Raw genomic sequence first — 72,089 nt, 5'->3', positions numbered from 1 at the left:
AATTACCAAAAAACATTAAAACACACAAATCCAAGTAAGAGCAAAATAAATAAAAAGTAAATATAAACTAAAGTTCAATTATACTTTAGAAGAAAACTTTTTAAAAAAACTAATTGAGATAATGATAATATTTCATTGGTTTACTTGATCAATATATACATTGAATTATCTTAATATTTCACAAGTTTACTTTTAATAAAGGAAAAATAGATAATGATGGTTTTATTATTAAAGTTAATTTGTGGTTAATTATATAATGATAAATCTAATTATTCATTAAAAATATATTTACTTTAGCTGGTTTAGAAACTAAACCATTAAACACATGTTCATAACATGATTACATAGACAACTCTCTAAACTTAATCAAAGCATATTTTGTTATAGATTAAACATTAATAAAACGTACACGTCTCAAATTAATTCAGAACAACTAATTCATAATTTCAAATTCCATGTAACGAAACCGATTTGCTCATATTCTTTCAAACTCAAAGAAAAAAAGAAAAACATAGAACTCCAACTAAAAAAACAAATATCACAAGTATATGAATATCAACTATAATCGATACAACTTGGAATGAATGAGAAAAATGAAACTATAGAGTTTAAAACATCTTACATCATATGAAAATAAGAATTGGTCCTAACTTGTTTAAAATAATTATTATTATTGTAATTCCATTTAGAAAGTTTGAAATAGTTATATTATTTAAATTAATAAATTAATTATTTAAGCTAAAAACTAATAAGAATCTTTGATAGTTAAAATAGTTATAACCATAATTCCAATTAGAAATTTCGAAATATTTATACTATTTAAATTAATAAATTAATTAGAAAGTTCAAAATATTTAAATTATCTAAATTAATAAATTGGTGATTTAATCTAAATATTAATAAGAATATGACAAATAAGCAAAATTAGTTAAAATCATGGAGAATGTGACAAATCGAAAAAATCACTTCATAGATAATAGTATAGATTAATTAATGAAGCTAAAACTAATAAGAATCTTGTGAAAGTTAAAATAATTATAATCATAACTCCAATTAGAAATTTTGAAATATGTATATTATTTAAATTAATAAATTAATTAGAAAGTTCAAAATATTAATATTAACTAACTTAATAAATAGGTGAATTAATCTTAAAACTAAGAAAGAATATGATAAATAAGCAAAGTTAGCTAAAATCATGGAAAATGCGACAAATCAGCAAAATCATTTCATAAATAATAGTATTTTTTTTTGGTAGATGGCATGAGACATTTGTCTCCCACTTTTTATTCAAAACTCAAAACCAACTACAAGCAAACGCGGCGAGGTCTAGAAACCCCGCTCAAGTCCTCCAACACAATCGGAGCAACAAACTCCGGAACAGTCTCAAAATAATGTAAACCAAACGGTAAAGAAAACGCATAGGTTGCTAATCCATCGGCAAGACGATTAGCTTCCCTATACACGTGAGAAAATTTGACTATCCAGTCCCTTGATATGAAGCCATAGCACAGACGTACTAGGAAAGACAGAGGATGAGAATCATGTATCCCTGTCTTGAGAAAATCCACCACAGTCGCAGAGTCCACCTCCACCTCCAGTCTTCTGATACCACACTCCCACGCAATACATAGGCCATAATACACTCCCCACAGTTCCGCCAATGTTGCCGAGCAAATACCAATGTTCCCCGCAAAACCCCCTCTCCACTCACCGTATTCATCTCTTAGAACTCCACCTGCAGTTGCCAAACCAGGATTACCTCTGGAAGCTCCATCAGTATTCAACTTGCACCAGCTGGTTGTAGGACGAAGCCATGATATTTGCTTCTCCACTCGAGTCCCCACAGCCGAGTTCTCACTCAAGTTCATGTTTGCCAATATCACTTCGCGAGCCTTGTCTTTAACAAATTGTACTCTATCTCGACATTTCCCTATTTCCCCAAACACATAACCACATCTCCACTTCCAACACCACCACACAGTCAGTGCAAAGAGGATTGCCCAACGATCTTCATTACTGGATGATTTATTAGAGAGGTTCTCATATAACCATTCTAGAAGCGGGAGGCTAAAGAATCTTTGCCTTTTGTTTGGGGGTACAATCTTCACCCATAATCCCGCAGCCGCCGAGCAATCTCTGAGAACATGAAGGATCGATTCATCATCATTTCGGCACAGTTGACACATCCCATTCTCACTCAAGTGTCTACGTTTGCGTTCCAAATTCGTCATAATTACTTGCCGAGATACCAGCCATAAGAACACTCGAACTCGTTCCGGCGCCTTGAGACTCCATATCTTCTTGTAAAGAGCCTCCATATTTGGACGTGGGATATCATCCTTAGTCAAAAAATGGTACGCAGACTTCACAGAGAAGGTACCATCCTTACTCTCACTCCATGAAATTCTATCTCGAGCCCCAGTGGTATCATCTACCACCATTGTGGCCAAACGCAGTCGAATCTCCAATGGCAGATAAGGCTCCAGAGTTTGAGTTAACTAACCGGTTCCACTTTGCCATAAGTCTCTAAATTTTGCTTCCAACATCTCCATCGGAATATCTACCATACGCGATTCGAATATAGGCTCATTAAATAACCATTTATCCTTCCAGAAGTTGATCTTACGTCCATCCCCCAAAACCCAACCTGCCCCTGGTAAAAGCACCTCTCGAATTCCCAAAATCAGGCTTCTCCAAGTTGGTGACCATGTTCCTTTGACTACCAACCATGTCTGATCCTGTAGCTCCCCCACTTTAAACTTCTTGCGCAAGATCTGCACCCATAAGCCATCTTGAGAGTTCAATAGTCTCCACCCAAGTTTCGCTAGAAGCGCAACATTCATCTCCTTCGCTGATCTTACACCAAGCCCACCTTCTCTTTTTGGTTTACAGACATTCTCCCATGACACCAAGTGTTGTTTCCGATTTCCCTCGCTGCTTCCCCATATGAAAGATCTAGCAATCTTATCGATCTGATCTAAGGTCGATGCTGGGAGGGCTATAGTGCTCATCGTATGAACTGGAATAGAGGACAAAACAGACTTTGTTAAAGTTATCCTCCCCGCCAGACTTAGGAACTTCCTCTTCCAACCAGCGAGCTTAGAGGAAACTTTTTCAATTACTTCCCCGAACGTTTCTTTGTTTATCCTTTTCTGCAGAACCGGCATACCCAAATACTTCCCCAAATCCTTCGTGCCTCTGATACCACTCTCAGCACTGATTAAGTGAGCTAAATCTCTGTGTATATTCTGCGAAAAGTATATTAGCGATTTCTCCAGGCTCACTTTCTGCCCTGACGACTCGCAGAATCTCTCCAGAACTCTGCGTATGATCCGAATCTGCGATACCGAAGCTTCTGCAAACAAGATCAGGTCATCTGCAAAACATATATGTGATAGCTCTGGACCACCCCTTGAAAGTCTAATCGGTTTCCATTCCTTATTTGCCACAGATAGGCCAATTTGATGACACAGTCTCTCCATGCATAACACAAAGAGATATGGAGATAAAGGGTCACCTTGTCGGAGCCCACGCTGAGGCGTAAACGCCTCTGTTCTTTCTCCATTCCACAGTAAACTCATCCCAGGATTCTTGACGCATTCCATAATCCATGTGACCCATATCTGTGGAAGCTTTGCCGCAATCAGTGTTTCCTCAAGAAAGTCCCATCTGATCCGATCATATGCCTTCTCAAGGTCCAATTTGAGAAGCATCCAACCTTTACGCCCTTTCTTCCTCCTCATTGAGTGCACTACTTATTGAACCACGACTATATTATCAGTGCTCAGTCTACCCGGTATGAAGCTGGCTTGCGATGGACCTATCAACTTCGGCATGAGCTTCTTTAATCTTAAGACCATCGCTTTTGTTACTGTCTTAAATAGCACGTTACATAAGCTAATGGGTCGGAACTGCATAATTCTCTCCGGTTTAAGAACCTTTGGTATAAGTACCACCAATGCATCATTCATACCTGTCGGAAGGACTCCTGATCGAAAGAACTGTAATCCAAACCTGGTAACTGACTCTCCCACAACATCCCACGACTCTTGGTAAAACACCGGTTGGAAACCATCAGGCCCCGGGGCTTTAAACTTACCCGTAGAGCGAGCTGAGGCCTCCACATCCAATGCCGAGAACGGTTTGTTCAATAGTTCCATCTCATCTCGAGTGAACTCAGTAAAGCTTTGCTGCGGTAGCTTCTCCGAGTCGAGATTAATACCTTCCGTAGAGTACAGTCTTTTATAATAAGTGATGGCTAGCTTCTCCAACTCGTCTGGCTGATCTATCCAACGTCCATTCTCATCCTTTAGCATCTCAATTATGTTTCTCTTCCGACGCACTATCGTAGTCGTGTGATAATACTTCGTGTTTCTGTCACCGAAGACTATCCATTTATCACGCGATTTCTGGTACCAGAGGACCTCTTCCTGTTCCAGAACCACATCCAAGTCTTTTAATAAAGCCGCCTCCCTCACTAGTAGATCATCATTCGGGTTCCTGTCCAGCTCCTTCTGAACCTTTGTGATGTCTCCAAGTATTTTCTCTTTTCTCCTATTCACGTCCCCAAAGACTTCTTTGTTCCATTTCTTAAGCTTTACTTGTAAGATGGCCAGTGCCTCCGGAGTACTCATATCTTTATCCCAGGATGCAAGTAGCAACTCTTTGAAACCTTCATGTTTAAGCCATGCCGCTTCAAATCTAAACGGACTTCTCCTTGGATCACCTTTCTGCTCCGGCGCAAGTTGCACATAGATTGGTGCATGATCAGATGCTAAGAACGGAAGATGAGAGACCACCGCTTCTTGCCACTTCATCCTCGCTTGCGCATTACACAATATTCTGTCCAACCGCTTGGCAACAAAATTTCTTGTATCCTTCCCTCTTCTCCATGTAAATGTGTTCCCTCTAAAACCCATATCCACCATAGCGAGATCATTGATCCACTCTCCAAAGGCTATCGAATCTGGTGAGAGTCTACCGTTCCCTCCAGTTCTCTCATCAAGTCGTAAAATAGTATTGAAATCGCCCCCACCAACACCGGCTCATCTATACTATCCAACACTCTCTTTAACTGTCCCCACAGTCCACTTTGCCGACTAACAGTTGGCGCTGCATACACTGCAATAATATGAATAACCTCAGTTCCTATCACTACCTTAGCATGAATGAATTGTTCCGACGATTCCACAATCGTGAACACTCCCACCTGATCTCTCCACAACAGCCAAATTCCTCCACTCTGACCCGTAGCATCCACACGGAATTAGTTATCGAACCCCAGGTTCTGACAGATCCTCATTGCCTTGTTTCCACCCGCATGGGTTTCAAATAACGCAAGGCAATCAGTATTATACTTCTTCAAAATGTATCGAATAGATCGTCTGAAATTGGGTTTATTTGTCCCCCGGCAATTCCAGAATAAGCAATTTATCATCTTTGATATGATTAGGTTCAAAAGAATTCCCGGGGCACCCTGTTATGCAAGGGGCAGTACCCTCTCATCTCCCTGCGGAGTACTCAGTATACCAGTCTCACTCTGCTCCATCTCACTGGTAGTACTCTCCATTGGGTTCTCCAATTCCTCATCTCGCAACTGCAATGGAGCTAAGGCCCGAGCTTCCTCCACTCTCTCTCTGAAAGCTCCATTCGATCTCCCCACATCCGATCTCTCCACTCTTAGCCTCTTTCCAGACTCTGATAGACTAACTTCACCCTTAGTTGGCCCAAACACTAAGCCCCGGACAGGTCTGTTATTTGGCTTTTTCTCCCTGCCTCTTCTTTCACCCGTCACTTTCTTATTCCCCGCTCCTTTCACTTTAGGACCCACCTTTGAACTCGTTCCTTCACTCGTATTTCCACCAAAGGTTAGAGTTCCTTCACATGCAAGATCCCCTTATCCTTCTTGTTCTGGATATTAGTATCTTGATTTTCTTTGTTCTCTTCACCATTAACTGCATCCTCCCTTGCTTCCCCCATATTTGTAGCCATCTCCAAGCTGCCAAATTTATTTTAGAGCGCAACAGCCTCTCTATTAGTGCGACTTGCTTCCACTGCCACTTCACGAGACACCGCATTTACCACACGAGCCTGCGTTTGCGTTCCTCGTCTCGGCCCCTTAGCTGGAGTAAAACCATCACTTTGCACTAAAACATTCTGACGCGGCGTAGGATGAGTCAATGTCAACGTCTCCGTATGGGCTGCCTGATTTGCCGCTCTTTCCGCCATGATCTTTGGGCATCCATGGACAAGGTGTCCGTAGATTCCACACTTTGAGCAAATTTCAGATAGACCTTCATATGCAACAAAGTACCTCTCACCATTGATTAATACTGTCCCTTTCAAAGGCTTTGCAAGATTGACCTCAACACAGACTCTCGCAAATCTAGCTCTTTCAAAGTTCAAAGTAGTCAGGTCCCCCCGTACTGGTTTACCCAAGCCTTTAGCAATTCCCATAAGGATCGATCTGTGATAGAAGTTCACTGGAATGTTAGTTAGTCAAATCCAGACTGGAGTTGTGACAATGTCATCTCTTAGCGGGTCAAACTCCGGCGACCAGGCTCTGACCATAAGATAACTCCCAAACATTCTCCATGAGCCTCCTGTTAGCGCTGCCAAGTACTCACTCTCCTTCTCGAAACGGATCATGAAGAACTGCCGAGGCAAGTCCATTACGTACATCGCACCTGTCGGATTCTATAACTCCTTTAGCTTCTTCCTCAAGGCAGTGATCACCACGTTCCTACCCAAAACCCTAACCACCATACACTGTTTCCACATCCCATTCATTGCTTCCAGTACCTCCGTCTCAATCGTAATAGAAGGTTCGCCATCTTCCCCATTCGGAAATTCCACCCGCAGTCTCTCCGTGACAAACTCATCATCAATCAAGTTCTCCGGCACCGGCATACCCCCTTCGCTCGTTCCTATTACCTTCGGGACATACGAAACCCCCTTATCCGGCGGGTCTCATGGTGGTCTCGCCCTCTCCCCCGCGTCTAACATGGTCGCATCTCGATCATCCGCCTCCAAGCCCCTCGCGTCGCTTATCGCCAAAACCCTAGAGCCGCTCATGCTTTTCTTCATAAATAATAGTATAGATTTGACAAAAATTAAATTTTTACATAAGTTATAGAAAGTTCATTACTTTTTAATCATAGACCAATAAAGATGTGTTTGTGTGTGTTCCTATGTACAATCTTAACTGGAAACGCAATAAATTGAATTATCTAACTAAAATTAATATTTTCAGTTAAGTTAAAGAAAATTCATTACTTCAATTATTGACCAATGTATATGTGTATATAAACTCCAACACCCACATAATATCAATATATCTAGTTTCTTAAGCACTGTAATTCAGAAAAAGGTACATAGAGTTGTATATATGTTATCATAAGAAATCTTAAAAACAATTTACTTAAGAAGACACAAAATGTCTAATTATAAAACATTTATAATCCTAGCATCTATTTTAATTATTTTTATTGCTTTAATGCTATTGAAGGATATCTCAAAAAGTGGTAGCATCTTCCAGGGGGATAACTAATGGCAATCAATAAGTTCTCATCTAATCGACTATTTTCATTGACGATGCTAGTACTTTGCCTTTTACCAATGATTTTAGGTAACATATTTTTTATTTAGAGTGATTATGTCTCAAATAAAGTTTTCTCATTTCAATAAAAAAATTCTATGAAATTGAGAATAGGTTTTTCAATTAATAAAAATAAAACTAATTTATTAATCTATAATTATATTTTCATTTTTTGTTCCTAGTATACAAAATTGATAGGTTTATGTTCTTCTCAATATGTTTTGGATTGAATAGGACAAAATAGCTTATGTACCATGGGATGCAGTGGTACACCAGAATGCATTCACACATGCATATCTACCGGTTACGAAAGTGGAGTTTGTCGAATAAATCAATTTGGTCAATCTTTCTGTTCTGTTACTCGAAGTATACATCTTCAGATTACTTTCATTTAACTAATCGTGTTGATTCCTAATTGATTCAAAATTATATATGTACTCAATATATATATATTATATATAATAAAGATATATTTGCAATCTTTTTTTATAGGTTGATAAAATCTTTTACTCACAATCTAATATCTATTAATAATAGAAATCATAATTAATTCGAACATATATGTCTTTAGATTATAATTTTACCCATAAATGTTTATTATATATATTTTGTTCATGAGCATTCATGGTATCTTATCGTTTATAATTTTTATCTTTTCAATCTTAATTATTTCTTATGGATTGTCTTTTCATCATAATTTTACGCATGATTGTTTCTTATAGATATTTATCTGTATACAACTGTTTTTTATTTTTTAAATTACATTTATTTTTAATTAATAATTAGTTAAAGTGCCTTGTGCAAGTGCCAACACAAAATCCACAACAATCGAATATGCCGATGATTTCCGGCAGGTGGTGTTTCGTGGATGGATCTTGGAAGGAAAAGGAAGCTTTCTATGGGCAGGGATGGTATAATACACTAGAAGACTTCACAGGACTAATGGGAGCACAGAATATAAGGGCTTCTCTCTCTCCTCTTCACGCGCAGACAGAAGCTTTAGTATGGGCAATAGAATGCATGAGGAATTTGCGTCAGTATCGGGTCACGTTTGCAACAGATTGTCTGCAACTGGTGAAGATGGTTTCTGACCAGAGGAATGACCGGCGTTTGCTAACTATTTAGAAGACATAAAGACGTTGAAAGAATCCTTCCACAGATTGGAGATCATTCATGTACCTCGCACACAAAATTTGAAGGTCGATGGCTTAGCACGTAGTGCTAGGAAACAAACGTCATTTGTCGTGCACATGGATGCAGAGCTACCGTTTTGGTTTACAGAGTCTGTTTGAGTCTATAAAAGTCGATGACAAAAAAAAACTAGTTAAAGTGCCTTTATGTTTACAACTGTTTTTCATTTTTAGATAATATTTCTTTTTAATTTATGTCTTTTCAATTCTATTAATTATGATTTCTGATAACTGCATTTTATATTTCTTAAGTTTTTACTTTTACCACTTTTGACTTGGAAAATTGCATCTTTTCCTCTTATGTCTTTTCAACTCTATAAATACAATATTTTTTGCCTACCAAACCATTTCATCAAGGAAATTAACGTCTTCGGCTGCTAAGGCCTTCAAAATTTCTTTTTCATCTTGTCTACACAAATTCTACGTAATTTATTATTTATGCTGAAAATGCAGTTAAAACAGAAATAGTAGATGGTTTAAAAGGGGAGAAGGAAAAACAGTTGAGACTCATATCTGCAAAATATGTTTCCACCCTCAAAAATCGTTATGCAAGCGTGATTTTTCATGTATTTAAATTGAGTTGATTACATTGAAAGACACTTTTTGACATTCTCTTACACCTAGAGACATTTCTTACATGTGACACACTTTGTTTTGGTTCAGCAACAGATTGTAGATAATTTTGCCCTTAATGGAAACGATGGACACTAATTTGATATGTGGATGGATAGTGCTTGCATAGGTGATTTGTGGACGGAGTATACTTGAACAAAAGATGTGTGGATGAGTGATGAGTGTGGACAGACGATGTTAATGTGCTTATACTAGATAACATGGACACTTTATGTTTTGATTCCACAAAACTATACCACAGTGTGACATGGACACAAAACTACACCGATCTGCTGGAGACTTCCCTCATGACCACATCCAATCCAACGTAACTAGCTTTTGATCTCCAATATGACAACTCTGATCGAGCTCTAATGGATAAGACAACTGTTATCGAGCTGTTTTGTCGAAGATCGAGAGCTACTTGTGTTTGATTGGATGTGATCACATTGTAAGTCTTCAGAAGATCGGTGTACAACGGTTAGAAAGATGAGACCTTTAGTGAGTTAGAACCAGAATTCAATAGTGGTGGACGATGCTGATGACGGTGGGAGTAATGGTGGAAACGTTGTTATGTGGGTTTCTTCTTTCCAGAGATTATGGGGAAGAGCAAGTGTTTAAAAATATCAACCAATGACCTCTATATTAAGATATCCACGTCTATAACTAATCTATAATTCTATTATCCACGCTTTGGCGTCAACGTCCACATTTAAATTTGTTTACGTGTAATATATATATATATATATATATATATATATATATATATAATATAGATCTATATGAAAATGAACCTTAAAAGATAGAGAATTTTATATGTAATTAATTATGACAAGTATTATTTTGTTTTATATACTGTAGAATTTGAGATTAAATTAAATAAAAACATAAAGTAGAAAAAAATAAAATGAAATAAGAAGAGGAGAGAGATTGTGTGAAGCATGAGGAGAAAGCCTAAAAAAGTTCTAATTTCTTTGGTTTAGGGTAGGGGTGTCAAAATGGGTCAAATGGGTCAACCCAACCCATAACCCAAATGGGTTGATTGTTAATGGGTCATGGGTCAATCCAACCCATTTATTAAATGGGTTGGGTTGACCCATGACTCATTAAATTTAAATGGGTCATATGGGTTAATGGTTGACCCATCAACCCAATAATTCAATAAACAAGTAAACAGAGACTATGTTAAAAAATCAACGTTTTGCATAATTCAACAAGTAAGAAGCGACTTAATTAAACAAGTGCTAAGAAGTGACTTACAAAATATAAATCTGGTAACTTACAAATATAAAATCTGGTAACATAGTCTTGTAGAAATGTAAAAATTTAAAAAAAAAATAGTTTTATGATGTTAAAAATCCACAAAGAAAAACAGAAACGTTTGGTAATAAGAAAAAACACATGGGAGGACTCGGAAACTAGTTCGTCTACAGAACCTGCCATGCCAAAAAAAAAAACAAAAAAAACAAAGACAAACGTGATCATTAACCAGCCTGAACCCTTCTTCCCATCTTCAATGAAGAAAATTGATCTTTCAGGTACCTGTAAATAGGCAAATGCAACGGTCAATAGTGTTATTAGAGAAGGATATGAAACATAATATTTAAAGAAGCTACTCATACGAATGGACGCAGAGAAAAAAAAGAAGGGATAAGGGAAAAAAACATAATATTGCTCCTTCTCAGTTGGTCCCTGAAACGCAGAAACATAGATAAACCTAAGCATAAGAGGAAGAAAAGGAATGAAACAGAGTGGTTCCCATGCGGTGAAGATCTACAATAAAGCAATTACAAACTCTACCAAAACCATAAGCTACTCAACCTAGATCATTCTTGTTCCCACTGGTCACAACTCACAAGATCACTAATATATCTAAGCACATAACCTATTATTCGTAATTGATTTGCTATATATCTTCTACATACCTTCTACACTGCCAAGACAGACAACACAGATGCAAACAGAACATAGTGTGTTATATATCCAAAGCTAATGAAACACAGCGAGACTATCAACACACTTGCTAACTATACAAAGCTATTCAGTTGAGAGAGTGAAAGACAACAGACGATTGAGAGATACGAGCATAAAACTAATCAGGAAAGAAACAAGACTCACCACCAGCTATAATTCCATGGTACCAACATGGTCTTGAGTTGTTAATGCTTGACATGGAGCCTCTCGGATAATGACTATCTCATCTTCTTCATCTTCATCTACATATCATAAGAAACCGGATATTAATAGATATATAAACTAAATCTAGCAAAGAATATGAAGTTTATATAAGACTGTACCTTCACCATCAACTTTATAGCCATGAATCCAAGACCTAGTACACAATAAAGCTTGCACATTTTTAGGAATAAGGCGAGTTCTGTACTTGTTTTATAATGTGAGCTCCAATACTGAAAGAAGACTCGGACGCCACAGTAGTAATAGGTATGCTGAGAATGTCCATTGCCATGAATGCAAGTGCGCCAAAACGATGCCTGTTCTCTTTCCAATATCGCAACACATTCAAATCATGATGAGCTCTCATTTCTAGTTTTGACTCCTCTAAATATAAATCCAATGCTGACTTTCCTGGTTCTGCAGTCTCTGGAATATCATCTAACTCAAACAGTCCTGTTCTCAGTAAACAAAACAAGAAGTTTAGAATGAACTTTAGAAAAAAATAAAACGAGTTAAATAGATAAACATCAGAAACTTACATCCAGCAAACCAAAGTTCTCTGTCTCAGTTACTTGCTCAGAAGCACGAGAATATGGTCTTGTACAACTCACAACAGGAGTCAAAGAAAGCTGTCTTCTATAATCATCAAAGATCTTCCTAAGCTGGTCCTCAATATGATTAACTTTTTCTTGGGAGGTGAAAGGATCGAGTTCACCATAACATCGCTTCAAAAGCTTCAACTTCATCCTAGGATCTAATACCGCTCCCATTGCAAGAATCACGCTGTAATCCTCCCAGTATTTATCAAATTTCTCCCTCATGTTAGAAATCATTGTCTGGATGACGATATCCTCGTTGCTCTTATGAACTTCCAACAAGCACTGAATCTTCCAAATATGAGCAAAATACATGTTTGAAGTAGAGTAGCTTCTGCCAGACATCAAAGTCGTAATGCTATAAAAAGGCTTCAAGAGCTCAAAGATAATGCTAGCTCTTCTCCATTCTTCATTGGAAGGGCAATGCTTGTAGTGTTTATCACCTAACTTATACCTCTTTAAACCACGCTGATACTTCAGAGCTTTCTTCAGCATTAGATAGGTTGAATTCCACCTGTTCTTGACATCAATAGACAACGCCACATCCTCAACACCATCTATACAGTCTGCAAGTGCAATCCTTCTAGATAATGAGCCCTTAAAATACTTCGCTGTTTCTCTGATCTTACACAAAGCAGGACTAATGACTTCCAAACCAGCTTGTACAATTAGGTTCAAGATGTGGGCAGAACACCGGACATGAAAGAAATCTCCTTTGCACACTAAATTATCATCTAGATTAAGCCGATCCCTCAATACGTCTTGCATGTTGTCATTAGCCGTGGCATTATCCAGAGTCAAAGTGAACACCTTTCTCTCTATTCCCCACTCTCTCAGACATTCGTGGACTTTACTAGCTAAGACTTCACCACTATGGGGAGGAAGAACTTCACAAAACGATAAAATCTTGCTATGTAGCACCCACTTCGCATCAACATAGTGTGCCGTGACAGCTATGTACCCATCTCCTGCTAGTGAAGTCCAACAATCTGAGGTCAAGCATATCCTACTAGGAATCTTTTCCAGCTCAGACCTCAAGATCTGTTTTTCTTTCTCCCAAGTTTTCATAACATCACTAGCAGCAGTGTTCCTAGTGTAACACTTGTAATCTGGATTCAAATAGCTACAATAGTCCCTCAGCTCTTCATACTCAACCGAAATGAAAGGAAGATTATGTCTAATAATGACTCGACTATACTTCTCCCTAGCAACTCTCTCATCAAAATTCACTACCCTTCTTTCAGCCTCTAAAATTCCTAAGCATTTCTCCTTATGACGCTTCAGATTTGAGGTTCCACTTGTTGATGTATATGCATAGCTCTTTGAGCATTTCAGACAATATGCTCTCTCTTCCCCATTCTCATCTTTTTCTACTCTAAAATATTGCCACATATCCGATGTTTTTCTTCTCTTTGCAGTATTAGAAGATGTACCTGTTGATTCTCGATATTCTTCATTTTCCATATCCAAGATCACTGCCAACAGAACGTCTTCGTGCCTCCTGAAAAGAAAGAAACGTGCCTCCTGAAAAGAACATTTCGAAAAGCTCGTTATAAAAGTGAAACCAGAAGCTGTGAAAAATACGTTTGCCATCATTTATCATGACTCAAGTTCACAAAACTAATCCCACTTAGTTGTTCTTAACAGACAAAACTAATCCCATAAAGCATCACATCATTATCACTAGAGCCAGAAATGCCAAATCTTTTTCTCACAATATTCTTTTAGTTTATCAAACAGATGTAATAAAAACCAACGCTTGTTGTAAAAACACGAAACATAAAAACAGAACCAGTTACTCACCTCTCAGGTTGATCAGACGCAAAGCATTATTATTCAGCTTCAACAGCCTCAAGCTTGGGACCTGACCAAAAACGTAAGCACGACGAGAGTCTTTAGCAAAACTGCTTTCGTACCCACATCAATTCTTTAGCAAAAGCAAACAGCTTTAAGACATCTATCAAAGCAGTAATGTAAACCCACAACAAAAGATGATCTCTCAAAGCTAAAAGCTAATCAACTAAAGCAGTGATGTACCTCAAAGTTATCTTTACTTAGTAACATACCTCAAAGGGTTGAGAGAGATGAGATCGAGAGCGTGAACCAGTGCGGGTCTTCTCCTCCTGTACTTTATCAATCACCTGAACAGAGAATAACTCAATATATAAGTTACAACTAAAACTGAGGATCAAATGTGTTTGCTCGTTCAAGTGTTATCATCACTAAATCTTACATCCAAGCTAGTTGTGGATCACATGTTTGCTCATTCAAGTAACAAGTTTCATCTTACAAGCTATCAGTTTCACTAACAGTTTTACCAATCAAGAGAAACTAACACAATATCACCAAAGTTCTGTGCAACAGTTTCCATAAACGTAAACATGATGACGAGAGTAGATAATCTCTGGTCAGACAACAACCTGAGATGATGACAGGACAATTACGAGTAGAGACTCTGAGATGATGACGAGAGGTCTGAGAGGGTCTGAGAGAGTGGGTCGTTTGATATCGATGAGAGGGTCTGAGAGAGCGGGTCGTCGAGGTCGTGGTCGTCGGAGAAGAGAGAGCTCGAGCCGGAGAAGATGAAAAGCTCGAGTCGTGGTCGTTTGAGAACGATGAAGATGAGGTCGTGGTCGTCGGAGAAGAGAGAGATCGAAACCCAAATCGGAGGAGATGAGAGAACTCGTGGTCAGCGTCGATGGGTTTGATCGAGGATCGAGAGCGTGATGAGAGATGAGAGTTCGAGGATCGCGAGAGATCGGAGAAGGAGAGAAAGGTTTGATCGATGGGTTTGATTGTTTTTTTTTTTTAATTATTAAACTAAATGGGTCAGATTTAACCCAACCCAATATACCCATTTAAACTGTTAACCCATCAACCTACTAACCCATCAACCTACTAACCCCTCAACCTATTAACCCATTAACCCATTAAATCAAAAATAAACAGTTCATATGGGTTAATGGGTCAGCTTGGATTGGGTTGACCCATGGGTCATGACCCATTTTGACACCCCTAGTTTAGGGTCATGATAACAAAGAAAAATGTGTCTAAGATGATAAGTGTCTTATAATATAATTGGAAAGTGAGAAAGTGTCTCTATGTGTAAAAAAAATTCATTTAAATTTCATTCTCGGCAATCTATCAACAACGACAGACTAAGCAAGTTCGGTTTCTTCAAGTGGTTATTTAATCTGGTTCTTTCTTTTTGGCTATACCCATTTGGTTCATCATTATCAAGTTCTCTGATATAATTCTCTCTAGTTTAGAGTGTTTTCACAGGTGAGGAGAAGTTCACAGTCAAACCGCTAACGGTGGCAGATTTAATTAATTGCCTCAGTCTTCGTGTGTTGTCCTCTGTTTAAACCGAAGAGGTATTGCCTCGTATTTTGGGTGAGAGCAAAATCATTCCTTTAAATCTGAACACAATATTAAAACTTTAATATTTTCTTAAATTTGAACCTCAAACCCTAAACTATAGAACTACAAAATTATAAAAATTATAAATTTTGAATCTAATATTTTTATTATTTTAAAGTTTAAGATTTAGGTTTAAAATTTAGAGTTAAACTCAGCCATAACATATGCATAACTCAGCCGTAAAATATGCATAACTCAACAGTAATATATCTGAATGGTATAAGTCAACCGTAACATTCTTATAACTCAGCCATCAAGTGTAATTTATTTCGCGATGTTTCATATTTTGGGTGGAGACAAATCATTCCTTTTACTCTGAACACAATTTTAAACTTTAATTTTTCTTAAATTTCAACCTTAAACCCTAAAATATAGTACTATAAAGTTTATCTTTTGAACATTAAATCTCATATTTTTATTACTTGAAAGATTAATTTAGATTTTGAGTTTAGGGTTATAGTTGATATACCATGGAATTTAGCCATTTCTAGCCATGGTATATAAGTGTTTTATATATTATTTATTATGTATTGGAGTCTATTTAGAGTATTTACAGGTTGAGGGACGATTTGGAGATATATGGTGATTTTGGTGTCTTTTGGAGTATTTCAAAGTGCAGAACTGCACAGACGCTTCAGATGTTTAGCTCTTGATGGAGACCTTCCCACCGTTGGATTTATCCCATCTTTTGACACAAGATAGATCTTTGAGTTAGAGTTCCAATGCCACCGGTGTGAGGTCAATCCGCCTCCAGCAGAAGTTATGCCCGTTTTACTGAAGAGTGATCAGTCGGCCTCACGAGAGAAAGCTGTCGAGAAGAGGATTGTATGTCGATCGATGCAGAACACTGCTTGTCGATCGACAGGGTCATCAGAATGTGGGCCGAGTATATTTCATGACCGACTGAAGCCCAGGAGTCACCACAAATTACCAGAATGCCCTTGGACGACCTGAAACCCTATTTATGATTATATAAGCCATTGTTGACGGCTACGTGTTTTCTAAGCTTTATTATATTGTTCTTAGTTTAGGAGAGAAGGGAGGAACTCCTTCAGAGTCCTCCTCGAACTCTTTTGCTTTTGGTTTATTTATCTATTGCATTTTCATCTATTCATCTATGATTTCTGTGACAACTATCATGTCTGAATAGATCTACCTGTTAGGTTTAGGGTTCAGATAGGTTAGGGAATTAGCCTCAAACTATACTTGCTAAGTTGTGATATTCATCAATTAGATTGTTCTCAATAATATTCTAGATTAGCTAACTATGAATATTGATCCCTTGGATAAGTGAGCCGCCATACCACAATAATGTCTTTACTTATCTAACTGAACTATGATTCCTGTTTAGAGAGCTAACCGCTGATCCAGGGACTTAGTGAGCATATTTCAATCCGCGCTTAAGCTTGGCTGGAAGCTGTCGATCGATATCCATACTGGACCGTAGATCGACAGCGACAAAAGGTGTATCGATCGATGTCCCTATAGGATTATTGATCGACTCTGCTAGCGACAAGAAGCAAAAGGTCTGTCACTAGATCCAGTCAATAGACTCGTCCAAACATGCGACAGCTGATGGACTTGTACAACAGTTGAGCTCTAATATATCATGCAATCAACTTGTTAGGCATCTATAGCTATTATAATCTCCAATACTTGAATAGAAACCCTAGATCTAGCTACCATCCTTCCATCAAACAACTCTTGGTTACATAAGAACAACCACCTTGTTCGCCCTTGCAATTTAATACATTTACTATTTTATTTACTGGTTTTTAATATATTTACTATTAGCCTAGCTTAATCTCATAACTATTAGATCTAGTGTGTGTCTTAGCTCCTTGTGGATTTGATCCCTAAGTACTATAACTTGACATCTTTTGATGAGAGTAATTCACTCCTTAGGGTAATTTGAGTGGTATCAAATTTGGCACAATTGCCGGGGAGCTTTGATCGCCATTAGATTTTTTTTTAGTTAGATTTTGTTTAGGTTTTATTATTGTTCAAAAGTCTCATAATTTTTTTTTTCTTCTGTTTCAGATACATACCAGGAGAAACAATGAATATAGGATTTTTAGGGTTTTCAAACAAGTCTGCTGGTTTATGCACGATCCGTAAGTCTACGAAGGTAGTAACGATCGACACCCTCCAAGCAGCATCGATCGAAAGCATACACCAGAAATCGATTGACATCGTACATCACGAATCGATCGACACACTACAAGAACCGGTGATCGACAGAGTCCACAAACCGTCAAACGACATTGTTCATCCGAACACTGTTCACGCGGGCAATGTTCACCGAAGTACTGTTTATCGCGGTACTGTTCACGCATGTACTGTTCATCCTGGTACTGTTCACACGAGTACTATTCACGTGGATACTGTTCATCCCGATACTATTCATCAGAGTACTGTTCATGCGGGTACTGTTCATCCGAGTACTGTTCATCGAGATACTATTCATCTGAAATCAATTGACACTGTTCATCCTGTATCGATCGACACTGTTCATTTCGCGTCGACCGACACTGTTCACCGAAACACTGTTCACCAAAACACTGTTCATCGAGGCACTGTTCACGAAAACATTGTTCATCCGACGCCAAAAAATTATGTTCATCAAGGCGAGACGAAGAAGGTCGTCCTTGCAACACCAGAGGACAATTGATTAATGCAGAGAGTGCTGTAATCCCTGATGTGATTGATGTTGCTGAGACAAACGACTTTACTTTGACAAGCCAAGTGTATGATTGGGTAAGTGAAGACACTTTCGACGGTCTTCCTCATGAGGATCCCAGAGATCTTATCGAAAAGCTTGAGAAACTAGTCTCAGGAAGAAAGCAGAATGAAGTACATGTAGTTCACATTATCTGCAAGATCTTCCCTATTCTTTATCTAGAGATGCTTTTAGCTGGTTCAGTAAGCTGCAGCCAAGATCTCTAACATGTTGGGAAGACATCAAAGGCGCCCTCCTAGGTAAATTTTTCAGCGAAGCTGTAGCAACTCGAAGTAAAAGGTTTAAGCACATGATAGACAAGATTAGTGAAGATCGTGAGAAATGAATAGTGACTAGTGCTAAGCATATTTTTTATTATGTCTACAGCGAGCAGAATGGAGATTCTGAGACCTTAACAACTCATGTCAAGCAGCAAGACATTCAAGTTCAACATGCTTATGAGGATACGCAGAAGGATGAACTGAACAGAGGACAGCTGGTCAACCATTATATGGTAGAGGATGATGAACAACACAGATCTAGAGAGCTGAGTAGAGTAGGAGAAGCCGAGATTAGTGACACAAGCTCAGTATCAATCGACCCCATGACCTCCACATCGATCGACACCAGCACCTCCGAATCGATTGATACATATTTTTGTCATCGACCGATACCACTTGAAATCCCTAGAATTTTGAGTTGTCCTCACGACATTGCAGATTTGACACAGAAGAGCATTGATGTATCAAGTTGTTATCCTAACCCAGATGTAGAAAAAGAGATCACCATGGAAGATTTCTTGGAACTAAAAGAATTCTTGAAGTTAGAGGATGGAGAACAACTTGGAGAATTGGATTCAAGTATAGAAGTCACTATGGAAGACTTCATAGAGCTGGAGGAATGGCTTGAGTCAGAACAGAAGCTTGATGACGAGCGGAACACTATGAGAAAAGATTTGGAAACTTCGTCAAAGGCTAGAATCGATCGATACAGACCTTATGAGATCGATCAACATCCATCATTCATCATCGATCGACACCCACCCGAGTGCATCGATCGACACACATGTTTAGACGAGCTACCATGATGCACAGTTAAGCTGGAACCGATTGAAGTGAGAATGCACAAGTCTGAGACCTCATACCTTGCTGTCCCTGAACATCTAAGACCCATATTCACAGAAGAAGCTGCTGGGATTTGCAAAAGAGTGAAGAGGATACATGACCCTGTGAAGATTTTGGTTCCCTGTACCGTGGTTGAAGCTGAATCTCCTATACCACCAGATAGAGGTATACATCTAGATTCCTACAATGGAGTATTTAATGATCATCAGCATGTAGTAGCTTCTCAGAGGGAGATGAGGTGTAGAACTGAAGTCGACAATGGCCTCAGAGAAGAAGCCTCGATCGACACTGTTCAGAAAACATCAAACGATAATATCACTCCACCATCGATCGACATCTACCGGATACCACCGATCGGCATCATCAATCTGTCATTGATCGACACTACCACTGGTTCATCGATCGATACCAGACGCGAATCAGAGCAGAATGAGTATGAAGTGTGTAGAAATATTTTTGATGGAGATACCACCACGCGTTCAGACAAGTCTGGCGGAAAGATGATGATGAATTGGAGGAAGAGGAAAAGAACCAAAAGGGATTCCCAGTTATCATTGACTTCTCACTTCTCCGATGATGTCAGGAAATTTGGAGTGAGACTACACAAGTCTGTGGGAAAGAAGAGGAGAAATTGGAAGAAGCGGAAACGAACCAAGGGAGGTTCTCAGTTACCATTGACTCCTTACTTTTCAGATTGTGTCAGGACATCCAGAGTGCGCAACAGATGCATTTTACATCCATTTGCAAAGTTTAAAGCACTCCTTATTGCTGAGATGATAGACAAAGGAGAAAAGTCTATGAAGGAGGCTTTCACACAAGAAGGATAAAGCCTCAAAGATTGGACATTGAGATTTGTTTTGGAGCATATTCTCATTCTCATCCGGACTAAATCAGATCTCCAGAAGACAAGCTAATGACTAAAAATACGTGCTGAGTGGGACGCAACCCACTGTTAGGTTTGTTTTAAATCTAGTTTTATTTTCATTTATTACTGATATTTTCTTTTCTAAGAATTTCAAAAAAAAAAGTGAACAGTAAAGACGGTACTGTAGCAACACACTGTAGCACGACCATCGAGCGACACTGTAGCAAAATATCGATCGATACTGTAGCAGCAACATCAACCGACACTATAGCAGAAAATCGGGAGTTACTGTAGCTGTAATATTGTAACAAGGCTACTGTAGCAGGATCACTGTTCATTGAATAAAAAATTAGTTAATTTGTTTTATTAGTTATCTATTACTAACTTTTAGTGTTTTATCTATGTTAGGTTACAGAAGAAGATTCATGGAAGAAGCATTGATATACCAATATCGATTGATGGTTGCAAACATTGGTCGACAGAGCATTAATAGCATCGATCGATCGCCACTTAATTGTGTTGATCGATAGAGCATCAAGAGTATTGATCGCCACTTAACTGGTTACAAAAGTCGAGTTTGTCGAATAAATCAATTTGCTCAATCTTTCTGTTGCTGTTACTCGAAGTATACATTTTCAGATTACTTTCATTTAACTAATCCTGTTGATTCCTAATTGATTCAAAATTCTAAATGTACTCAATATATATATTATATAATAAAGATTAATATTTTCAGTTAAGTTAAAGAAAATTAATATTTGCAGTTAAGTTAAAGAAAATTCATTACTTCAATTATTGACCAATGTATATGTATATATAAACTCCAACACCCACATAATATCAATATATCTAGTTTCTTAAGCACTGTAATTCAGAAAAAGGTACATAGAGTTGTATATATGTTAATTATCATAAGAAATCTTAAAAACAATTTACTTAAGAAGACACAAAATGTCTAATTATAAAACATTTATAATCCTAGCATCTATTTTAATTATTTTTATTGCTTTAATGCTATTGAAGGATATCTCAAAAAGTGGTAGTATCTTCCAGGAGGATAACTAATGGCAATCAATAAGTTCTTATCTAATCGACTATTTTCATTGACGATGCTAGTACTCTGCCTTTTACCAATGATTCTAGGTAACATATTTTTTTATTTAGAGTGATTATGTCTCAAATAAAGTTTTCTCATTTCAATTAAAAAAATCTATGAAATTGAGAATAGGTTTTTCAATTAATAAAAATAAAACTAATTTATTATTCTATAATTATATTTTCATTTTTTGTTCCCAGTATACAAAATTGATAGGTCTATGTTCTTCTCAATATGTTTTTGGATTGAATAGAACGAAAGAGCTTACGTACCATGGGATGCAGTGGTACACCAGAATGCATTGACAGATGCATATCTACAGGTTACAAAAGTGGAGTTTGTCGAATAAATCAATTTGGTCGAATAAATCAATTTGGTCAATCTTTCTGTTGCTGTTACTCAAAGTATACATCTTCAGATTACTTTCATTTAACTAATCCTGTTGATTCCTAATTGATTCAAAATTCTATATGTACTCAATATATATATTTTATATATAATAAAGATATATTTGCAATCTATTTTTATAGGTTGATAAAATCTTTTACTCACAATCTAATATCTATTAATAATAGCAATCATAATTTTTTTTTTTTTTTTTTTTTGTCAACTTGTTTCATTGATTTTAAAGCCCAAAGGGCAATATTACAGCGGATCAGGTTTACAATAGATAAGGCCCAAATAAACACTTAAAGTCGGTAACATCGAATACACGTGTTTCACTTCAGAAACATCAGCGCCGCGTATTGTACACGTGTTCAACATGCCATCTCCGACGCTGCTATGCTCCTTCACCGCGATGGTCACCAACTCCGATCTTCAGAAAATATGGAGCTTCACCGTTACTTCTTCCCGATCTCGCATAACTCCAAACTTTCGTATCAGCCGTCGTTTATAGATGGGATTCCTTCAACACCAATTGATTACACTGGGAAAACTCGATTTTGATTCAACCGGAGACTTTTTATCGGACCATCTTCAAACGTAAAGATGCCGACTCTACTAAACCTCCAACGAACCAAACGAGATCGATCCAACAATCACGTATTGCTTTGCATCAAGGAAACTTTACTCATACGCCTATTTGGCTCACACATGCAAGTAAAGATTGATACCCCTAAGCAAAGAATAAGAGCATAATCGGAAGAAGAAGAAAGCCCAAACACAAACCAAAACGGGATTTAGAATATTAGCGAAAGAGGAGACTGATTACCAAAACAGAGATTCCAAAAACCCATTAAGAACAGCTCTGTTTTTGATTTAAAACACAACAAAACAAAAAGAAAATCGCCATGCGAAGGTTTACAAGTCGCCAAGCGAAAGTAAAAGTCGATCTGATTGATCGAAAGTATTACACAACAAAAACAAAATCAAACTCTCCCTTCTGAAAGATTTGTATTTGATAAGAAGGGAGGTTTGAGAGAAACTTCTCTCTCTAGAGGAAGAGAGAGTTCGCAAAACTTTCCTTATTTTAAGGTTTCGCTATCCGGGAATAGCAATCATAATTAATTCGAACATATACGTCTTTGGATTATAATTTTACTCATCAATGTTCATTATTATATTTTGTTCAGGAGCATTCATGGTATCTTATCGTTTATAATTTTTATCTTTTCAATCTTAGTTATTTCTTATGGATTGTCTTTTCATCATAATTTTACGCATGATTGTTTCTTATAGATATTTATCTGTAAACAACTGTTTTTTATTTTTTAAATTACATTTATTTTTAATTTATAACTAGTTAAAGTGCCTTGTGCAAGTGCCAACACAAAATATACGACAATCGAATCTTACGATGATTCCCGGCAGGTGGTGTTTCGTGGATGGATCTTGGAAGGAAAAGGAAACTTTCTCTGGGCAGGGATGGTATAGTACACTAGAAGACTTCACATGACTAATGGGAGCACGGAATATAAGGGCTTCTCTCTCTTCTCTTCACGCGGAGACAGAAGCTTTAGTATGGGCAATGGAATGCATGAGGAATTTGCATCAGTATTGGGTCACGTTTGCAACAGATTGTCTGCAACTGGTGAAGATGGTTTCTGAACCAGAGGAATGGCCGGCGTTTGCTAACTATTTAGAAGACATAAAGACGTTGAAAGAATCCTTCTACAGCTTGGAGATCATTCATGTACCTCGCACACAAAATTTAAAGGCCGATGGCTTAGCACGTAGTGCTAGGAAACAAACGTCCTTTGTTGTGCACATGGATGCAGAGCTACCGTTTTGGTTTACAGAGTGTTTGAGTCTGTAAAAGTCGATGACAAAAAAAAACTAGTTAAAGTGCCTTTATGTTTACAACTGTTTTTCATTTTTTAGATAATATTTCTTTTTAATTTATGTCTTTTCAGTTCTAATAATTATGATTTCTGATAACTGCATTTTATATTTCTTAAGTTTTTACTTTTACCACTTTTGACTTGGAAAATTGCATCTTTTCCTTTTATGTCTTTTCAACTCTATAAATACAATATTTTTTGCCTATCAAACCATTTCATCAAGGAAATTAACGGCTGCTAAGGCCTTCAAATTTTCTTTTTCATCTTGTCTACCCAAATTCTACATAATTTAGTATCTATGCTGAAAATGCAGTTAAAACAGAAATAGTAGATGGTTTAAAAGGGGAGAAGGAAAAACAGTTGAGACTCATATCTGCAAAATATGTTTCCTCCCTCAAAAATCGTTATGCAAGCGTGATTTTTCATGTATTTAAATTGAGTTGATTACATTGAAAGACACTTTTTGACATTCTCTTACACCTAAAGACATTTTTTACATGTGACACACTTTGTTTTGGGTCAGCAACAGATTGTAGATAATTTTGTCCTTAATGGAAACGATGGACACTAAGGTGATATGTGGATGGATAGTGCGTGCATAGGTGATTTGTGGATGGAGTATACTTGGACAAAAGATGTGTGGATGAGTGATGAGTGTGGACAGACGATGTTAATGTGCTTGTACTAGATAACATGGACACTCTATGTTTTGATTCCACAAAACTATACCACAGTGTGACATGGACACAAAACTACACCGATCTGCTGGAGAATTTCCTCATGACCACATCCAATCCAACGTAACTAGCTTTTGATCTCCAATATGACAACTCTGATCGAGCTCTAATGGATAAGACAACTGTGATCGAGCTGTCTTATCGAAGATCGAGAGCTACTTGTGTTTGATTTGATGTGATCACATTGTAAGTCTTCAGAAGATCGGTGTACAACGGTTAGAAAGATGAGACCTTTAGTGAGTTAGAACCAGAATTCAATAGTGGTGAATGACGCTGATGACGGTGGGAGTAACGGTGGAAACGTTGTTATGTGGATTTCTTCTTTCCAGAGATTATGGGGAAGAACAAGTTTTTAAAAGTATCAACCAATGACCTCTGTGTTAAGATATCCACGTCTATAACTAATCTATAATTCTATAATCCACGCTTTTGCGTTAACGTTCACATTTAAATTTGTTACGTGTAATATATATAATATATAACTATATGAAAATGAATCTTAAAAGATAGAGAATTTTATATGTAATTAATTATGACAAGTATTATTTTGTTTTATATACTGTAGAATTTGAGATTAAATTAAATGAATACATAAAGTAGAAAAATAAAATGAAACAAGAAGAGGAGAGAGATTGTGTGAAGCATGAGAAGAAAGCCTAAAAAAAAGTTCTAATTTCTTTGGTTTAGGGTCATGATAACAAAGAAAAATGTGTCTAAGATGATAAGTGTCTTATAATATAATTGGAAAGTGAGAAAGTGTCTCTATGTGTAAAAAAAATCATTTAAATTTCATTCTCGGCAATCTATCAACAACGACAGACTAAGCGAGTTCGGTTTCTTCAAGTGGTTATTTAATCTGGTTCTTTCTTTTTGGCTATACCCATTTGGTTCATCATTATCAAGTTATCTGATATAATTCTCTCTAGTTTAGAGTGTTTTCATAGGTGAGGAGAAGTTCACAGTCAAACCGCTAACGGTGGCAGATTTAATTAATGGCCTCGTCTTCGTGAGTTGTCTTGTGTTTAAACCGAAGTGGTATTGCCTGGTTATTTTCCAGCATTATTATACAAATCATTGTTTCAATCATTCATATCTATCAAACAATGTTTTAGATAAAATTGATTGCAAGATTCAACATTTCAACCATACATTCTGCCTTATTCTAATATATGAATATCTAACATATATGAACAGAATCGTGTATATATTTATTTGAAGCTTGCATTTTAGATGTATAGATTATAGAATAGAGACAAAGCCCTAAACTCCAAATTATTAATAAGTTGCTTAATAAATATAAATCTTGTTGCAACTGATTATAAAAACTGCAATTTGCAAGTTAAAAAAATACAGTAATAGCAATATTTTATGTGTAATTTTAGAAAACAGAATGTATTCTAGAAATAAAGAATTACCAAATCTTATGAAACTTCAAAATTTATTTTATAAACACAAATTAAAGTGAACATTCAGTTTCACCATTAGAAAAGGTTTTGTCTTTGCCCTTTACGTTACTTCTTTTTAATACATTGACAACATATTATTGGATCAATATGAACAGAATCATGCATATATTATTTGAAGCTTGCATTGCAGATGTATAGATTATAAAAAAGAGACAAACCCCTAAACTCCAAATACTTAATAAAAAATTAAAGTCAATAAATCAGAAAGCATCTTATATATTAAAACAGAAGTCATGACTTTTTTCATGTGTGATATTTTTAGGTGTACCGTTTTTAAGAAAAATTAAATATATTTTCATATCATTAATATTTAATCATATGCCAAAACTTCTCAGTCATTTCTTTTCTTAATATCCCTAAATTAAATCAATCTATGTTCCCTAGTAATCCAGAATCATCTTATTCAAATATTTTGCTTCAAATTCAAACTTTAATTCAGATTCAACCATCTCTCACCTTCTGGGTTTGGAGATGCCGTCTGCTGCGAGGAGTCTTCTTCTACGGCAGAGAATGAGCATGAGATTTGGTCTTACGTTAACCCTAGGTCGTAACTCATAAGGGTATCGAGTGAAGAGTTGTGTTGACTGAGTTTATACGAAGAGCAAACATTATGGAATGGACGACAGCTTTGGAGCTGACTTGAGCACGGCAAGAAGCTGAGAACATGTGTGATCATGTGATGGTGCTGACTACAAGAAGTGTGTGGAACGCAGGGTCAGTTGTTAGAACTGTGAGTGACACGAGCTGCTGCCGTGACGTATAAAGAGTTGCACATTCGTTTATATGTTCATGTGGCAATGGATGATTATTAAAGGAAAATAGTCATGTGGGCTTCAATATATTAGAAGAGCCATGTGGACTTTATTGCTAAGAAAAACCTAACTAATAAGAAAAGATTAATGGGCTTAATAAGCTTAGGGTTTTACTCGGTTGGAATATAACGAGAACAAGACGGTGACAGAAAAAGGTTGCGCGTCTAGGGTTTATTGAAGATGCACATGGATGTGTGTGACGTCGTCCTACCAGACAGTTGAAAGATCCGTTGGTAGTTTTGTTATAGAGAACTATACTTGTCGGAGAAGACAATAAGTAGTAGTTGCTCTCGTCATTGTAATTCTAAATAAGAGTGGTCAGCACGGATGTGTGCTGGTACCGTATAGCAATTGTAGTTGCGATCTTTTCTAATGAATGAGTTCTGGACGTGGTCCTGGGGATGTAGGAAACGAACCTTGTTAACAAATGTCTCGGTTCTATTTACTTTATGCTCATACATACTCGCTCATGAACACAATCACACATGAATAGATAGATTAGCCACAAACCTGTTTTTCATTTGGTATCAGAGCAGGTGCTCGTGGAGATTCGTCTTATTTCGGGTATGATCCTGGATTTGTGGCTAGTGTGAAGAAGATCATGAGACAAGAATGAAAGATGTGTTCTCACAGAGTGTGTTTCTAGCAGAGAAAATTCTGACTCATCATGGAGTATGTGGGTTGCGTTTGTGTTCTGAGCTACGGGAATCTTTGTGACATCAGAAGATACAACTACGATATAAGTGATGTCACTGGGAAAGACAATGGCCTTGTATCAACAGATTTTCAGAAGCAAGATGAGTTATTCAAGATGGTTCTCGTCAAAGCTCACTAGTTGAACAGACAAAAACAACTGATGATGTAGCAGTTTAGTCAGATACGCGGACCAGAAAACCTTAGTGTTTATAATTGTTATGGCAGGTGTGATACATCATAGTTCGTAATGCATTAGCTTCACTGGTGGCAGCAACAGAAAAGGAGTTGAACAAAAATATATAAAAGTAAGTGAAGCAGTCACAAGAGATCATGGATTTGTGGTTAGGATGAGACACGTATGTGAGCTTAATAGTAAATTGAATTGGTGATGACCAAGTAGTATGGAGTTTCATGGCTACAATCTTGATAAACAACATGATATGTTTTTTCTCAGTAACTGTACGATCAGGAGAACATCAAAGAGAAATGGTTTCAATGCTTTTGCATACATTGTTCGCTGTAAAAGAGGAGGATAGTATCTCTTGTACTGTGTTCACATAGTGAAAATGCCGAATCTGCATAATATTGTGCCAGCTGATATTAAGAAGTTGTGATGGCATGAGGCAACGGTTTTCCAAGCAAGAAACGGTTCGTCGTTGAAGTTTAAAGAAAAAGGAAGGTGTTTGGTGGTTACAAGTGTGTAACTTGGAGATCAAGGAACGTATAAAAATGTGTTGGCTTGAGTCTTAACGATGGTTAGAAATTGGTCAGTCGAGATACACAGGTGTTTGTAGTCTCATAAACCTGATTGAACGACTTGAAGAGAGTGTTCAAATGATTTCTAATACAAGTTCATACTCCGATCTACCAAAGACCATTGAAACGCCTCTCGCAGGAAATTATCAAATTTGGTTGGGAACTTCATGGTGCTATTGACTTAAGATTCAAAGACGGGTTTGAGTTTTACTTGAGCTTCTTCAACCTTCAGAATCACTCTAGACAGGTGGAGCTGCATTCTCATAAGACAGCAATGAGTTGATTCTGAATTATAAGTGCCAAGAAGAGTTAGAGCTGCATCCGTTGCAAATCAAAAGATAAGAATGTAGTGCTAAACATAAGAGAAGGTTCTAGAAACAGAACAACTAAGAGAAAATCTGGAAAATGGCAGCAAAGCAGATTTGGGTTCAGTGCTAATGTGTCAGATGGTAGATGGACATGAAGGGTTTATGCAGTTATCACGGTTTGTGATGCAAGAGATCGGTTTGGGAAGCATCAGTTACTAAAAGAAGAGCAGTTCGTGGTTGGTTCAGGAATATTTACAATGGCGGAGCTTGCGAACATTGATAAACCATGGCCGTGAAGAAGATCCTTTGGAAATATGTTCTCCTATTGAACAAGAGATTCAGAAAAGAAGTTAAGATACTTGGAAGGATCAAACTAAGCGACATGTAAAGATGATGATCTGTTACTACTGCAGTGGCAAGTCTAAAAGATTAAATCTATTGATTTATGAGATTTTGAGAACCGAAGCTTATGGTACTAGATTCATCATGAGATACACACTAGCTTGAGCTGTACTGCGACATAGAAAATTCGTTAGAAAAAAGATTTGAGAGAACAGCAGAGAGCATGTCTGGTCAGATTTTGGTTTAGTCAAGAATGCAACTAAGTCGTCTTTGGATTGTGGAGCTTACGTTTAAAATCCAAGGAGAGCTAGAGCTTTGTGTACTTTGTAGATCACCAGATCAGAGTGTGTGGCGGTGTGAAATTCTTTTGGTCAGCAATATTAAAAGGACCACGACTTGTTGTACTGCAAGATTGGAGGAAGTTCCTCAAAGATAAAAGAGAAAGAGAGGTATCAGATGATTCAGAAGCAAAAAGGGATGTTGCTTCTTGCGTAAGAAACTCGTGGGGCTTGTACTTACAGTGGAAGAGGCTGATAAAGACACGCATATATTCACATGGAGCTTTCAGACAGGCGGTTTCACAGAGAAGCTGGATAACCACGTAGTTGAGACTGGTGGGATAATATTAAATAAAAGGGGGCTTTGTTTCTCTCGATATACTACGGTTTGTTTCAGCAGTCTACTTGAGTTGGAGATTTGAGAAAAAAGAAGAGTTTGAGCCAAAGGAGGTCATGGTTGACGAAGCAAATAATGACTCAACTTTGCTAGCTTCACTGCAAAAGAGGGTGAAGATTGTTTCTTCAAGTGCTGAAATGAAAAGATCGCCACACAAGCAAAAGAGAGAGAGAAAGAAGATCAAGTTGCTTCCGCCTGTATACTTATATGATTCAGAATCATTTTGGGAATCAATGTCAGCAAGGAAATTTAAGGGAAGTAAAATCAAAGATGGAGGATGAAGCACTACAAAAGAAAAAGAAAGCGGATTTTTGTCATATATCTCAAAGCAGAGATGGAGAAACGATGTGCTTCATTCATTCATGTTCCTTTGATGATAACAATATCTGGTTGATGAAAGGGCAACTACAGTTTTGGGTGAATGGTGACAAAGCGCTTATGAGAAGTATTTTCTGAGTTGCAACAAGCAAATGAAGAGATCAGAGAGATTGATAAGTTTCAGTTCTGAGGTTTAAAAGGTTATATCTACCTGTTTTGAGAAGATGACATCGTCAGAGATGATGAATAATCTGTCTTTATTATTATTCATATGTTTCGGCATAAGATGGGTATGGTGAGAATTTGGAACTCGAATCAATCTCCAGTGAGCTTACGTCTTTGGTTCGTTTCATGAGATTTGCTTCTAAGCTCAATAAAAAAAAAGGGGGCGCCTGAAGCCGCGTGTTTGTGTGTTATCAAGAGGAAATAGAGAAAAGATCAGGGTTGAGGTCGTGATCAAACTGACGACAATAAACATATTGACTTTGATGGAGAGTGATACTTTCACAAACTGAAAGGAGAGGTGCCTCATCGAAGATGTCTGTGATTTCAGATCCGAGAACTGATTGTTTGAACGTGAAAGAAGTATGTTGTGTGGTCAATCCAGATTCTCCAGTGTTGCTGAGAAGTGATTGGAAAGTGACTGTCTTGTGGCTGGCTCAAACTTTGTTCCTATTCAGCTGGAAGTTTGGTCATACTTTCTGAGTTTGAGATGCAAGCAGATGGCTTTTACTCGTGTGTGGATGCTCTGTTTTCTATTATCTGCTAAAAAAGGTTGGAGTCTCAAGTCATGTTAAGTCTAAGAGAAAGCTAGTAAGGCTTTGTATTGATTCTTATTCTATTCAGAGCTGCAAGTATCGTCGTGTCCCTAGGAAGGCCGAAGTTAGGTACTGATTATGTTCAGTGAAGCATTCACAGGAAACCATCTTGGATCCAAAGGAAGCTAAATGTTTACCAAATTGTCTTCAAAGTTGGAGCATCGTGGTATGTTTCAGGTTGCAGATTTCGGTAAATTGCAGAAAAACAGTTAGCAGTTTTTATCAGCTTTACAAGAATATGAAATAGAAAGAGATCTACTAAGAGAGAAACAGAGAGGCTGTCTGATCTGAAACTGGGATGTCGTGGCTGAATATGTGGTCTCAGTGTACTTTAAAGTTTTGCAGGAAAAATACTTGTATTTTTGCAGTTATGATCAGATTTTGAGGCGAAGTGGAGATAGCTTGACCTTTTGGGTATGCTGATTTACAGGGAGCATAAGACAGAGGTTGAGTTATTGACTGGTTTCATCTACTGGGCAGTATGTGCTTAACGTTAGTACTTAGTATAGTTTGGTGGACAGGTTAATTTTGAAGTTAATGGAGGTAGTGACATCGATGGTTTCATTCTTTTAGTCTTCTCGTAAGAATCTGGCGCCAGAAAAAAAATAAGGAGGGTCGTTGTTCTCGTTATGGAAACAAGAGGATTGTCATATTTCTCAAGTGACTCTTTTCTACATGATTGATGATATTTCTCTGGTAATGATTTGTTGCTGTGAAAGAAGAAACGCAAAGTTGATTTGAGGGAATATTCGCTTGTCCTTGGGTTTTAACTCAGTTGTGTACTCAAGCAGGGAGAGAAATCAATGACACATCTGTTGTGTGGAGATATTAAGAGCAAAGTGCGCCATGACTTTATACTGCAGTGGGAAGTGAACTCACGGGGATCATGGGGAAGCCTACTGGTTCTTTTAAACTGGATTGAGAGTAGCTGCAGAACACATGTGCTTGAGTGTCAAACTAAGTTAAAAAGGGAGAAAATGCTACATGTATCTATGCAATCATCAAGGGAGAGGTTATTGTTGATGTGGTGAATGGCTTGATTAGAGATGGTGCTTGGATCATAAAACTCAGAAAACAAGGGAGAGATTGAAGAGTTGTGTTGACTGAGTTTATACGAAGAGCAAACATTATGGAATGGACGACAGCTTTGGAGCTGACTCGAACACGGCAAGAAGCTGAGAACATGTGTGATCATGTGATGGTGCTGACTACAAGAAGTGTGTGGAACGCAGGGTCAGTTGTTAGAACTGTGAGTGACACGAGCTGCTGCCGTGACGTATAAAGAGTTGCACATTCGTTTATATGTTCATGTGGTCCCAACGGATGATTATTAAAGGAAAATGGTCACGTGGGCTTCAATATATTAGAAGAGCTATGTGGACTTTATTGCTAAGAAAAGCCTAACTAATAAGAAAAGATGAGTGGGATTAATGAGCTTAGGGTTTTACTCGGTTGGAGTATAAAGAGAACAAGACGGTGACAGGAAAAGGTTGCGCGTCTAGGGTTTATTGAAGATGCACATGGATGTGTGTGACGTCGTCCTACCAGACAGTTGAAAGATCTGTTAGTAGTTTTGTTATAGAGAACTATACTTGTCGGAGAAAACAATAAGTAGTAGTTGCTCTCATCATTGTAATTCTAGATAAGAGTGGCCGGCACGTATGTGTACTAGTACCGTATAGCAATTGTAGTTGTGATTATGTCTAGTGAATGAGTTCTGGACTTGGTCCCGGGTATGCAGGAAATGAACCTCGTTAACAAATATCTCTGTGCTATTTACTTTATGCTCATACATACTCGCTCGTGAACACAATCACACACGAATAGATAGATTAGCCACAAACCTGTTTTTTCATCGAGGACCTAGGGATTCTGAAGCTGATGGTTCTTCATCATCATCTTCTTCCTTGAGCAGAGCTAACTTAGCTGATAGGAACACGAGAACAACTGATTCCATGGCCGTAATTATTGAGTGGGATTCTCTTCCTTTCATTAAATGATTATCCTTCAGAATTGTAACCATTCCCAGTTATAGAATAAATCCTTTACATTGATCTTAGTCATACAACCATGAAAAGTTGTTTCTTTTGTTTTTTATAGGATTGATCAGACAGAATGTTCCTTTGAGCACATTTGAATGTAATTTATTGATCGTAGAGAAATTGCGCTGATCATTGTTTCTAGAAATTGGATCTTACTATCAATTTTCCATAGATGACAATCTCTCTTTCCGTGGTAGTCTATAGTATGTGCTTTAGATTTGGTGTTACTAGAAGTGGAAGCAGATTGATCAGTCTTCTTGGGGAATTCTATGTCATATCTTAGAGAGTTGCAATGGTTGTAGTGTAGTTTCATCATTTGACAGAAAAAATATCTACAAAAAAGAGTGGTTTCACCATTTGACAGAATAAATAAATGTCTTTAATTGTAACAGACAAAATTAGTGAATCGTTAGTGACATAAACTTGGAGCTAGAGCTGTTCTAGATATTCTATGCTTCATCACACACTGTAACTTATCTACAGAACAAACTAAATGTTTTTGCAACAGACATAATTAATGAATCGGTAGTTACATGAACTTAGAACTGACGGTGCTTTAGATACTCTATGCCTTCATCAAGCCTTGAAATTTAGGTACTCTTTGCTTCTCTTATGGGAGCTGTTGATGTAAAGATGTCCGCCCTGAAGTAGTCGCTGACGTAGTTGCTGAAGCAGACGTCGTAGTGAGTGGTGAAGACCATATGGAGTCGAGATGCTGAGCTGGAGTCGTGTAGACTTGGAGAGCAAGGGAGTATCTTGAAGAAAAGGTAAAGAGGAATAAACTTGGGGAGCAAGTTTATGACTTAAAGGAAGAGGAATAAGTGCATTCCAAGAAAAGGAAAGTTGCACTTATTGATATGGAAGATGTCCATATTGTGGTTCCTTGGAGACTAGGGTTTCGGGAACGTGGAGAACTATATAAGATAGCTATGGGTCGTCTGTAGAGAGACAGAGACACAGAGGCTGATCTTATAGAGAGAGAGAAGCGCTTGGAGGTGTTCTGGGTCGTGCTGAAGCAGGGGCTGAAGTACTTGACGGTGGAGAGACATAAGCGGGTAGCTTAGGAATTGTTCAGTGGCGTGTGTTAGGGTGTAACACTAGACGTGTAAAGCTGATTAAGCAGAACTTGTAATAGGGTTTACAAGGCGATTCTAATAAAGCTATTGGTGTGTGCTTGTGTATTTTATCTCTCTGATTTACCTTCTGCATTACTATTGTTTGTGTCGTCTTTGCACTTACAAGTGGTATCAGAGCGGGTCACCTAAATTACTGGTGTGATCCTAGAGGTGAAGATGGACACGGTTATTTCTGTGCAGAAGGCAATCGTGTTGAAGGCGGACCAGTATGGTCATTGGAAGGCTCGCATGAAGCAGTTGATTCGAGGAATCAATGAAGATGCGTGGACAGCTGTGGAGACTGGTTGGGAGGAGCCTACCATAGTCACAGCAGATGGGAAGAAGCCTAAGCCAAAGGAGGATTGGTCAGAGGCAGAGCGCAATGCATCAAAGTTTAATGCAAAGGCGCTTTCGACGATTTTCGGAGCTGTTGAAGTAGAGCAGTTCCAGCTGATTCAGGGGAGTACTTCAGCTAAAGAGGCGTGGGAGATCCTGCTGAATTCGTTTGAAGGAGATGATAGTGTCAAGAGGACACGTCTGGATCATCTTGGGTCGCAGTTTGAGAATCTGAAGTGGTCAGATGCGGATACGGTGGCGAGCTTCAGTGCCAAACTCAGTGCTATGGCGCATGAAGCATGTGTACTTGGAAAGAAGTACAAGGAGAAGAAGCTGGTGAAGAAGTTGCTACGCTGTCTTCCAGCAAGGTTTGGAGCTCAGAAGGCGGTCCTGAATATGACTGCAAACACGGATGAGCTCAAGTTTGACAAGGTTGTGGGTATGCTGAAGGCGGAAGAGATGGAGACAGGCAGTGGCTCGGTGTCTACATCAGGAGGTACGCCAGGGAGTATAGCCCTTGTAGTTGACAAGGAAGCAGAGAAAATTCAGAAGCTTGAAGATGCCGTGGGCATGTTGGCTAGGAATTTTGGCAAGAGGATGAATTTCTCAGGTGGGAGGAATCAGGTTGGTCGCCAGGGAGGTGATCGTGACAGTAGCAGAAGAAGAGAAGGTCTCAAGTGCTACGAGTGTGAAGGAGTTGGTCATATAAGGGCTGACTGTCCGTTGGTACAACGAAGAGAGCTCAAGTGCTCTGAGTGTAGAGGTGTTGGACACACACGGCGTGAATGTCCAAACTCAAGGAAGGGTAAAAGAGTTTCATCGCAGTCGTCTGATGAGTCAGAGTCTGAAGAAGATGAAAAGGTAGTGAAGAATATGGTTGCGTCTGGTGCACGCAAGGAGGGATCTAGTGAATCCTCGGATTCAGATGTCATTACAGACTCTGAGGATTATCACGTGATGCTCAACAAGTGGTTGAATCTCAAAAACGAGAATCTGAGGTTGCAACACGATCTGGTGCAGAGCCGTGAGCAGTATGAAGATCTTGCTGAAGAACTTGTTGCTGTACATGAGAAGAATGAGTCTCTGGAGAAGGAGGTTAGCAACCTGAGAGAAGTTGCTACTGGGGAACGAGAGAGAGCAAGGATGCTGGAACGTGATTTGGCTGAGAATCGCAAACAGATCAGGATGCTCAATGGTGGATCCAAGGAGTTGGATAAGATACTCTCGATGGGACAACCAGCCAAGGTGAACTGGGGTCTGGGATATCGAGGAGCTGAGGGTACTAAGGAAGTACAGAAGGGGCTGTCACATTTCGTGCATGGGAGCACATCAAAAAGTGGAGCCAAAGAAGCTTGTCAGGAAGTGCGTCGGGACGTACGACAAGAAGTGCGGCAGGAAGTTCTACAGCGCGTGGCTGTGAGTAACAAGCCGAAAGTGATACATCAGTGCAGTAACATGAAGGTCAGACAGGGGGTTCTGAAGCATGGGTGTGCAGCTGGTACGAGGAAGGAGGTTGATCGGTGCATCAACAACTGTGTCAGGCCAAAGAAGAAGCAACATCGGATGTGCTGCTGGTTCTGTGAGAAGGTTGGACACAAGAAGGTGGAGTGTTTTGCTCGTGAGAAGAGCAGAAACATGACCAAGAGGGTGAACAAGGCGTTCACTAAATCCAAGAGGGTTGAAGAGGTGTCTGTAGCCAAGAGTGGCTTACTTGATGAGATCAAGGAGAAGACATCAGAAGAGGGATGCAGCTCTGGTAGGAGTGATCTTGAGGAAGATCAAGAAGCATCAAGTCTGGAGCTAGGACACGGAGTTGTCCGTAGCACAAAGGGGAAGGAGATCGAAGTGCGTCAGGAAGTGATGCGAGAGGATCTTCAGGAGGGTGATAGCGAAATCACTCCAAGGCTATAGCAACGAGTGCAGAGGGCACTCGGGGTGGTTGAGAAGAGGCTCATGGTCAAGGAGACGACGCATGAAGGAAGCCTGGTCCTCAACAGAAGTGAGTCGAGAGGTAGCTCGACAGGTGCGTCAGATCGTGATGCAGTAAGTGTAATCTATTCCGCTGCAGCAGAGGCTGTATCATGATTACGCATGGAGTAGCAGACAGGTGTGTCTGTAAGGCTTGACATCTAAGCATCTGTTTTAGCTTAGTATGCAATCAAGCAGGGGGAGAATGGTGACGTTCTGGTCCAAGGAGTGCATATCTCATGGGGGAGAAGAGCATAGTGATGGACGTCCTGAAGTAGATGATGCTTGTCTCATGGGGGAGAAAAGCATGGTGTGGTGCACATCTCGTGAGGGAGAAAAGCACAATTGGCGTGGAAGTTTCCAGGTGGGGAACGTGGTTGTTGAACCAGAAGAAGGTTGTGCTTGATCGGCACACAAAGCTAAAAGGGGGAGATTGTTGATGTAAAGATGTCCGCCCTGAAGTAGTCGCTGACGTAGTTGCTGAAGCAGACGTCGTAGTGAGTGGTGAAGACCATATGGAGTCGAGATGCTGAGCTGGAGTCGTGTAGACTTGGAGAGCAAGTGAGTATCTTGAAGAAAAGGCAAAGAGGAATAAACTTGGGGAGCAAGTTTATGACTTAAAGGAAGAGGAATAAGTGCATTCCAAGAAAAGGAAAGTTGCACTTATTGATATGGAAGATGTTCATATTGTGGTTCCTTGGAGACTAGGGTTTCGGGAACGTGGAGAACTATATAAGATAGCTATGGGTCGTCTGTAGAGAGACAGAGACACAGAGGCTGATCTTATAGAGAGAGAGAAGCGCTTGGAGGTGTTCTGGGTCGTGCTGAAGCAGGGGCTGAAGTACTTGACGGTGGAGAGACATAAGCGGGTAGCTTAGGAATTGTTCAGTGGCGTGTGTTAGGGTGTAACACTAGACGTGTAAAGCTGATTAAGCAGAACTTGTAATAGGGTTTACAAGGCGATTCTAATAAAGCTATTGGTGTGTGCTTGTGTATTTTATCTCTCTGATTTACCTTCTGCATTACTATTGTTTGTGTCGTCTTTACACTTACAGGAGCAAAATCAGAAACAGAGAGAAGGCAATCATTCTCTAACTCAGAAACAGAGTGAAGGCAATTATTCTCTATTATCCTATCCCGTGGCAGTGACTATACACACAGAATCTACCAGCAACAAAGATTGAAGACGTTTCTAAACGCCAATGGCAAACCAAGAGCTGATGGAACTCTTTCTTCACTCCACCAGACATGTTGAAAACAATCACCAACAACAAACTAAGTTCACTTGATATTCAAACAAGGCACAAGAACAATTAGGCATGGTCGCATGGCCACGTTACTCGATATTCGTAGAACCAACCTGCACCAAAAGAAAAAAAAAACTGAAACTGGAAAAATATCAAACTCCCAAGTATCTGAACTGTGTCTATATTTCTGTATTCGAATTATCTGAGTCTCTATCAAAAGATAGATGAGTCTATATCAAAACTTCAAAAACATATTATAATATTGGTTTGTAATCATCTTATCTATAGAAGTCATGATTTATTTTTATGTGAGATATTTTTATTTGGACCACATTTAGAAAATTTATTAAATATATTTCCTCAAGAATAATATAAAATCTATAAATATCTATATTTAAAAATTCTAACAAATCAGTTAAAAAATTATAACAGGATCTTAACTGTCAAAATGGTACATAAATATTTTTATTAATTTCGTAATTAGTGATGAAATGTTCTTATACATTATATATATTATATATATATATTATCTTTTATAAAATGAAAAAATAAAACCATATCCTATTTTATCTATTTATATAATATCTACCATTTAAAATAAAACCATTATATTGAACTAATATGATAAAATTATTTTATATTCCAAGTTAATATAGTTTATTTTATAAATATAAAATTATATTTATGCTAAAAATTAATATGGTGGTAGAACGGTTTAACATTAGTAAACTATATGTTACATAATAAAATTACTTATCTTAAAATTTTATATATATACAATATTTATTATCCAAAATGAATAAACATAAAATTGCTAAAGAAAATCTAATGCTTTGAATTATGGATCTTGATCATAATTAAGTTAAATACAAAATTAATTATAATGTGTTTCTTCGTGCATTACAAAATTGGTTTTATTATCAAACGTAAAGTCAATAGGACAAATATATGATAAATAATATATATATATTATATATATATATGTGATGATTTGAAATAATTAATTAATTTACAGTATGAAAATATAAATTATTGTATTTAAAAATATATACACATTTAAATATATAATTAATCTTAAAAATATATAATAATTATGTAAAATAAACCGTGCGGGTCGAAATCTAGTTATTATCTTCATACTCAAATTTCTGAATGTAACGATATTAATAACTGCTTGAGATACTGCCTAATTTTTTTAGCTTCAAATCTATGTTCAAATTAAGAACATAAAAAATAGAAAAAAAATTATGCCATTCAGAATATTGTTACAACCTGTCATGGGGAATATTTTTAAATTTAAAAGGAAAGATTTATAATATATCAATAAACGTGACTTAATACAAACTAGGTGTTTTCCTGCACCATGTGCAATAAGGAATTTTTAAAATTTTAAAAATAAATTTTATTAAGTATTATTGATTTTACTATTTTCTTACTAATACTTAATATATATTTGATATATATTAAATCAATTTGTATAAAACTAATAAAATGTTATAAAATTGTATAGTTATAAAAAGTTTAGCCTAAACAATATTTATAAAAAATTTGATATATAAGAAACTAATAATCTTACGATTAGATATTTTAAAAAAAATTGTAGAAATTTGAAAGTTTTAGTAATACAAACTGTATATTATAAAAAAAATAATAATATTTGAAATTTGAAATATTATATATGAATATATTTATTTTATAGATGATGTATGAGCTATTAACATATTTTAAAACAGTTTACTAAAAAGAAATATCAATATTAAATGTAATAAATGAATTATTACTATATTTTAATAAGTTTGCTAAAAAAAATATAAATCAATTTAAATTGAAATTATCCATGTCATATTTTTTCAGAAACCATGTCATCAATTTTAATAGTCATATCATATTTGTTTTGTGAAATTGATTATAGAGAAGACATGTGGCAAAATCATTTTAGTCAAAGGGATAAATCAGTCAGGCTTGAAAAAAGAATAGGTTTGTACAAAAAAAACTAGTTTTGTTAAATTATTGGGCTTGGCTTAAACTAGGCGAATGATAGTTTGTAAACCGGTTAATATCACTACAGCTTTCGTCTATCGAAGAGCTTCTAGATCGGGACTATTCTATCACCTCCGAATTCCTAAATCTTTGCTCCGCTTCCAGTTCAGGTTTTCTCCCTGTCTCTCTTCTGTTGCTGGAACTGGTCGATTGTTGATTTTTGTTGAATTGTCGAATATGGCTTTGGAAACTTCAAATCCTGTGTCAGATTATTTATCCCTTGACATGAGAGCTTTAGATATCTGTAGCCAATTTGTTGATCCCTTGGCTTGATCTGTACATATGTAACCTGGTCGTTTGTTAATCTGTACATATGCTTCGATTTTGCTAATGTACATCAATTCGTTTATGCAACAGAAGTCGAATTTTGTTGTTTGATTATCGTTTTGGTAGTTTCTCAGGAGAATGAGAATAGTGGGTCTAACGGGAGGAATAGCGTCTGGGAAGAGTACAGTCTCCAACCTCTTCAAGGCTAATGGCATTCCTGTTGTTGATGCTGATGTCATTGCTCGTGTAATCCCTCTCTCTCTCTTCATTGTCATATCTATGTTTAGTTTCAACATTTGTAAAAGCCTATTTACTTTCTTGGAACTCTACTGTACGACCTAGAGATCTGAGATGCTAGGTTAACAAAATGTGTTGTTTTTTTGTAGAATGTACTGAAGAAAGGAAGTGGTGGATGGAAGAGAGTAGTTGCTGCTTTTGGTGAGGAGATTCTTCTTCCTAGTAGAGAAGTTGATCGGCCAAAGCTTGGTCAGATGGTCTTCTCTTCAGATTCCAAGCGCCAACTTCTCAACAAGTAAGAATCTGAGAGTTTCCGTTTTTCTATTTTTTTTTATAATTAGGATGGGGGTTTCGAAATTCAGTGTTCTTGTCTTTCTTCTCTCTGTTAGGTTAATGGCTCCGTACATATCATCTGGTATCTTTTGGGAGATACTGAAACAATGGGCGAAAGGAGCTAAAGTGATAGTCGTCGATATCCCATTGCTGTTCGAAACTAAGATGGATAGATGGACTAAACCCGTTGTTGTTGTGTGGGTTAGTCAAGAAACACAGCTCAATAGACTGATGGAGAGAGATGGACTGAGTGAGGAAGATGCAAGAAACAGAGCGATGGCTCAGATGTCTTTGGATTCGAAAAGAAGCAAAGCGGATATTGTGATTGATAATAACGGCGGTCTCGACCAGCTACACCAACAGTTTGACAAGGTTTTGTCTGAGATCAGAAGACCGTTGACATGGATTGAGTTTTGGCGTTCAAGGCAAGGCGCCTTCTCGATCCTTGGTTTGGTGACTTCTGGACTACTTGTTTGCAAACAACTCAATTAGCTCTTACCATTTTGTATTTTTCTTTCTTTCTCTATGGTGCAGAGTTAAACCACTTTTGTTTCTTATTTATAAACATTATTACAACTTTCATATATTTCTCTTCCACAACTAAAAACCTAATCACTAGTTTGATTTCACTCTCCTATTCAGTAACCACAAACCCCCAATTATCAAATGTACAACTTGAAGCTGAGATTGTTTAAAGAAACAAAGAAAGATAAGACCATTAGTCATATGAGGCGATGAACGGAATGACCATCGACATGAAAGTATCGTAAGAGAGCGTTGCGTAGCCTGTGTAACCGGGGTCCTTCTCTTTGAACTTCTCAGTCAAACTCTGATGAAATTAACAAAAAAAAAAACATGTGTCAAATGATTACAAGCTGCTAGACTAATGAAAATACTTATTCCCTAGACTATATTTGCGAAGTGATTTTGTCACGTGTCCTCTTTACAATCAGTTTCATAAAATAAATATGACATGGCTATTAGAATTGATGACATGGCTTCCAGAAAAATATGACATGGATAATTTCATTTAATGTTGATTTATATTTTTGGTAAACTTATTAGAATATGGTAATAATTCATATATTATATTTAATATTGATATTTTTTTGGCAAACTTATTAAAATATGGTAATAATTCATATATTACATTTAATATTGATATTTTTTTGATAAAGTTTTTTAAAATATGGTAATAGCTCATGCATCATCTATAAAATAAATATATTCATATATAACATTTCAAATTTCGAAATATTATTATTTTGTATAATTATACAATTTGTATTACTAAAACTTTCAAAAATTTCTACAATTTAAAAATAAATAACTATCTAATCGTAAGATTATTAGTTTCTTATATATCAATTTTTTTTATAATATTGTTTTAGGCTAATTTTTTTATAATTATACAATTTTATATCATTTTATTAGTTTTATACAAATATATATCAAATGTATATTAAATACTTGTAAGAAAATAGTAAAATCTATAATATTTAATAAAATTTATTTTTAAATATAAGTTAGATTTAAAAAAACATATATAACATTTCAAATTCGAAATATTATTATTTTTATATAATTATACAATTTTTGTATTACTAAAACTTTCAAAACTTTCCATAATATTTAAAAAAAAAAATATCTAATCGTAAGATTATTAGTTTCTTATATATCAACAAATTTTATAAATATTGTTTAGACTAATTTTTATATAATTATACAATTTTATATCATTTTATTAGTTTACAAATTGATTTAATATATATCAAATATATATTAAATATTAGTACGAAAATAGTAAAATCTATAATATTTAATAAAATTTATTTTTAAATATAGGTTAGATTTAAAAAATTTCTTACTGCACATGGTGCAGGAAAACACCTAGTTTAGCTTTAAAAGATCATAGTTCCTACCTTCACAATCATCCCACATCTGCAAAATCCAGCAGACAATGATAGTTAATAATCCCAATCAAGATCCACAGAATCGATTTAGAGATAGAAACTTACTCGAGGAATCTGTCAAAACAGAGATCGACAGTGTTGCCAGTGGCATCATCAAACTGAGATGAGATAATAAGCTGGAGAACAGAGGTTGGAAGCATGTAACCGAGATGATAGAAAGCGTCTCTGAGCTCTAAAGCATTCATCTTTCCACTCCTATCTCTATCGTACCTGTCAAACATGGCCTACAAAACCCACAATAATAGTATCACAACATCTTGAGGCATGTTGCTCGAAAGAAAAAAAGGCATAGAAATGAGCTACAAGAGTCTTTTTAAACGTTAAGTGTTCACTTACACGCCATTGAGCAAGGCTATTGCACAACTCAGTATACTCCTTAGGACCTGCACAACGGTAGAAGAAAAGATCAGACAATAATATATGCTCGGTTCTTGATTTAAAACCAGTTTCTTCCAAAACAAATTTTTAAAATAAATAAATATTGAAAAATTACCAAGTCGTAGCAGAGACTCTCCAGGGGTCTTGTAGATGAACAAGAGGAACCTAATCGTTCTGTTACGGATTCCTTGATAGCCAGAAAACGACAACGCATGCCGGAGCTCCGATTCATCGAGGAAACCGCTCCGGTTTCCGCCAGCCGACTCGAAGCTCGTTACGATGTCCGGATGCGTTTCCGCTGAAAACATTCCGGAAGATCCGAGTTGGTTCGTTGGATACGCGTAAGTGTATCTAGCTTCCTGGTCAAGCTGCTGCCCGAATGATTCTGGAAGCTCCGGTGCTGACGGTGCGTACGCCATTGATGATGATACGATCAAGATTCTTGGATTCAGAAACTTTTTTTTTCTGGTTATTGCGTTTGTTTCAAATGTTTACGACTGATTCTGATAAGATTATGGTTCCACTTCTTTTTCAATTCTTCGATTTCCATTGATTTTTTAAAGTGTTCGCATGTTCGAAATAATTTATTATTGTTCGATTGGACGGTGAGGATTTACTTAATTAATAGACGGTAAGATTGAGGGCATGCTCATAAGTCATTAACTTCTTTTATTATTATTTTTTTCTGGTCAATCCGTTTTGATTACTACGTGTAAGAAAACGTACAAAGAGGACAGGACCAGGGATGTATGTACGATTCTTCAAATCAACTCCAAGTGATTACATATCCTTGACTTTCAGGGATGTTTCTGAGCTACCGTGGCTGAGTTGTCATTTATCAGCATAAGCCAGTGGCATCCCCAAGATCTCTGACAACCCGAAGTTTTTTCTTTCTTTTTATCATCTATTAGATTATATTTCATTTAACCAATGTAATACACAAAGCTAACAAAGGTGCAAAACCTTTTCAAAGTCATAAACCCGTGTGGCACACGATATCACCCAGAGCCGAAGTTAAAACCACAATAATAACACAACTTAAACTAAAACAATGAAGTAGAGATCACCAAGACCTTATAGATCACACAAAAAATATCATAAGTGTGAAGCAAGACGAATGCAGAAGCTAGAATAAGCGAGAAAGAATTGACGGATTATTTATTGAGGTGCGAGAAGAGCTCCAAGACAAGTATCAATATTTCCAAACAATATATTTTTTTATACTACTATCAATGTTTCCAAACAATATATTTTTTATACTACTATCAATGTTTCCAAATAATATAATAATTAATCTTAGTTATTTTATATCTATCATTTTCTCTTTAAAATTTTGTAGAAACGTCATAATTTCATAAATTGCAAAATAGTGAACTTTAAATTTTCAATTATAAGATTACAAATTATGAAACTATTATAATTTAAATCCAATTAGATTATATATCGGTCATCCATCAGTTCAATCGGTTAGTCTCGGGTTTTAGTGATTTTTTAATATTAATTTTAAAAACATAAATTGAATTGTCAGATCTCCGGATTAACCGGTATAATCACAATCGGGTTTTAGTGATTTTTTAATATTAATATTTTAAAAACATAAATTGAATTGTCAGATCTCCGGATTAACCGGTATAATCACAATCGGGTTGAATTTAAAAATACTGATTTAAATGCAAAAATATTTTAAATACACACTCTTCAAAAATAACCAAAATATTTGTTAAATTATTAGCGAAATTTTTCATCGTAAAATATTACGCGCTTCGAAAGCGCGGGTCAAAATCTAGTTATCCATTATACACAAAACTCAGTGTATGACACTAGTTTTTTTTCTTAGAAAACCATAGTTTGATAACTATCACTAAGTTCATTTGGTCTCTTGCCAATGAATTTATATGGTAAGCAAAGCTTCCCCACATTTTTTGAGATATCTCAAAACCATGTATATTTACATTTAACATCTCTTAAGAGTTTAGAAAATTAATCTACAACTCCTTTAGATTTAAATGAATAAAAAAATAATTTCGAAAAATTATTACAATTTTCTTTAAAATGTATTTCATTCTCAGAAATTCACATTTTAGATACAAATATTTTCATAGTTCTCTCAAGTTGATTTAGAAATCCAACTTGTATATATTTTGATTTTTTTTTTTCAAAATATATTTTTGCTTTATAGCAAATATACATATCATTATATGATATTGTTTGTACCATCAAAACCACCATTTTCTATGGTTATTCTCAAACATATTGACTTTAGAAACTACAATACACATGTCAGTTTCAGTCATATTGGCCTGAAAATTCTCATTGGTTTTGTATGGTCAACCTTTTTAAAAGGTGCATTTAAGCATTAACGAAATACAAATGTTTTGATCAATATCAACAAACATTTTATTTCTTATGGCAAATGATTTATATGTGGCAAACCTCTCCCAAATTTAGTTTAGGGCGTCGACTCACAAAAATCCATTTCCATTCATATAACATGATCCCTTAAAAATCAAAATGTTATTTATGACTATGGTTTCACCATATTTTTGAAACTTGAATCAGTTTTCTTTTCTCATGGTCAACATATGCTTAATAACTTTTTTTTTTTACAACGAACACCATACTTTATTAAACTGGTTCGGGAAGGTTAGACTGGAAAGCTAACCCCGAAGGAACCACATTGTTTACATGGGAGAATACAGATGCTTTTGCTCGAGCTCCTTTCGCAAGGGCATCGGCTCTGGCATTAAGCTCTCTCGGAATAAAAGACAAAGTAAAAATAGAAAATAAAGAACGAGTATAAAGGAAATCTTCCCATTCAGAAGCCAAAGCTGGCCAGAATTCTTCTTCTTCAATCAGTTTCACCATTTGTAGGCAGTCTGATTCGAAGTGCATAATGTCTTGCCTCATTTGGAGAGACGATCGCATAGCCCAAAGTAGCGTGTTCATCTCCGCAAGTAAGGGGGAGAGGACTTGGTTTCCCCCAAGGGTACCAACCATTTTGGTCCCTCTGTGCAGCTCCATAGCGAAGCCACCTCCAAAAGTAGATTGATCGACAGCCCAAGATGCATCCACTTGACATCTCGGTAGAGGCTGCCTACTTCTCTCCTCCTGGTCCACGTCTCTTCGACGTTCCATAGTTTTCCTTGGTTTTAGCAATTGCTGTGCCACCTTCCACTCCTCTCCTTCGTGAGTCGCTTTTTGTAATGAGTCCAGAGGTGATATCTCTACTCCATTGAACAGCTTTTCATTTCTTGCTTTCCATACATACCACATGATCCAAGGGAATTTTTCTAATCTCTGCTGGGAAATGCCTCTTGTTGGGGCTCTAAACAAGAGGAAATCGAAATTCCCATATAGAGATGAGCTCGGGAATTGACCCGGAATTGTTGGGACGTCCGATAACGCCCAAGTCTGGAGTGCTGGCGGACACTCGAACAGTAAGTGATTTATAGACTCTTCGTCGGCTCCACATCTTGGACAAGACCGATCAGTGCCACAGTGTCTATCTGTGAGTCTGCTACAAACCGCTACACAACCTGTAAGGCACTGCCACAAAAAATGTTGTATCTTTCTTGGCGCTTTAGTACTCCACACCTTATTTATTAAGGGATTGGTACTGGGTTCTACTACTTGATGTTCCTCCTTTTCTTCCTGTAGTTTTGTCGCTATGTCGTACCGGACTTGACCGTGTACAGGCCAGAGTTGGTATGAACCCAACAGAAGCCATCATGCTTATAATGTCGGCTGGGTTTTATGCTCTGAATTAACTGTACATCGGCTGGGTCGCAGATGTTCTGAATAATATCAAGCTTCCATTCTCCAGTACTATGATCGATAAGTGATTCACATACAGCTTCGGGTCTCTCCACGCCCCATTATCCTTGGTAAGCCTAGGTTCATTTGTCGGCAACCAGTGATCAAACCAAACCCGAGTATTGAAACCCGATCCTATCGTGCGGCGCAGGCCACTTTTGAGAAGCTCCCTAGCTGCTAACATGCTCTTCCATCCATACGAAGGTGAGTTAGATGTGGCTATCTCCATAGGATTTGTGAACCTATAGTACCTGCCCTTAAGTACTCGAGCTAGTAGGGATTCCGGGTGATGAATTAAGTGCCATAGTTGCTTCGCAAGTAATGCGAGATTAAAATTTTTTAGGTCTCTGAATCCTAACCCTCCCTTCTCTGCCGGCTTACAGACCTTGTCCCAAGACATCCAGTGGAGACCTCTATTATTTTGTTTGGTACTCCACCAGAACTTCGCAATCACACTTTTCAGTTTGTTGAGGATCTCTTGTGGTAGTAAGAAACAGGACATAATGTACGTCGGCAAGGCTTGCGCTACTGATTTAATAAGAATCTCCTTACCCCTTTTGATAGAAACTTCGCAGTCCACGAGTTAATTCTTTTATTGAGCCGGTCTCTGATGAAAGCAAAAACCTGTCTCTTTGACCCACAAATCTTCTCTGGGAGTCCTAGGTAGGTACCCATACCCCCTTCCTTATTAATCCCCACTGTCCTTTTGATCTCTTGTTTTACCTCTATCGAGACTTTACTGCCAAATAATATAGATGATTTGGAGATATTAAGTTGTTGACCAGAAGCGAGACCGTAATTATTAATAATATTCATCAACTCAGCACACTGCTGGACGTCCGCTTTACAAAAGAATAAGCTGTCGTCTGCGAAAAGAAGATGCGAGACAGCTGGGCTAGCTTGGGCGATTTTTAATCCCGTTAATCTTCCCTCAGCCTCCGCTCCTTTGATCTGAGAGATGAGCGCCTCAGTTAGGATTATAAACAGGAAAGGAGATAAGGGATCGCCCTGCCGTAATCCTCTCGATGGTGTTATATTTCCTTTGGGCTCTCCATTAATGAGTACTTGGTAGGAGACCGAAGATATACACCATTTTATCCATGCAACCCATTGCGGCGCAAAACCCATCTTTAACATAAGAGCCTCTAGAAAATTCCATTCGACTCGATCGTAAGCCTTACTCATATCCGTCTTGATGGCTACAAATTTAGACTTACAAATCGGATTTGTTCTCAGGGCATGGAATATTTCCTGGGCTACAAGTATATTGTCTGAAATCAGACGTCTAGCCACAAAGGCTGATTGGGTCTCCGAAATAAGCTTCGGGAGGTGTCTTTTAAGTCTTTGACACATGATCTTGGAGATGATCTTATAGCTTACATTACACAAGCTAATAGGACGGAACTCGGACATCTCTTCTGGCCTGTCGGTCTTTAGGATCAAACATATGTTGGTCTGGTTCAAACGATGATCAAAAGTACCAGTCTCAAAGAATTTCTTTACCGTAAGGATCACATCTTCTGCTATGATATCCCCGAAAGCTTGGTAAAAGGTCCCCGTCATACCGTCTGGACCCGGAGCTTTTTCTGGATTGATCTCACCTATTGCTTTCCTTATCTCGGTATCCAGCACCGGCCGTGTGAGCGATGTATTAATCTCAGGTGTAACCTGCGCGGTAATATACCGGAGTACTTCATCAGGATTTCCCGGAGAGGATGTAGTGAATAACTACATTAAGTTATTCCAAAAAAAATCAATGACGTTGGGAAGATGGTTTTCATTGTCACCATCAAAAGATGAAACATGTTCTTATAAACCATAAAATATCAAATTCATTAGTCCAAAAAATATTAATTATTTTAATTTTAAGAATCTAAACACACAAAATCTCAAATAATCTGAAACTTGTTTCAGAAGATCAGAAGAATTTATTTTCCATCACCCTTGAATTCTCTAATTCCTGTTTTCATAATAAAACACTTCACAAAATAATCAGTTTTTGTTAGTAGGAAAATACAAATAAAAAATTTAAAGAAATAGGATTGAAGAAAGATTATTTTAAAATAATCATATAGATCCAACTCCGATATCTTTTTTCAAAGATAAATCAACCTGTTCTTACAAAAAACATACTTTAATAATCAGTCCGGTTAGTGCAAAGCAATAAACGGATATTTTGAGTTAAGACTGATAGAACCATATTTTATAAACTACGGATTACTGAATATTGTAAAGAATAAAAATAATAAAACTATACCAAAGAGTAAGAAAAGGATGATACAACTGTAGAGGCGAGATATTATCTCTTTCCTTAACTCAAAATACGTCCCGTAGTGCGACGGTTCGATAACGTAATGAGTCCCAGGATACAACTGCAAACAATCTTCTGAATTTGCGTCACTCTGTCAGAAGCCTGGCGAAACTAGTTTTTTATTGTACTCTCAGACACAAAATAAAAAATACTAACATATCTATTCTAAGTGGGAGAGAGTAACTTCTCTTTTTGAGAATTGTTCGTGTGTCTTCTTCTATCATGCTAACAAGCCATTTATATAGAAAAATAATGAGAAGCACAAATTTCATTTTCAACATAAAAATGAAACCTCTATGGTGTACTAATGGAGACTTTATTTCTTGTCATTATTATGTGAATTCATTTCACATTTTGACCAAGAAATTAAAGAGTATAATTATTATTATTTGACTCATTCAAATAAAATAATATACTTTAAATGGATTTCTTTTTTATATTTTATCAATATAAAAGATCACATATATTTGGTTTATATGATTAAGTTAATGAACATGAAGTCCAACTAACAAATCAAAACCCAAATCCAAATATCTAATGTGTATATTTGTAACTTTATACAAGTTTCTCAAATCACACACATTATACCTCCATTTCTCATTCACACTAACTCTATTTTTAGCATATGAATACATTGCTAAAAAATAGTTCCAACAGAACTATGAACAGCCACTGCTCAAGAACAAGCTTCAACTAATGGAAGCCACGAGAAAATGGTTCTCCACCCGAATAGCCGAAGAAGAAGGCGGTTGACAATCAACTACTCACCGAATGCGATTAAGCTAAAGCTCATCAATCCCTTACCAAAAAAACCCGGAAACCCCTTTGTTTAAAATCCAAGGAAAAGCACAACTTCAAAGCATTAAAAACTTCACACCGAACAAATCATCACCAAATCCAAAGGTTGAACAAAGAAACCTTACTGAAGACAAAGCCCGATAAGTCGTATCGCCAGAAAGAACAAGATGAGGAATCATAGGCCGCAGCCTAATGTCCTCAAAAGAAGACCCAATGAAGCACTCAAACATCACTGCCTCATAATCAACCAAATCCAGAAGGTCAAAGAAATTTTAATTCCGAACCAAGAACTAAGCCACGAGCCATAACAAAAAGAACCTTCAACGCATACGAACAAGTAACAAAGAGTAGACAGCCTAAAATGCAACACCATCAAAGATTCACTTGAAACCTGCTTCACCATTCTCGATGGAAGAAGTAGACACCCACATCAGAGCCGGCTAAATCCAGCACCGCGTACCAGAAACAGCTACGAAAAGGGAGAAGCAACTCAAACAAATCAACATAACAATCAGCATCCCGACCACACTCCGAGAGAAACCAAGCCGACAATAGTCTCAGGCTCAACAAGCACACCAACAAATAGACTAAAACTACAACCTAAACACCAACAGCAACAACATAACCAAGGGACAGTCTTAAACAGGAGATCCTTGAGACCATCACATTTACAGTCACTAGAACCCAAACCGTTCAAGACCTCTGCACAGAAATTTCCTCGATCTACACTCATGAAACTCCGAACGAGCATAGACGAACGGACTTGGAAACAACCACTTGTCAAATCACCCTAAACCCGATCTGAAGACACAATCACCAATGTACCAAGATACTGCGATAAAAGCCGGAGAGACATAAAAGGATACCTAAGGGAGCCTCTCCCGGTGGCGCTGAGAATCACCAACCGCACGAGCAGCACATGAAGGAACGTTGGCTTTGACGGAGGAAGGTCCTCTTTTTTTGCAAGAGAGAACGAGGGTTTTGCCGATTTTTTATTTTTTTAAATGAAGTTATAGGATATCAATAGATAGGTTATATAACCAGATGATTTACCAAATCTTCTATGACACCTTATTAGTCATGTAGGTCCGTCTCTCTCTCTTTTTCTAACATTTAAATCATATTAAAATCTATCCAATCTTAGAATAAGTTTCTGAATATAAACTGATTCACACAAAATTACACAATTCAAGACTTCTCTATCTAGTTTTGTTCGACCAATATCTATGTGTGCATTCCGCTAGACCAAAATTGAGTATCCATGAATACCAATTACCGTTCTCAACCTTCAAAGATGACCACGGGAAAGAAAAATTCAAAGAAAACTCACTTTATTTCCTTGGAAGCCGGGGTCTTCCCATGTTGTTTCCAAAGCAGCTAGCTCATGGGGAGCTTGTCCAAATTTGTATTGGAACCATCTGTGAAACTAAAAAAAGACAAACATAGAGAGTGTTCCGGGACATCACTGAGGTCCGAGAATGCAGCTGTACACCAATCACCACAATCGCCACAAACCAAGCAAAAACAGGTCGAACTCATTGCCCCTTCTAATCCTGAGAGCCTCAGGAATCTGCACAAAGAAACCAAACTACATCTCTACACATGGTCAAGTTAGCAAGTTTGGAGCTGGTGGGAAGCGAGCTAAGGACAAGTGGTATGTCGTGAGCCCGTGACGATTAATAACGCATAGAGAACTGCCATAAATGCTTAAAGTCTCCAAGAACCGAAGAACAATACTTGTGATGCTACAAAAAATAGTAACAGCCGTGAAGGAGACCAAACACTGAAAAACCGAGGGTACACTCCAAAGCAAAATACGCCGCCTATGAACTTGGAGGAACAGGAAGGGAAGTCGTGAAGAGGATATCTGAAGAGTGGTGGCACCACGAGAATCTGCATGGACGCCATAGACGACATCTGACGAACAAGGCTCGCAGTGACCAAATGAGCAAAACTTAGCCCGATACCAACACCTCCTGCGTAAGGAGCTCACCACTTGCCACTGTGGTAGAGGAACTCACCGGCACACTCAAAACTACAGAGTAGAGGAAACCAGATCTCGGCGATACCGCAAAGAGCCAAGGAACCACTAACCATAGTCACATGAAACACAACAAGGGACCAGAAAAAAATCACTCTCTAGCGTTATGGTCGAGCCTAAGCCTTACTTTCCCCTCACGAACAATGAAATCCAGAAGAATCCAAAGAGAGAAAATCGATCTGCCACCTGAACCCAAAAAACCGACAACGTTGTGACCCACCGAACGAGCACCTCACCGCGAACCCAGAGGAAGAAAAGCCACCGCCGATCTGAAACTCCTTGCGCGCGGAGAACTTCCCGGAGCAGCAACAAAATCCAGAATTGCAAATATATCGGAGGTAACCCGGGAACCGAGACAACAACAAAAGGAAAAGTTAAAGGAGAAGAAACACCAGCTCACGCTCGGACGCGTCGCCGGACATTGGAAGGGCAATTAACTTGGCTAGAGTTTGAAAGAGTGGATTAGTTAAGAGTTATATAAGTCCATCTTTTGCATAAGCTACATTATATATTGCAGCATATCTAAGTGAGAATTTGTAAGCTAATTCAAAGATGTCTTTGGTAATAGCAGCAACTTCAGTACTTCATTCATCATTTCTTTTAGAAAACATTTAAATTATATAACACGCTTCTTGATAAAGATTTAACGACGCGAAGCATAAAGTTTTGACATATATTATAATGTTTAAAATGTATTAGATATAGGGGTGTTCAATCCGGATATCGGTTCGGTTTCGGTTCGGTTTTTTCGGTTAGTAAAATACAACTACTATTCTAAATCCATATTTACATCGGTTCGGTTCGGTTTGTATACTGTCGGTTTTCGGTTTATTCGGTTTTATACCAACAAACATAATTCTTTATTTTGTGATCATATTATATGAATTTTAGAGTCATGTTGTCAACAGAGTCATTTATTAAAAAATATTAAATAAAAAAACAAAAATAAAAAACGCTTATACCATCTAATAAAATAATCAAATCTAGAATTAAAATCAAAGCTCAAAATTTTGAATAAAAGTAAACTAAAAACAAAACAGAAGCACGAAACACTAAAGAAAATTTTTCTACTCTTCCATATTTAGCGTTCATCAAATTCATGTTTCTTCGATTGAACACGAATCTCTGTTCATTTATAGATTAAAAAAAGTTGTGAAGAATTTCTACTAATTGTTGTCCATCAAATTTATAATCTTTATTTCAATTTATTTAATGCTAAATAAAGCAAAAAGATCAAAAAGAAGACTAAAAAATAAGAAGCATCGGTTGCGATGAATTGTTATTTAATTATACTTCAAATGTTTTCATGACTTCTTTATTACTGTAAAAAATATGGTAATAGTTATTAGCAAACAAATTAACTTATGATTTTCATACGTCGTTATAAAATATATACATATTTACATGTTTCTATTTTTGATCGGTTTTATTCGGTTTATTCGGTTTTATCGGTTATATACCAAACCATATCCAAATCCTACGGTTTTTAGAAAATTACATCCATTCGGTTTGTATGGTATATACCAAATCCAAACCATATTGTCTATTTTGGTTCTGTTCGGTTCGGTAGGGTTCGGTTTTGCCATATTGAACAGCCCTAAGATACAATTAATAACATACAGTTATCTCTACTTCTATTATAATAAATACACCTCAATAAGTTATAAATAAATACACACTTATAAGTTATAACATATACAGTAAAAACTCTATAAATAAATAGTGTTAGGATTTCAATAATTTATTAATGTATAGAGTTATTAATTTAAAACGAATTTCCTTTTTAGATATATATTTTATAAAAATATTTTTAGTGTATAAAACTGAAAAATGTACGTTATTTATGATATTTTATATTGGTCAAAGTGTATAAAAATAATTTATAACTGTTTTATTAGATTGTTGATGTATTTTATGTATGATATTTACCTATCCTAGAGTACAAATTCACTTTTACATGTGATTTGATAAAATTATAAATAAAAACCCCTGTTCGGAATCGCGCTAGGCGCTATTCGTGCGGTTACCCCGGGCCTAGCGAATTATTGAAAAATCGGGATAAATTCGGGATATACACGGGGCCTAGTTTTTAGTAAAATCTTAGTTTTAAATATATACAAGATTCATCAAATACCAAATTACATCATATATCACAATTGTTGTTTCTTCAATCACATCTAATACAAAGAAAATATAATAATCCACTCACGAAATCACTAAAACATAGATATAGTTTGAAGATAGCCTAAGAGACTAGAGGAAAAAGGTTTTTAAATTGTGTTTACAGGACACATGTTCATTAAAAGTGTTTTTTAATTGAATGAGCCTAAAAATATACACACTTTTGGGCCAAGAAAATATAAAACCTTGTAGCGTAATGTTTATGGGCCACCGTTTTGTTTATTACTCGGACGCGGAATCAATTTCTACGCTCAACTCGGGGACAAAAGCGTTCAACCGTATAACGACGCCGAGTTGACCTTATTCGCCACGGTCACCACCCGAATCACGTAAACGCGGACGATTACGCGGCTAGGCGCCCGAGTTTTCTAACAGGGATAAAAACTAAAGATAAAATATAGTTTGAAGAAAGATAAACAACAAAAAGTTTTGTGTATGTTTATATAAAATTTACATATATGATAACTATTAGTTTATGATTTCTAAAGCTTTCAAATTTATTATCTTTGTCGAACGATGTCATATTTTTATTCCGTGCTAATTTGAAACCGGAATAATTTATTAATTTACTATATTTATTAATTTATTGGATATTAATTATAAAGTTTCTACTATAGATCTCACCATATTATAATATAGTTAGATTTACTTACTAGGTTAGGACATTTTACATGAGATCCAAAGAACTAAGCAGAACCAAATTAAACCTCTCAAATACCCAAATAGTTTTATTATCTAAAACATACGAACCAAATAATATATATATATATATATATATATATATATATATAAATTAAATGTATATATAATTATATACATATAAAATAATTAATTGTATATAAAAACTTAATTTAAAAATCTACTTAAGATTTATCCAATTATTTTAAAAACTGCATTATATATAGAGTTATTTAGTTTATCTGAATTGTGTAAATAGTTTTATCTGAACTATCAAAATTAATCTTAATTAATCAAGATTTTATCCAAATCATCTTAATCACATGATATTTTATCCGAATCACGTGATATTTTATCCAAAATTTTTTATTTTATCTGAAGAAACATATCAAAAATCATCCAAACTGATTGAAACAAAAAAACGGATGTAAAACAAATACTAAAATCCCCTAGCAAGATATTGGTACTCAAAATAACCGATCGGATACTCACAAAATGAACAGACCTAATTTTGACGCTCAGATTGCATACGGGCTTCTAATATTAATGGGTCGAGCAGCTTATCATTTTGGGATTCTTTTTTGCAATATTAACACAAGGGCGGGAACGACGGCAAGCGAACAAGCGATATAGATGACGGAGTCAGAGAAAATGCTGGTGGACGAGCTTCCGCTAGCTATTGTTCACAGGGTGGTGAAAGATAAGCTTTCAGGATGTTCGCCGGATTATGACGTCAGTATTCACAACGAAGCGCTCCTCGCATTCTAGAGTTCCCGGATCTTCATCCACTACCTCTCCGCTACATACGCCCCAAAACCTAATTATCAGACGATATTTAATGGGTTATGCAAAATTTCTATAATCTTGTTTAATTGATGAGTTGGATTTGACAAATCTTTCGAATTAACATATAATGTTGAAAACGTTGTTTTTATTTGTTTATTTGTGGTGAATTCATAGGGCAAATGATTACTGTAAATATTCAAGAAGACAACGTTGAAAGCAGAGGATGTGTTTTAAGGCTTTAGAAAACATGGGTTTTGAGGAATTTTCGGAGCCGCTTAAAGCTTCTCTTGAAGTTCAGTTCTTCTCATGTTTTCGGAAACATGCTTAGATTTTGATTTAATATCTTTTGGGGAAAACCTGCAACTATATTGTCTTGTCTCATCCTGATAGTTAACTTTGATGGACGCTTTTGAGCTTATGCCTCTCTTATGTAACGTTACTGCTTCTCAGATTTTAAGAAGATGAATGCTGGAAAAAGGCAGGTGGTGGTGAGGAGCTGCGAAGCCTAAAGAGACGAGAAAGAAGAAACAGTAAGGGGAATCAACGCAAAAGGGTGTGAGGAAAAGAAAAACTGATGAAGAGGATAAGAAGAATGATGAGAATGATAACACAGAAGAGAATGTGAATGGAGAGGATGATGGTACTGAAAATAATAGGAATGAAGAGGAGCATGAGAAGGAGGATGATAAATGAAGAGGGGAATGAGGAAAACATGGAAGAAGAATCTGGGAGTGGGAGAGGTGAACATGATGAGAAGGAGAGTCACGAAGAGGAAGAAGCTGATGACGAAGAAGATGAGCGAACTCGCTCGTTCATATATTTTTGCAAGAATATATTTTTAGGTTTATATGCTCATTATAATTATAATAGATTAGCTTGAGGAACATGATGACATTGTTCCTAGTCAAGGAGTGATAATTGAAGAGATTAACGAAGAAGAAGCTGATCATGTTGTTCCAGATGAAGATGCATACGAAAGGAATTCTCCGGAGATGGAGGCTGAAGCTGATGTGGATGAACTCTGGAATGGTGAAGCAATGCCAAACATGTATACTAATGACCTCATCATGGATGAAATGTATAATCCGATTGATCATTTTGGGCTTAAATCTGAACTGGATTTGGGTGGGAAGAGGAAACAATGGATAGGGGAGGTAAAGGTGAATGCTTCTAAATTCTCAAACATGGAGACGGGTCAATCCAGCGGATCTGCTGAGACAAAGAGGCAACGCTCTAGTCCTTGTGTCAACAACAACAATGAAGATGCTCGAGTTCATGAAGTGACCAAGAACACAACTGAGGTGAGAGGCGCGGTGGACCCAGTACTATCTCTTCCTCCATGAGAGCACTCTGTTGGAACTGTCGAGGTCTGGGCATTGACTCGACAGTTAGACGCCTAAAGGAGATCAACCATATGCATTTCCTGACATCATATGTGATATTACGTGTATACGCACACCAATCAACCTAAATGTGCACACTACCACAATCGAATGGTATGTCGATGTAGTACTTTAGGATCGAATCCACAGAGACCAACTATTACACTTTATCTTTATGGGATCAATATCAAACTAAAACAATGATGGGTTTTGAGTTTTAAGGTAACGTAAATAACAAGTAACATGAATTGAATTAGGTTTCAGATTAAAGAGAATGCTAGCCTAGGGTGGTTTGATCGGGTGTTAAACAAGCGTGATCCAAACAACTATTCAAGTTCAATTTAGTACAAGTCTAGAACTCGGATCACTTAAGATAGATCAGCTCACTATCGTGGTGCTTCACCTTTTGTCAATCGATCTCAGTACCTAACTGTCGTTGGACTGAGACGCGATGACAAACATTAAGATCAAGTCCGATCTGTTCACAAAACACCCTAACATCTACTTTCGCTGGTTAGGGATATGATGCTCACTCAAGTTATGTCTAGTAACCTATAACACTTTTGATGAACAGATTAAACCTAGAATCAGGCACTAAGCGGTTAACTTGATGCAAGCCTTAAGAACAACAGTGAATGAAGACAATCGATTTATAACTTATTTATGTCAAGCTCACGGATCTAACACCCTAACATCCTATGCTAAGCAAGCTGACTACTCAGCCATAAAGCAAGAAAACACAGAGACAAAGATATAAAGCAACATGAAATATGACTGAAATAAAGTAATAGGGTTCAGGGGATTCTTCTCTAAATCGAGAGAGATGGCCTTCTCCTTTTACAAAGTAGCAAAATCTCAAGTCTCCAACTCTAGGGTCTGGTTTCTCCTCCAAAAATAACGTAGAATAATCATGAGAAAACAGAAAATATGAATTATCAAAGCCACAGGCGGCTGGGAGAGAAAAATAGGATAATTAGGGCAAATCCCGAAATAATAGTGGTTTCCATAAAAATCTCTGCCGCTGGAACAATCACTCGGGTTATTCCACTCGATCGGGAACAGTCATCAGACTATTCTGCGTGAAAATCACCAGATTGCACTCTTTTCTGCCTCTTTTGTTCCAGCTGGTCCATCTCCCATCCAATGCAACTCCAAACCTGTAATGACTCAAAAAGGACTAGGAAGACTCGATAAAGACTTGAAAACCAATTGGAAAACATATATACAAGATGTTTAAAACACCATATATCAATTCCCCCAGACTTAGATCCTTGTTTGTCCTCGAACAAGACCAAGTATCAAGAACAGGGAGAAAGGTTTGAAAGTGTGGGAACTCTCTTATTCTCAGCAACCATACCTTAACCACGAATCTCTGAACCATACAAGCAGTAAAACTAGGACAGCACACCCTTACCAGAACTCCACTGACCGTTGTTCAAAAATCGGCTCCATACTCTACATCTTAAACCTGAAAAAGCAACACTATCGAGACAGAACTCCCTACATTCATTTAAGAGCAACGTGAGCTTCTCATCACATGCACTATTCAGGGTAGACGGGCTAGGTGTGGAACAAGCTAATTTTATGGTGGAGTTAAAGAGTGTTTAGGGGCTACCAACTTTTCGTAGTGGATGCAGGATATCGCGCAAAATAGTCGTGAGAGGATGGCTCCATTGATGTCCACAGCCCCTTACTCGTTTTTCTATCTCTGGAACGACTGTTCTTTTCGTTCGGGAACAATCATCAGACTGCTCTGCTCGTTTGTCTGCTCCTCATCCCTTCATATTGATACCCATTATTTTGCTCGACCTTCCCAATGGCTCATGTATCCTGAATTCTTCTCCTTCTCTATCATCATATGCTAAATAAAATGAAAGATAGATTTTTTTTTTTTTTAGAGATGGTGAGGTGACGAAGAAGGACGTAACATGTGATGTCAAGGATGCCACTGGTAGTTTTGATTCAAATCATTCTGGTTCTTCACCCATATTCTTTCGCAGCTCATTGGTTATGGAGCGGTTGCTCCCTTAACAAGTTAACCATAGCACTCACCAAGAATCCCGTTTTCCATGGTCACAGTAAGCACATTCATAGACGCTACCATTTCATTCGAGAGTGCATCAAAAACGACTTGGTTGATGTTCAACATGTACCGGGAACAGAACAAAAGGCGGACATCTTAACTAAAGCTCTAGGAAGGATTAAATTCAAAGAGATGAAAAAACCTTGTGGGAGTTCAAGACATAGGAGAAGCTAACTTCAAGTTTAAAGTGGAGAATGTTGGAGATAAACATGAAGATAGCTTGGAGTCTAAGCAAGAGCAATCCTAAGTGAGTTAGGATTTGGAGAGTTAATACCTAAAAGTTTAAGAATATTATAAACTATCTAAGAGATGCAAGAGTGTTTGCATACAATTATGAATTTTGGAATTTGTGTCTGAGTGCTATTGATGAGAAACATCCCACATCGGAAATATAAGAAATAATCTACTACTATATAAAAGGTTAGGGCCAATCCACTAATTGCCAATTGGTTTTAAGTTGGAAGCCCATAATTAACCCGAATCTAACATGGTATCAGAGCAGTCGATCTCTGTGGATCAAAATTAAAGCTTCCGCAAGTTTTAAGATTTGATGATGCTCATCATCGTTGGTGTTGGCGATGTTGAAGAAGAAGCTGATGATGCTGACGATGAAGACGATGTGGTGACATGGGTATGAGTCGCTGGGGTTTGGTTTTATTAATTAAGAATTTTAGTGGGTTTGCAATAGGTTACGTGCTTTGTTTTTTTTTGTTTAGAGATAATTTTATATAGTTTGGTTTTAGTGAGTGCTAGAATTACAGAGAGGGTTAATGGTGATTAAGGGTTTGTGGCTTTCACGTGGATTAATTTTGTTTGAGATCTATTCTATGGTTTAGAATATCTCAGTCTTATTTTCCCATAGTTTGGGATTTCTGGTTATAGTTTAACCATTACGGGGGAGTTCTAGTTGAACGCTCATGTTTTTGTAGGTCTGTTTTGGTCCAAGTTACGGACTGTCCAAGTTGAGGACGATTGTTTGTGGAGCTGCAGTTTCGCCCACGGGATATATTCCCATTGTCAAGACCAAAGAAGAGCTGAAGTTTTCATCTTCTTTATCTAAGTTAAAGTTTATTCCCGAAGAAATCTACTGATTTGTTTTCCTCGACATAGTGTCCACGACATACGTGGTCTGCTTTGTGATTGCAGATTTGCGTGTTGCATCCCACGTTTGTCGTGCGGGGGAGTATTAGAGATATGTTGGGCCGAAAGATATGTATCTTGCGGACCAAGATTTATTGATGAGAAACATCCCACATCGGAAATATAAGAAATAATCTACTACTATATAAAAGGTTAGGGTCAATCCACTAATTGCCAATTGGTTTTAAGTTGGAAGCCTATAATTAACATGAATCTAACATGGTATCAGAGCGATAAGATCCTTTGACCTAATTTACTACAATTACTACTACTATATCGATGTCGGGCCTTCTGTGGATGTTATTCCCACATTGTCCACGCTTCAGACCTAGATGTCTGAGCGTGAGGGAGGGTATTGATGAGAAACATCCCACATCGGAAATATAAGAAATAATCTACTACTATATAAAAGGTTAGGGTCAATCCACTAATTACCAATTGGTTTTAAGTTGGGGAAATTTCATAAATACACTTTGTATAGTACCACAATTCATATTTACACTTAGAAGGAGGACATTTTTATAAATACCCTTTTCATTAATAGCCAAATGACCAAATCACCCTTTGGCCTATCTCTTCAATCTTCATTCTTATCCTCGCACTCTCTCTCGGGACTCTGTATTTCTGTTGATTTCTCCCACCGGAGATCAGCCGTAGGTCCGCCGTCTCTCTCTCACACGCCGGAGATCAGATGTTGAATCGTTCTCCTGTTCAACTTTCTCAGGGATGATTCGGTCATCGATGCGAGGACCGTTGACGAGGCGCTAGCGAAGATGAGCGTTGGGGATAGCCTCCCCGTCGATCGCCACCCATAGAAGAGGCTCAAAGCTTCCTTTAAGGTTTATACTTACTAGTGTTTGATGTTTAATTGTAGGAGAATTGATTGGATTGATGTGTATTGATATAGGCTTATGAAGAAGCTGAGATGCCAAGGCTGAAAGAGGAGAAGCCAGGTCTTACGCACACTCAGTACAAGGACTTGATTTGGAAGAAGTGGAAGAAGTCTCCTGATAATCCTCTTAACCAGGTTTAACTAATAAAACATTCAGCTCTGTATGCATCATATGTCTACTACATAGTTGATATTTTAGAGAAAGATAGAATAGGGATTGTTTGAAAACAATGGGGGGAAGCTGAATGATATGCGTTGAACAGGCCGCTGCTGCTGCTGCTGAGTGAAATGCAACTCGTAACCAGAACAAAGAGAAGGTCTCATGAGGGGAGAAGAGAGGATATGTCAAGTGTGAGACTTTTATGTGAGGTGGTGCTTATGGCATATTTTGCCTGACATTGTTGCTTTTGTGTAAAACTCTATATGATATAACTTATAAGTAGTAGGTTAATGGATAATAGATACATCTTGAATACTGTCTTGTTACCTTCCTTTCCAGTGTACAAGAGAGATAAAAGCAAGGTCTCTAGAGTCTTGTTCACTGTTTGCATTTTATTGAGATGGAATTTTGCGTCTAGAGAAATATGCGTTGTCTTCAGTTTGAGTTGGATCAGAGTTGCTGTTTGATGTGTGATAAGAAGCATAAGACGATTGAGAAGTGTATGGTTCATATGCATAAGTTCCATGGGTTCTTCATTCCTGACATCGAGTACTTGAAAGATCCTAAAGGGTTTCTAACCTATGTTGGTTTAAAGGTAACACTTTAGTCATCATGTTCAGACAGTTAAAGATTTTTTGTCTCTCTTACAGGTCAAGAGGGACTTCATTTGTCTGTACTGCAATGAACTGTGCCATCCTTTCAGCAGTTTGGAAGCTGTTCGAAACCATATGGAAGCCAAGAGTCACTGCAAAGTGCATTACGGTGATGGTGGTGACGAAGAAGATGCAGAGCTAGAAGAGTTCTATGACTACAGCAGCAGGTCTCTCTCTCTCTCTCTCTCTCTGTTCTTCTTCCTCTGTTTTAGTATCTTGTTTATCATAGAAACTGTTTGTTTATATTGAATATGTGTGTTATTGTATAGTTACGCCAATGAAGGCAAAAACCAGATGGTTGTAGCTGGTGAATCAGCTAATACGGTAGAGCTATTTGGTGGGTCTGAGCTTGTGATCACCAAGAGAGGGGAGAACAAAGTAACGTCCAGGACTCTTGGGTCTCGAGAGTTCATGCGTTACTACAAACAGAAGCCACCACCGTCTTCTCAGAAACGCATTGTCAACTCTTTAGCCTGAGGTTTGTTTTTGAGACCCATCAGAGATGATACTCTCTTTCTACTCTCTTTTCTTTAGAATCTGATTTGTTGAATGGATGGTTAAACAACGCAGGTACAAAGAGCATGGGTTTGGCAACGGTGCAGTCGAAGGAGGATATAGTGAGGATGAAGGTGATGCGAGAGATGAACAAAAGAGGAGCTAGGATGCGTGTTAAGCTGGGAATGAAGAGCAATGTCATCAGAAATCTGCCCAACAACGTTACGTATTAATATCTCTCCAAAGTCCAAACTAGTCTGCTGTTTTTTTTTTTTTTTTTTTGCTAAAAACTAGTCTGCTGTTTGGTTTCTGTAACGCTGGTTTATGGATAAGCTTTGTATACGCTCGAAGTTCTCTTAAGCTTATGTACCCGACGTATCTGTCCTAATAGATCCACACAATCTTCTCCTCCCGGATTTCATCTCAGCTCTAAACCACGCTCACGAGCTTGATTGTGACTGGCTTCTCGTTTCTTAATATATTATTAAAGTATAGTTTATTTATAAGAGTTTATAAAATCAGTTTATAAGGCTTTATAAGGATTATAAATAATTTATAAATGTTTATAAACCATTTATGAAGATTTAGAATCATTTATAAACCTTTATCAATAGTTTATATATATATATATATATATAATATTTATATAACTATTTATAAAGGCTTATAAAACCATTTATAAAATATTTATAAATTTATAAGAGCTTATAAAACCTTGTATCAACTTGTATAAATCTATAAAGTTTATAAAACGCATATAAATATTTATATTACTATTTATAAAGGTTTGTAAAACTATTACAAGAACATATAAGCTATTTATAAGAGTTTATACATTTATTTATAAGAGTTTATACATTTATTTATAAGTGTTTATAAATTAATTTATAAATTATTTATAAGTGAGAAGATGAACTCTTATAAATGATTTAAATATCTGTAGTGTTCTTTTTTAATATCTTCTCTTGTTTTAATGTCAGTTGTAAACATTTTCGTTTTAAATAATGAAGATGATTATAATAAGGCCTCACGAGAGGAATGTTTCAGGTGGATTGGCACAACTTTTTCCCAGGTCACTTTTTTCTGCCTTTCTCCACTTAATACTCGAGAAAACTCACAAACATGTAAACACTAGTTATTAGAAACTGATAGTGACTAAACAAACACAAAAGAAGCTTAATGTATGAAAAAGTAGTACATTATCACCATTTATATGTTAATAAACAATTTATAAATGCTTATGAAAACGTTAAAGTTAATAAACAATTTATAAGGTTTATATACGTTTACAAATCAATTTGAAAATCCCTAAATCATTCATAAGAATCTATAACCATTTATAAAGGCTTATAAAATAATTTATAAGAGTTTGTAAAATAATTTATAAGGGTTTACAAGAATATATAAATAATCAATAAGAGTTAATAACAGTCTATGAATCTTTTGTAAAGTTTATAAAAATAGTTTATAAAGTTTGTAAATCATTTTTAAATGTTTATAAATTATTTGTAAGAGTATATAAACAATTTATAAAGGCTTATAAAGAAGTTTATAAAGTCTATAAACAGTTTCTAAATGTTTTATAAAAGAAATCAGTTAGAAGGTCTTTAAATCATTTATAAGAGTTCATAACCATTGAGAAATGCTTATAAGACAATTTATAAGGTTTGTAAAATATTTTATAAAGTTATATAAATAATTTATAAGAGTTTATAAAACATTTATAAAGTTCATAAAAGTTTTTAGAAAGTTTAGAAACTATTTACAACGGCTTATTAATCATTTATAAAGGGTCTATAAACCTTTTATAAAAGGTATGTAAACAATTTGTTTCTTCATGCCTCTATAAAGTCCATAAATCATTCATAAAAATACATCATTTGGTATGATCTGTCTTTCAATCTATTTATGTATTCTTGGATGGATTAATTGTGTTTGCAAGAAGGAAGTATCTATAATGATTAATAAAATTATTTATGTGTGTTTATACAGATTTATAAAACCAATCATATGAATATACAAAAACAGTTTTGTATATAAACCATTTATTATAGTTTATAAAAAATTATGAACCATTATTTATAAATTTTATAAAGTCATCTGTAAAGTTTATAAAAACACTTCAAAATATTTATAAAACTATTTATAAGGGTTTATAAAATAATTTATAAGAATTTATAAATCATTTATAAGAGTTTATAAATCTATTTATAAGAGTTTATAAATCTATTTATAAGAGTTTATAATATATTTATAAGAGTTTATAAAGTTTATAAAGGGTTTAAATGAATTTATAAAAAATAATATGAGATATTTAAGGGTTAATAAAAGGTTTTAATGGGTTTTGAAGAGTTTATATAGAGTTTATAAAAAATTACAAAGGTCTATAAAACCATATAAATATTTATATAACTATTTATAAAGGTTTGTAAAACTATTTAAAAGGGTTCATAAAACTATTTACAAAACTTTAAGCTATTTATAAGAGTTTATACATTTATTTATAAATATTTGAGACTGACATCCTGATTCTCTTCAGACATCCTGATTCTCCTTTCTCGGATTTGAGACTGTACACGAGAGAGTGTCTGCATACATTTCAAAGTGTTTGCTGCTTGACGTTTAACAACAGATCCTTCCATCAATGACTTAAGCCTGACCAAACCCCTCATCGCCCGTATTGCTCTTTTTGCCTGTACCAAGCAAGACAAAGTTACACACCACAAAAATAAAAACAGAACAGTAAAACAACTGAAAGATCCAGGAACCAAAGAACATACCAAATAGGCTCTGAATATAGTCTGAATCAAGATAGCAGCCGCTTCTTCGTTTGACTTTCCAGCAAACCGAGTAGGTGCAGCACGAGGACGAACCACCTCAGGAGGAGCAGAAGATGATGAAGATGGGACTAGAGGAACATAAGTGGTCGTAGCATTCACAGCATCTGTCGAATGAGGGGAAAGATTGATGTTTCGTTCAACAACCACTTCAGCTACTCTCACCTCAAGTGGAGGTGGAGGAGGAGAATGTCTGGCGTTATCCAACAGGGGAGGAAGGATAAAGATCACACCATTTGGGCTCTCGGGATCTGTGCTTCGACTTCTGAAAAAATATCAAACAACAGAAATGTCAAGAAACACAATAATATAAAATATGAATTAGCACAAAGTTTTCATTACCTTTGAATCTGGGCTGAATGCTTTCTTGACGCTAAAGAACCATTTTGCTTTCTTGCCCGTCTCTCCACCGTCCTTTGTGTGATCCCTTCACATAGATTAAATAAAACAAAAGGTTATTTCAAAAGAAAACTTAAATCTAGTAGTAGTGATCTCTAACACATTCTTCCTGAGTCCTGAGCCAACACAGGAAAGAAACTAAGCTTAAGTCAGTAAGAAGATTACTGCAACAGACAGTAGTCTTTCCCAATGCTGCGCCTCCAGCAACACCTAACCAATCAAAAATCAAGCCACAGAATCTCAGATCAACACTATTCAGCCAAGTAAAAAAGCTGAACTGACCTATTACAAAAGGCTGTCTCTGGATCTCTCCTGATGCTTGGTGGAAGGTAAGGCCCCTCCACTTTGAGCTTCTCCAAAAGCGAATCAAGGCTCGTCACCACCGTCAATGGAAGAGAAAGTGAGAGATCGTCTTTTTCCTCCCGAGCTTCTTCGTCGGAGAACTCGCCAGCACCGTAAAATCCGCCGGAGCACTCGCCAGAGCCGTTAAATCCGCCGGACAATTCGTCCGCTCCGATCACCGTCGAATTCAAAATCAACCCGGAGAACTCTCGGATCTGGAATTGGGGAAGAAAGAGAGTAATTTAGATTTAGTTATTCAGGGGTACAATGGTATTTTGTCTACTAAAATTTTAAAGGTAAAGTTGGTTAAGGTAAAAATGAAAAGTGGTAGTTTAGACAATTTCCCTTTTAAGTTGGAAGCCCATAATTAACCCGAAACTTACAAGTGCTTAAGTTTTGAAAAAGTTTCTTAAGCTAATAAAGAGAATTTTTTATATTGTGTTCTTATACAAACCTTGAGATAATATATTGCTCTTTCAGACTTGAAGTCCGAATGCATGGAAAGACGACCAGGTCGGATGAATTAGTATTGAAGAATAATGTGTTTGAACTCCTTTTTAAAAATGAAATTTGAAGAATTATATATCCAACATAGTGGCTTCGGTTATCAGAGAGCACGAACTAAAGATGAGTCATGAACAAATGAAAAAGGGAATAAAAATGGATTAAGTATGTGTGCATGAATGAAGTTAACAATGGGAAAGACAGATTGAGCTTTTGGAATCATCTGTCATGAATTTGTGCTCGATAAATTTGAATTCGATTGCATATAATAAATAATTCTTTACAATAATCTCATGAGTGCTACTGCATATATTGAAAAATAATACTGGATAGTTAGGCCTAGAGAACACTTCCCGGAGTTGACTCTCTATCACCAATCACGAGATAGGAACACCAAGGAGTTGACTTCTCTATCACCAATCACGAGATAGGAACACCAAAACGGATTTCTTAGTTCGAGAGTGCTCATACCAGAAATCTAGTTTATTAAATCATCGTTTCTATTCCTCCATGGTTTATTATGCATCCAAGAGCACTTCCAACAAGAGATTTTAAAAGAGTTTTAAAGTGAGGTTCTTAGAAAAAAAAAAACAGAGAAAAAGTAGAGAAAAATTTTAATAATTAGATTTTTTAGAACCTCACTAAAACTTAATATGACATTTGTAAACAATAGATTGGTTGACTTTTATTTTATAAATTAACTTTTAATTATCTAATTACAATTTATTAAAATATTAATATTTTTTGTTTAAGAATTTTTTTGAAGTTCTTATTGTTAGAGGTGCTTTAATGTATTTGTTACTCCCTCTATTTCTTTAAATATATAATTTTAATATCTTTTTTATTAAACATTTAGAATTTTAATGTAAATTATTAATTATAAACTATATTAATTTTATAGATAATTTTATTTTCTCAAATATTATTGATAAAATATACATAATCGATAATAACGTAAATTAATTTCAATTATATTTTTAATCTTCGTGAAAAATATCAAATTGATGACTATTGAGAAAATGGACAGAGTAAATCATTAAACAAACTGTTTTCCTGATAGAAAAAAGGAGTTTAGGTCTAGACTGATTTTTAGGACACATGAAGTACATAGTAAGACGTTATTAGTCTAATACTACAATATACATTAGTTCTCTTTTTTAATAATACTTTTCTCAAAATTTTGTCCAAACTAAGCATATACCATATTGGCCCTCTAAATACCTAAAGTTAGGCGAACATATCATATATAAAAGACAGAGCAAAATACACTAAAAGGAACAGATCATTTCATCATTTATCATCTATCTATCTAATCATGTCTTTCTCTCGAACACAATCCTCTTCTTCTTCATCTTCTTCTTCAGTTTGGCAACACCATTACATGAAGCTCCACTTCTTCAGCAGGATCCGTTCCCTTCTGAAATCCAAAGCATCTTCCCGCAAACGCGACCTTCAAAGGTCACCTGAGATGTCAAGAACCCAAAAAGATTCCGAGAAGGTGGTGGCGCCTCCAGAGATATTATCGATACCACCTGAAGATGAGAATGAGGAGGTTGTCTTGCAGAGAACTGTGAAGAAACTTCACTTTGGAACCTTTGAAGAGAAGGAGAAAGCTGCCATCGAGATTGAGAAACTTTCCCGAGAGGACAAGAAGATTCGGAAGCTCATGGCGGAGCTCGGTGTTCTTCAGGTTCTTGTCTCCATGGTCGCTTCCGATATCTCCGGGCACCAGAGATCTGCCGTTATGGCTCTTATTCAACTTTCTCATGGAACCCACACGTAAGTTCTTCCACTTTCATATTAAAAAGTTCTTCTACAATTTTTTTTTTCGTTTGTAAAATTTATTAAATAGTTCATGGGCAAGTATGACGTGCAAAAGTAGAAATTCAAATTTCATATGCATGCCCGTAGATCATATTGTCAATTTTTGTGTTTAAGTAATTGTTAATTAAGCCTTTTGTCAAAAAAAAAAGAGAAATTACTTGGAATGACTCTAATCTTACTATAAATTACTAGACTAATTCATATTAAATTGTAATTACTAGAATGACATGAGGAGCAAGCAAATTTACTAAAAAACCATCCTTAACTTTATTTACCATTAAAATTAATAAAATATATGTTGATATCATAAAATCCCTAAAAAATCAGAATTTCTTTTTATTCTCGTCTGAAGACGTCGCAGACGAAGAATCCCACTCCTAACCCTAACTCGTAAGCATTGCGTTTCTTTAATCTGGTAAGTAATGGGTTTTGATTGGGTTCTACCACTTTTTCTTTGGAATCAGTTTGATAGTTTAGGCAGAGTTACGCTACCAACAGGTGTTGTTAACTCTTGTTTCATTAATTCGATTCGAATGTTTACTGGTTTGTGATCTTCCTTCCTTGCTTTTTGATATGATCATGGAGAGCACAAAGGATAGGGATCTGTCTGGCAGAGTCGCCATAAAACAACAAGTGCTTCCCAAGGTTGGTCCTTTAATCATCTCCCTTTCTGTGTTCCACTTGCTTCAGGTTAGATTGAATGCATCAGCTTGTTCCTTATATGCATTGCAGAATAGATGATTTGTTTTCTTTAACAAAAGTTTGGATCTTTTTCTGTAGAATAGATTAGTTGTTTTTACCAAAAGTTTGGATCTTTTCTTATACCCGTAGAATGAAATCTCTAAAATGTTTTTCGCCATAAATGTGTTGTATGCAGTGTCATTGGATCAGTGATTTTGAGCTTTGGATTCTAAACTGTGATTTGGGAAAAGCAAGAGATGATTCAACCAGAACTGTAGCTGGCTATCAGCAGTCACCTTTGTTGGTTGCACACACCATAGAAGATGAAGTCTCATCATTAAGTTGTGACTGATGCAAGTGGAGTACATTGTACACTAAAAGATATGATCCCCAATATTGTTTACGTATAGCTGTATTTGGTACATTGATTTTTAACTTATATTATCATTTAGTACATCAATACCTTGTAAAGAAGCTCTGCAACATAAGCAAAAATCATTAGCATTATAGTGTATATATCTAGTTCTTTGGTTATCGTTCTTTTTGATATATGCTTCTTTCACTTTATTGAGTCAAGTTGGATCATTATTTTGCTCGGCAGCTGGACATGATTTAAGACTCAAATCATGGATATATACTCCAACTAAGCATTGTCTTCTTCGACAACAGTGCTATAGACTTGAAGTCATGGAAGCATAAACCGAGAATTTTACTTGCTTTAGTCAGATACTTGGTGAGGTATGAGTCTATAACTCAGTTTGAGTACTGACTCTTAGCTTAAGTGTAATGAAAAAGGGGATGGATGAGATGACGAGAGCCACCAACAGTTTACCTAATTTTGATCTTAATTAGCATAAAACTAAACCAGGTTCAAAATTAATGTACACTGGGTCGAAATTGAACATTAAATTTGGTTTACATAAATCTAAACCAAATTTTTGTCAATAAATCTGCCACAATATAAATTAAAAAATTTGTCACTACATAAAACAAAAAGTCTATCAACAGTTTTAAGTCGGATATATAATTCTGCCATAAAAAAAAAATCTAACATAAGAAAATAAGTCGGTCATAAAAAATTAAACTGACCGCAAAAATCTACCATTTTATAACAAATCTGCTACTTCATTCGACAGACTTATCTTTAAAAATCTATTTTCTATATAAATCTGACAATTAAATCTGTCGTGAAAACAAGTCTGACGTTTTTAAGAAAATCTGACACCACTTTAACGGTAGATTTCTTTTTTTATACAGATTTTATAAACAGATTTATTACTTGATAGATTTATTTTTTTGAAAATAAATCTGCCAACGATCAAATGGTAAGGACATTTTGGTAATATTATTTTTTTGTTATAACTATGGACAAGGGCAATTCTGACCAGAAAAATATTCTGATAAATTTTGAAAAATATGAGTTATTCTAGTAATAACACAATTAATTTGTGTTATTTTAGTAAACCTCCCAAAAAAAAAAGTAATTGTTAATTTAGGTGACCAGAAAAGAAGAAGAATTGTTACGAAATTTTGCTTTCTTATTGTTTTGTGTATAGATATTGCCAGAGTATCTATTGTTTCTTGCAACAATCATTTACTTAGATTAGACTTTATGCTTTAACTTTCAATCAACTTGCATTTTTAGCTTTTTATCCAATGGTTAGTATATGATTTACGTTTTTGGCTGTATTTAAATTTTCAAATGTTCAGAGTTAGTGGTTACAACTTACAAGGACATATTATATGTCTTTTTGTATTGTTTATCTTTTATTTATAACATTACAATTTGAGAGATAAATTGTTTGAAAACACATATAATATGTGTGTTTCGAGTATATATATTGGTTGACTATCATCGAAATAGTGATTTTAGCGAAGTTAATTCTTTTGACCAAAAGTGCTGGTAAAGTTAATTTTCGTCCTTGGCTATAATATTCATATTTTTCAACCAATATGTACTTTTTTATCGGTAGAGCATAATTAACTACGACTTTTTAATCGAGATTTTTAACTCATGATTTGATATTTTTTCATTTTTCGGCTAAAAACGGTTTTTATATCTCTTATTAAGAGATGATTTTTAGATTTTCTTAATTAATATCTAAAAAAAACTAAAAACTGTCTTTTAATCGAAGTTAAAAATTCTAGTCAAAACACCAAAGTTGATCATGGTCTTTTTATTTTGAAACTGATGCGATACATTATTATAACCAAGAAAGTGGATCCTAACATTGCGTCTTATTTGGCTCGTGAAGTATACACGACGTTTCCATCACGTGCCTTTCTTCTCTCTTTGGTTTCATTTGGTCAAATATTGGGTGTTACATAAAGGTCACATTTTCATCATATACCATAAAATCACCATATACTTATAGATAAAATAATACAATTATTAACTAGAATTATTTGGCTATATCACTACAAATGACATTTTAGTTGATAACTATTTGAAAATAGTTTTCGTGTTTATTTTTAGTGTGCGTTTGTATAATTTATATGATAAAACTTAAGAGAAAATACAAAGAACATGGACATGGAGGAGTTTGTAAACATCGATGGCTATCCACTAAGTCCCATATAGAGATTGGTCTGTATTCCACAATTTTGTTCATCTATCTATTTTTTATTAATCAAGAAGTAATTTTAAAGAGAAACCTTTAAATTGTAATATATTTACAATGATGTCATTTACTGACGCGTCGGTTTGACAGTTTTTCTCAGTTCCTTTTTAAATAAACCCACACAATACTAAAAAAATTACAAATAGATGCTATCGGTATAACGCATCTCCTATTTTCTTATTACAATGTTTGTTACACTTAAATATGTAAGTCGGGTTGCTTAAAAAGATTAAAAAAATGAATTTATGTCTGGGAGGATTTCATCGGTGATCAATATAAAAAATAGGTAGCTCAATTTAGGAAACCTAGAATAGTCACAAAGACCTGGAATTTTTTATTCAACGCATTTGGTTAACACAGAAATTTGATTTACTCTGTTTAAATCACATAAACGAAACAAAGAATTTTTTGTAAATTTTCAAATCTTTAATTTGAGCTTTGTCAACACGTTAAGTTTATAGTAAATGCTTAGAGATTTCTTCATAAATATATGGAAAGTAATCTGGTGAACATGTATATTGTTTTTCCTAATATAGTTCAATAATAAATCAGAAATGAAGCTATCCTTACTAAGCAATTATATTGTTTACATATTTGTAAGAATCATTCACTGTAGTTAAGGGATTGTGGTGCATATAGTAAATTTCGTATATTAACTTTCCTTATAACATATATTACATTACTTTGTGTTGTTCGGTTCTTCCATATAAACAAAGACTTAGAGGGGTGTATTCAACTGAGAGTTTCAGGTGATTTGTATTAAAATGACAAATCCACTGTTATTCAAACATGAATTTTAAAAACTCATTTAAAATCCAATGTTATTGAACTTGACATTTCGTAAAGTACTCTGAAATCCACTGTTATTGAAAATATTTTAAGTTGTGGGATTTTAAAGTTTTGAGGTGATTTTAGGGTGTTTGGG

The 72,089-nt window shown here is 36.2% G+C and overlaps 3 protein-coding genes, 1 long non-coding RNA gene and 3 pseudogenes across 8 annotated transcripts; 4 read left to right on the top strand and 3 right to left on the bottom strand.

The window, feature by feature from the left end:
• Nucleotides 1-1,307: 1,307 nt before the first annotated feature.
• Nucleotides 1,308-7,008, bottom strand: LOC130509974 (uncharacterized; annotated as a pseudogene).
• A 3,826-nt stretch (nucleotides 7,009-10,834) lies between these two features.
• LOC130509756 (uncharacterized) lies at nucleotides 10,835-12,021 on the bottom strand. Of its 2 annotated transcripts, none has more exons than XR_008943722.1 (3): nucleotides 11,700-12,021; nucleotides 11,521-11,618; nucleotides 10,835-10,944 (listed from the first exon to the last, which is right to left on the bottom strand). It is a non-coding gene; the product is annotated as an uncharacterized LOC130509756 (long non-coding RNA). The 2 variants fall into 2 exon arrangements; XR_008943723.1 differs by having other exon boundaries at nucleotides 10,844-11,094.
• Nucleotides 12,022-39,308: 27,287 nt separating this feature from the next.
• LOC108844704 (dephospho-CoA kinase) lies at nucleotides 39,309-40,804 on the top strand. 2 transcript variants are annotated; one of them, XM_018617993.2, is made up of 4 exons: nucleotides 39,309-39,465; nucleotides 39,757-39,868; nucleotides 40,009-40,154; nucleotides 40,249-40,804. In XM_018617993.2, the coding sequence occupies exons 1-4, from the start codon at nucleotides 39,350-39,352 to the stop codon at nucleotides 40,682-40,684; spliced, it is 810 nt and encodes a 269-aa protein (XP_018473495.2). In that variant the 5' UTR covers nucleotides 39,309-39,349; the 3' UTR covers nucleotides 40,685-40,804. The 2 variants fall into 2 exon arrangements, with proteins under 2 accessions (XP_018473495.2, XP_018473496.1); XM_018617994.2 differs by having other exon boundaries at nucleotides 39,326-39,465; nucleotides 39,749-39,868.
• Nucleotides 40,729-43,161, bottom strand: LOC108844705 (probable calcium-binding protein CML48). The gene is made up of 5 exons (XM_018617995.2): nucleotides 42,659-43,161; nucleotides 42,502-42,548; nucleotides 42,211-42,389; nucleotides 42,115-42,133; nucleotides 40,729-41,021 (listed from the first exon to the last, which is right to left on the bottom strand). Exons 1-5 carry the CDS (start codon nucleotides 42,960-42,962, stop codon nucleotides 40,911-40,913), a joined length of 660 nt encoding a protein of 219 aa, XP_018473497.1. The 5' UTR covers nucleotides 42,963-43,161; the 3' UTR covers nucleotides 40,729-40,910.
• An 11,632-nt stretch (nucleotides 43,162-54,793) lies between these two features.
• Nucleotides 54,794-56,092, top strand: LOC130509239 (DNA polymerase II subunit B4-like; annotated as a pseudogene).
• A 3,074-nt stretch (nucleotides 56,093-59,166) lies between these two features.
• Nucleotides 59,167-62,189, top strand: LOC130509973 (cytoplasmic 60S subunit biogenesis factor REI1 homolog 2-like; annotated as a pseudogene).
• A 5,090-nt stretch (nucleotides 62,190-67,279) lies between these two features.
• Nucleotides 67,280-69,077, top strand: LOC108808198 (uncharacterized). 3 transcript variants are annotated; one of them, XM_057006622.1, is made up of 4 exons: nucleotides 67,280-67,817; nucleotides 68,215-68,277; nucleotides 68,448-68,507; nucleotides 68,740-69,077. In XM_057006622.1, coding segments are annotated over exons 1-3 (528 nt in total). In that variant the 5' UTR covers nucleotides 67,280-67,353; the 3' UTR covers nucleotides 68,449-68,507; nucleotides 68,740-69,077. The 3 variants fall into 3 exon arrangements, with proteins under 3 accessions (XP_056862602.1, XP_056862600.1, XP_056862601.1); XM_057006620.1 differs by having other exon boundaries at nucleotides 68,215-68,507; XM_057006621.1 differs by having other exon boundaries at nucleotides 68,215-68,552.
• The last annotated feature ends 3,012 nt before the right edge of the window (nucleotides 69,078-72,089 follow it).

This window comes from Raphanus sativus, chromosome 3, assembly GCF_000801105.2.
Source record: "Raphanus sativus cultivar WK10039 chromosome 3, ASM80110v3, whole genome shotgun sequence".
NCBI classification, from domain to species: Eukaryota; Viridiplantae; Streptophyta; class Magnoliopsida; order Brassicales; family Brassicaceae; genus Raphanus; species Raphanus sativus.
The sequence above is the reverse complement of the archived record's forward strand: the minus strand, read 5'-3'. Positions and strand labels throughout refer to the sequence as shown.

Excerpts from the sequence above, each read along its gene's own strand:
- LOC108844704 (XM_018617993.2), top strand. The coding sequence starts at position 39,350 with ATGATAGTTTGTAAACCGGTTAATATCACTACAGCTTTCGTCTATCGA. Across the intron at positions 39,466-39,756 it reads TTGCTCCGCTTCCAGTTCAG|GAGAATGAGAATAGTGGGTC; the intron begins GTTTTCTCCCTG and ends GTAGTTTCTCAG. Across the intron at positions 40,155-40,248 it reads AAGCGCCAACTTCTCAACAA|GTTAATGGCTCCGTACATAT; the intron begins GTAAGAATCTGA and ends TCTCTCTGTTAG.
- LOC108844705 (XM_018617995.2), bottom strand. The coding sequence starts at position 42,962 with ATGGCGTACGCACCGTCAGCACCGGAGCTTCCAGAATCATTCGGGCAG. Across the intron at positions 42,549-42,658 it reads AGAGTCTCTGCTACGACTTG|GTCCTAAGGAGTATACTGAG; the intron begins GTAATTTTTCAA and ends ACCGTTGTGCAG. Across the intron at positions 42,390-42,501 it reads ATAGCCTTGCTCAATGGCGT|GCCATGTTTGACAGGTACGA; the intron begins GTAAGTGAACAC and ends TGGGTTTTGTAG.
- LOC108808198 (XM_057006620.1), top strand. The coding sequence starts at position 67,354 with ATGTCTTTCTCTCGAACACAATCCTCTTCTTCTTCATCTTCTTCTTCA. Across the intron at positions 67,818-68,214 it reads CTTTCTCATGGAACCCACAC|ACGTCGCAGACGAAGAATCC; the intron begins GTAAGTTCTTCC and ends TCTCGTCTGAAG.